The sequence below is a fragment of the Mytilus galloprovincialis genome, chromosome 14, assembly GCF_965363235.1.
Source record: "Mytilus galloprovincialis chromosome 14, xbMytGall1.hap1.1, whole genome shotgun sequence".
In the NCBI taxonomy this organism is placed as follows: Eukaryota; Metazoa; Mollusca; class Bivalvia; order Mytilida; family Mytilidae; genus Mytilus; species Mytilus galloprovincialis.
The window spans coordinates 40,282,688-40,354,776 of NC_134851.1; the positions used below are offsets into that span (position 1 = coordinate 40,282,688).

The window sequence follows — 72,089 nt, forward strand, 5'->3', positions numbered from 1 at the left end:
ATTACCCAAAATATGTAGGAATAAGGGGCCAAAAAAGGGCCAAAAAGAAGCATGTTTCCAGTTTCCAAACAATAACTTGGGTTTAAGTGTAGGGATTTCTCTGTAATTGTACTACACGGTTCTATACTACAAAGGAAAGGATTGGATAGAGTTTAAGGGTTATTGCTTAAAGGGGGTTTCAATAAATGGGGGGGATTTGTTTACAATTATTTTAAGGGATTTCCTTTTTTTAACATTTTTCAAATTCAAATTTTGAAAAGTTTAAAGAAGAAATCTTCAATAGATTTGTTTGATCTTTGACCACATTTACTTTGTAACAAAAACCTTTATTTTGTCAAATATTCATTCACAATCCAAATTCCAGCATCAAGCTTGAACATTGTGACCAAATTTAGTTTGCCCCAACTGTTCAGGGTCAAACCACTGCGGTTGTATTAGGCTGCGCCCTGCGGAGCACTTGGTTTTTACATACTTTCAATTGATGACAGTCTTTTAAAAAGCTTATATGAAACAGAGTTGTGAACATACTTGTACTTCAAAATATCTTCCTCTTTGAAACTTTTGATTGGAACGAAACAAATTATAGGCGCAATCACTCATTGAGTGTCTAAATTAGAAAGTTGTGTCTATTAGAGCGTATGTAAAAAAATGTGGCCCTTTTTTTTTATCTAAGAAAAATATTTATATCTGCATATATAATGTGCCACATAAAAGTTTTTGATTTATATCTCAGATTAAATCCAGATAAAAAAAAGACAGTTGAGGTGACCCTACTTTTTCAAAAATCGAAAGCTTTTCCAAAATTATCTTGAATGTCCCCTCTTCAACTTGTCTACGGCGAATTGTTTTAATTGTATGTTTTAGATCATTTCGGTACCAAAGCAAAAACAACTGAATGCTGATTATACACTTGAAGACAACCTTAAGAAATATGCGAGTGCTTCTGATTAAGTAAATTTGGACTCTTCAGTTACCTTATCATTAAGACAAAAGTATTTCACCGAAGTTCTGGTTCGTTAATGTCAATTGTGATAGCCCTATGTCACAGATTTCAAAATTCGCTTATTTGACTTTAAATAGCCATTTAAAAAATAATAAAGTTTAATATGAATAAGAAGCTTGGACAGATATAATTATTGATCAGTTATGACAAGATTGGTACTCATATCTAAATGATACAAAAAATATGAAAATGGAGTCATTTTTATTATAATCTACGATTTTTAGAGAGCATATATACACATTAAAAGCATATATACACATTAAAATGAAATAAAAATACTACATTACACACATATAAAACTAATTTCCAGAAAATTATCCTTTAATATTGAATTTACAACTGTCAGTTTTGACAACTAACGGACAATATGTCTTTGTTTGACAGTCGTAATTCATATGTATATCTGCGTAAATAAAGACAATCGTGGTCAATTAGATGGACATATGAGTAAAACTAGAAAAAAAATAGCACATCAACCCAAATATCTTGATGAATTCATTAATATAAAACAACAGCCCTACTTTCAGCCACAAAGCATTTACTCTGCAAAATGTCTATCTACAAAATAATTACCTCGGGGTAAATCTGGTGCAACAGTCAAAGTATTAGAAAGTGCATAAAACTAAAATTGAGAGGGCATTTAAAAGAACCACCACATAATCGTTTACCTCTTGTCCGAATCGAACAAGAGGAATTTAACTCTTTTTTTTTTATTAAGTTATTAATTATTAAGAAAACACATGTATCAATGAACAGAGACAAGATGGACGAGTAGTCAAAAATTTTTGTACTTTTACGATAAATTGTCTTAATTGCAAGGGTTGCATTCATGTTGAGTCTCTATCTTTTATATGTTAAACAGTTTTCTGAATCATGATCAAATACAACATGTTTTAAAAATTTAAGACTGAACTCAATTGTGGCCACTTTGAATTTAGATAAAAAGTGTCTAAAAAGTAGAATATTATAAAATGCTAAAATTGTGAAGAACTCATGATGTTATTACCTGATTAGTGTGCATAGTATTGTAAATAAAACAGCCAATTTTTAAGTTACTAAAGTAATTTTCTTTTGAATAAGTTTATATTTTAAACATATTGTAAAAATGCTCAGTTTAGGGGCAAAAAAGGGGTCTTACCGGGTTTACTCTTTAGTATATTTTCTAATTTAAACTAAGTTAAACTTGGTTTATTCAATTAATATAACCAGTAAACATTAGTTCAGTCATTATTTTTTTTATAGTTTGACTATCACATACTTTTGAAAAGTTTCTATTGAAACAGATGAAAAAATCAAAAATTCGACAAAATTGCCATCATGCCTATCTTTAATTATTATTTTTTCGTAAGAAGGTATCATTTGCCGAGCACCATTTTCTTGCATTTTGTAGATAAATATATAAGCTTCATGAAATATTACATTTTATTGAAAATAAAACATGATCTTACAAGATTCAACCCTTTAAAAATATACAAATTTTGCTGAATCGGCACTTTTTCAAAACCATGCCATTTCAACCTGTCAGTAGGGGTATTGAGAAATCTCACAACTTTTTGAATTATCATAGTTTCCTTTCATTTTAAGTTGTTTGTTAAGATATTTTCATCATTAAGCTGTAATTTTTCTATAAAACAATAACAATTCAGGTCAAAGCACCCTAAAATAGGTTTAAAATGGCCTTTTTCAGTAGAGAAATGGACAATTATCGAATGTTCGGCATACACAAATAATGGGTGAATATTTTTTGAAAATATTTTGCACAAATAGTTATTACAAATAAGGTATCTAAAATACAAAATATCAGTCTGCATGATTGGAATATTTTAGATTTGGACCATTTTGCATGGTTTAATCACAGACTGGCTCATAATAACTAAAGTCTGGTACCAGTATGATATCAATTCTAATCATTGTGCATATTTAATGATGAAAAATTTAAAACATTTTTTTATACAAAAAATCAGAAACCACTTCTGAATGAAGAACCCAAAACAAATATATTGTCGTAATTGATATAAATGCTGTGGATGCCTCATCGTCATTTTTTAAATACGTTGTTTTTCTGAAACATCTGAGGTCATGTTTTGGTATATATATCATAATTGAAGAGAAAGTCTTGCATGCCATTGTATAAGGTAGTTAAAATAATAAACTGACGTCATCTTTTTTATTTTTTTTCAATACAATTAAAAGAAATATTTAAAGGTCTTCCGAAGATGTACAGAACACTTACTTGACCTAGGGGAGATAACTGTTTTAAATCAACAGAACTTTATAGTCATAAACTAATAGAGAAGAGACATCAACTTCTCAATGATACTATTTAGTGTTTGTCAAACTGATATATGTCAATTTATAGTTTTCAAAGGTACCAGGATTATAATTTAATACGCTAAACGCACGTTTCGTCTTCATAAGACTCATCAATGACACTCAGATCAAAATAATTATACAAAGTTGAAGAGCACTGAGGACCTAAAATTTCAAAAAAAGTTGTGCCAAATACGGCTAAAGTAATCTATGCATTTGATAAGAAATTACCATAAAATTGATTTTCATGTCAACACCAAAATGCTGACTACTGGGCTGTTGATTCCCTCGGGGACGACACGTCCACCAGCAGTGGACCTTTATGTAAAATTGTTCCTGTAAAATGTGTGCTTTAAATTTCTTTATTTTTTTCATTATTTTTTTTCGCCAGTTCAAAGTAAATATTTTGTAAAAATTTGAACGAGTCTAATCTTTTTTCGTGAAATAGTTCGGTACACCCCTAAAACAATTTTGACTTACAAAATAAAAACTTCGCTTTCTTTGTATCGTGATGTAGTTTTTAAGCTTCGGAAACTACAATATAGAACATTTGTAGAAGTAGAAGCTCTCTGATTTAGTCAAATTAATTGTCATCAAACTGATGAAATACTTAGGTCGAGAATAGGATAAGATATTCTTCTTCTTTTGTCAGTTTTGTTTTATTTATAATACCCGATTTGAAGTACTTAAGGATGAACATCGGTAGTGAGTGTTCTGATTTTGAAGAGTAAAATATAAATTATGTATCTAGTCGTATGATTGTTTATGTATTTAAATATCTATATTTTATATGTTAGCCTTCCAACGTTTTTAGGTTTTTGATGATGATGATAAAGAAAAGTGCGTATCCCGCGCCCAGTTTATAAAGCGTTTTTTTACATTTTTAATATACCTCTCGAAATGATGGCTTAGCAACAAAAATAGTCCCAACCGCTGGAATCAATCCATCTGTGTGATTTCCAGGTTCTTCATTGTTAATCTGGCAGGTTTTATTCCCTGCTATAAAGTTAATAGACTTGCATGCTGTTATCCTTGAACATAGCTTTGCACACGGTAACCACATCGGCGTAGACGTCTCAAACATAACATGACCGCTAAATAGTTTGTCTCTTTGTATTTTTACAATTCCTGTTTCACATAAAGCCTTTGTAAAAAATAGTGCTAATAAGAATCCAATTCTTATTTTAGTTTCCATTGCTTTCAATTAAACGATGATAATTGCAATTGCAATGATAAGGAGATCAGAAGAATGTTAGTTTCAATAATGAAAATCCAAGTTGAAACATCGATGCTTATATATCAACGAAAACGAGGCTTTAGAAATTTCTAATAACTATTTCTATACGCTAGAAATTTAGACAACACTACAACAAATGCCAAAAACTCATTAAAAATATATCAAATAAACACAAAATAAATTGTGTCTATGAATTAGCAACTAAATGAAATTAATAAAAATATAAGAGCTTAAACATTGGTTTAAGAATGCAAATGTTGTTTTGGGGAAGTGTTATCTTGTAAGTATTTTTAGCTTAACAATTACTGTAAACTCAGTTATGCAATATGTGTTTTTTAATTCATAATTGGCTGCCATTGTTAAACAATGAAAATAAACTAAGAGTCAGCTTACTTGTGGTGATTTGTTTTAAGGTTACGTACAAGTACAAATACAATTTTGGTAATTTATTGGTTTTGTCGGTTTTTATTTGGAGGGGTGGGGGGTGGTGGAGGGGCGAAGCTTTTTCTGTTCTTATTTTTTTAATAAAAAATAAGCATATCGCACACTCTTCGGAATTTACCATTGTTTACATTACTAAACATTTCCAAATTGATAGTCAAAAAGAACACGTAGCTTTTCTTACAAACAAAATCACATTTGTCTGTTGCAAAGGTTATATGTGTATGACCATTTCTTTATGTAAATTCTGATACAAAGGATATTGTGTTTACCTTTGGAAAAGTCGATGACCGTAAAAATCTGCATAAAAAGTACATGAACTTTAAATGTTCTTGGTTTTATTTAGGTTTTTTTTATTACCAGTATTTCACATAAAGGCAAAAAAAAATCAAAATTAATAGTAATGCAAAGCGGTTCAGTATCATGCAAATTATATTGAGAATTTTTGTCCGCCGAATTCCCAATCGCTTATATTTCAGAAATAAGGACACGAGCCCGTCATTATTTTTGCTTTTAAAGTTCTGTTATTGATTTAATATGAACATGATCAATTTAAAACAATATTTTAAAACGCATTTTGCTATTTCAAATAGGGAAAAGAAAATTCTTAAACTCACTGAAGGTGTTTATCAAAACGAATACCTGCATCCCATTGATTATAAGGTTGACCAAAACAGCTATTTGTATATAATGCTTAGAAAAACAAATAATAGCACCACTTGCCTATTCTGTTGAACATTAATATCACAGTTTGGAGTATTTCATGTATTTTGTCTGATGCTTGGTCCGTTTCTGTGTGCGTTACATTTTAGTGTTGTGTCGTTGTTCTCCTCTTATATTTAATGCGTTTCCCTCGGTTTTAGTTTGTTACCCCGATTTTGTTTTTTGTCCATGGATTTATGAGTTTTCAACAGCGGTATAATACTGTTCCCTTTATTTATTCATCTAAATGCCTCTACCTTATCATATATCTCGAAGTTTGGAATATTGAACAACTTATTTCCATGTCTCATCCCTACCACACATTACGTAATAATTGATTCTACAATTGTAGTATAGTTTTGTTTTGTTCAAATGATGAGTTCATGTATAATAATTGAAGTAAATCAAATGCCAGGTAATACTTAAATTTACCAAAACCATTTTACGCACTCTATTTCAGACACATTGAGAATGCTTTCACACGTACGGGGATTATACTTTATTGTTCGTTTGTATTCCTATAGAGATTGTACATCCTTTTATACAACTGGAAAATATTTCCAGCTACATGTAATATAAAAAACACATTATGCATGCATACAATACTATATAAAGAATTATTAAACAATGTTTCCCCTAAGAGTTCAGCTTTTTATTAATCAGTCTGATAAATTTGCATAAATGATTCAACATACTGATGTTTTTAATTCTAGTATTCATCAAATCATTAAATTTCAATTTGTTTGGTCTATTTAGATATAATGGTTTCAAATATTTTTCTCTATCATGATTAAATTTGGAACATTTAAAAACATAGTGGAATTCATCCCCAATATCTCCTGAATTACATTGTTTACAATTCCAGAATTATCACTTTGGATTAATACATGGTCGGAAATTACCAGTAGATATCATACGTGTGTATAAATTTCTAAAAGGCAAACAAATTGTCTTGTCGGCAAGTTCTTTTGACTGAACGTTCACGTAATCCTGTACGAGTCACGTCATAATTAGACGCTCAATGTCGAACGATAAATTGTGAAACTCTTAGCTCAATTTGTCCCATTGCTCTTGACTTGGAATCATTTTTTCGAAAGGCGCAATTAAAGTCTTTGGAATGCTTTGCAAGTTTGTTGTCTTTCATGTTTTCTGCATCTGAGGCTCATATTATATGCTTTACCTTTAATTCTAATACCTTTTACAGTTTTGAAATAATCATTTACTTGTGAATGGCTTGTAACCAAACTATTTTTAATAACAATTTATCCTGTGCAGGCCTTTCAATATTATACGAGAGCTACTTTGGTTTTCGTCTCATTGCACAATTTTCAGACAGGTGTTTGATCTGGAATCTTCTTGTACTACAAAAGAGAAAATCGAAGCACAATTATCTGTTTTAAACTAGATTGACATCTTTATATACAATACTCATTAATTGTAACAAAATAATAAATAATTATTAGATGAAACATTAAAACATTTAATCATGAAATTGAACTATTGATACAAATAAAACAAAGTTCAGTATATCTTTATATATATTGCATTATTTTCAAATTCCACAGACAACATTTCAAAACATTATCATGATTATTATGACTCTATCTTAATTTAAAAACATAAACTACAGGTTTTTTGATGAACTCATAATAGATACCAGGATGAATTTTTTATTACTAAAATCGTTGAAATTAAAATTGTTGGAAATAAAAGATGTAGGATGTGCTGTTACAAAGACAAAATACTTCATTATTTTCCTGTAACAAAGAATAAAATAATAAAATATAACCACCAAATATCAGATAATGGACAAAACAGTATACCATAACATTTTCAATTCTATTAAATTCACAATTGTTAACTCAAAATAACTGGTTTTGTTTACTTACTAGATAAATTCAAATATATACTTAATCTGACAAAATACTACATAGTTTTTCTAAACTTGATAAAAAATTTCAGATTTTTATTAATATACACGTAGTGCATATAAATACATTTTCTATATGCAAAATTCAATTCATTACTTGAGGATTTTTCCAAATAACTTGCTATTTTAAGGATAAAATCACATGATACAATTTATTCAATAAAACAAGACATAGAGCATTTCTTATACATCAAATGTGTTTAATTTGTATTTCGCTTATTTAAACTGTGCAGATCTGCAAACAAATTTGTTAAAATACCAAAGATATACACATTTATAACTGATTTAAAAAACATTGCAAAAAAATGTTATCGTGTGTATAAAGGTTATGAATGAACCAATTTGATAATGATAAACTGACAAAAAGTGTTTTATAAATAGTTATTCAATAGCTTTTATTATGTACATACACACTGCTATACAAAGTGAACTATGAACTGATAAACTAATATGACCTAAAGTTTATATTGCACTTATAAAACTAGCTTTAAATTCGTAGATTAATTCATAATGCGCTGTTACATTGTGTTCTCCTAGGTTACAAGCCACATTGAAAGCTATTCGATAAGGATTGCACGATGAATATTCTACAGGAAGCCAACACATGATTATCAGCATATAAAATAAAGATATAAGAAAGCAAGCTCGTTTTATACAAAATTATGCCTTATTGATATAAATACATATGTATATACATCTTAAGTGCAACACACAAAAAACGTGATCAGTGCTCAGAACATGGTGTTATTTTATTCATTCCTTAATAACAAGGAATACAAACACACATTTTATACTCAGAACGATACGTAAAATGACTTAACGGCACAACTCATGTGACACTTGTTGAACGTTAAACTTTTCACTCGTAATAAGCATTAAATGTTTTGCTACCTGTCTTCTAAACGTTAAAATATGAGTCAGAGTAGAAAAATTCAAGACAATCAAAATTAAATCCTAAACAAAACAATTCGGCATTTAGTATCAACGACTTGTCGGAAATGTTGTTTATATAACAAAATATTTTACCTGAATTATCCGTTGTTTGTAATGTGCTATGAATATCGTCCGCTTGCGACGTCATAAATGCAATAGTTGTCGTTTCTGAGTAACAAGTATCACAACATTGTAGTGACTCATTTTCACAATCATTAGGCGCATTAGCGTACATTTCAGCACATGTCCACCCATTACTGGATATAGGTCCTTTTTCGTCACCATATAAACAGTTGACTGGTATAAATTAGCAAAATTAAATTAATACTTTGTGTATAAATATACCTTCTTAAAAAAAAGTTTGTCAATGAGTATGCTTATTATCTACATTTGTAGATGTGGTATCGATTTATATCCTTTGATGTTTCGTGTGTGTCTGTTCACTTGACGGTACCTATTATAATGCTGCAGATACGTTTTTTTATACTGATTGTGTAGGTAAGAATTTTAGCATTCATATTCATTGCCCGTTGAAGTGTTGTAGATATGTAAAAGATTCATGAATTTCGATATCTTTTATTTTGAAAAAATGTAATGTTATTTTATGTGTTTAAGCATATAATTTAGCTACGATTTATCAAACACTTACCATTGCCAGCTGGAGCATTGATATCTGGTGTACATACTCCAGACACACACCACTGCCAAAAAAACATTATTCATTAAAATCAGAACAAAGATAAAATAATGCACAGAACAAAAATGTATGCGCACCCATCATAAAATTTAAATCACGCTTTTGAAAGCAGTAAACATGCTAAAAAATGAAGACAATTAATTTGCAAAACGTACAACTAGTTATAAAATAGAGATACAAAAACAAAAGCACATTCCTGCTTTATTAATTTTTATCGAAATGAAACAGATATACGATCACATGTAAGATCTCGTCTTCCTCACAACACACAATATAAGCAGTGTATTTAATTGGTGTAAAAAGAACTGAAGAGTACTGAAATGAATGCAGGCAAATTGTTTGAACAGTATTTAGATCGACTAAATGACTGAAGAATGATTCATCATTTATTGTACAGACTATTTAGATATTGCTTGGATCAAAATGGCCGTTACATAATTAAATGTATCAATTATTGTACAGGACAGGAATTGCATCTTGTTGTCAGTACGCAATTTAATGCGACAGTTCTACGAAATGCCGTTATTTCTATAAAACAGTTACTGTTCTTTTTGAACACACATAAATCATAATTGCAGGGAGAGTGTAATTTTAAAAGGTGATTAGGCTATTTGGATTGTGAAACAAATGGCTGACCTCTTCCAAGAAAAATGTTCAATTAATCTGTCACTGTAAGTCATTTACAAAAAAAATAATCTGAAAAATATCATCATGTTCAAAGATTTATAAATGAGATACCTTGTGATTTCCACAAAGTGTGCCACTTCCTGCTATGGCTGAGCGGCAAGATGTTTCATCTTGATTAAAGCACCACAGTACACTGCATATTGATTCATAGTTACCATTGTATTGTCCCTAAAACATAACGAATTGAGCGAAGTCAAAGGGATTCACCGATAGCTGAATTTTATTACTAGTAAATGTTTGCGTTAACAAAAACTGTATTATTCAATGGCGTGAATTCATCTAGTGTGAAGCTACGCTAGATTATATTCTAGACCTTCAAATGTGTATTACTCATTAATAGTTATCCCACGATGACGCGGTGTGTCAGTGTAAGATCACCCCGATGGCCGGAGGCCAGAGGGTGATCTAACACTGACACACCAAGTCCGAGTGGGATAACTATTTTACATCCCAGCTGTTTTAGATTAGACGAAAAACCATTTACAATTCATAAAATCTAGTTTAGAACGCCACACAACCATTATGATATACTTTATACATTACTATATGATTTATACCCTTTTTGACCCCCGAACACGGTGCGTAGATACCAAACAATATCAACTCGCCCCACTGGCCAATCGGCCCAACCTATATCGCCACTTTATGAAAAAAAATCGCCCCACTCTTGTTTACCGACTCGCCCCACTTTTGAGAAAGTGTAAAAACAAATGAACAATCACTGACAACTCACTTATTAACAAAAAGGGTTTAAACCCCACTGAATAAAGGTCTGCCAACTCGCCCACTTAAAAAACATCTTGCTTCCTTTAAGTATATTAAATTACTGGTAGTTCGTAGGCATTCGTCCTGGTGTAGTGGTTGTGTCGTGGCTTGATATGCTAAAGGCCTTGAGTTCGAATCCCAGCATGAACACTGGATTTTTTCTACGTGAATTTTGATAGTTAGTCTTTTCCGTATAATTGTATATTTAATTATAAGTTTTATAGTGGATTTTACATTCCCGCCAAATTGTTACAGCACAAAGGAAAGCATGCATAACAAAGAAACTCAACCTAGGGTGATCTGGTAGGGGTGATCCGGCTCAGATCACCCCTGTTAGAACAAAGGAGCTGGGATGTAAGAATAAGGGCAAACCGTTTCATTTGTAAAAAGATTAACTAACCAATGCCTGCAGTTGTACGCATGTATGACTATCTGTTTAGCGGTTGAATAAAAGAATATCTGTCTAGGTACTTTTAAACATCTGTCATCTTATGTTTGGGATATATTGATACAAAAGTCTTTTGAAATGATATTGCGGACTATGCACTTTGTAGGTAAAAATGTGTGTTAAGATGGTTGATTGATTGTATTTTAATATTACGTCCAGTCCAGTGGAATATTTATCTTATATATTATGGATCAGTTTTTATATGAAGATGAGACATATTGTCTTCTGCATACTTATAAAATTGAGAAAGGAAATGGTGAATATGTCAAAGCGACAACCACCCGACCATAGAGCAAACAACAGCCGAAGGCAACCAATGGGTCTTCAATGTAACGAGAATTCCCGTTTAGTTTATTTAAGACGAACTATCCTTACCCTACACATGTATGAACTGGTCCCGTAAATGTGACCACACTGGGCGTCAGCGTCATAAATTTGTCCTGCTAATGATTGATTGTATGGTGCAAGAGCAGTCGGATCGAAATTGGCTCCCAATGTCTTCATACAATTATTGCCTGACCTAAATTTCAAAATATGAATATAATTGATACATCAAGTAATAGTGTGTTTAACTAGACATTTGAAATATCTATAATCTAATCATTTCATTTATGAATGTACTTTAATGTGAATCGAGCTTGTATACTACGACATATGTATATGAACAGTATTGGCGATCATAGCAAATTTAATTATTAAAGTTTCGAATTCAAGTTTTTATTTCACAAACCCTTAACCAGGTTATGTGAACAAATATAATTGAACATAAATTAACACAATATATCAATATAGGTTGACTCAATTAGCAAGTTCACATATATACATAGTAGACATTTCCATATATATGGATAATATCAAACATATAGCATGTATAGACAGAAATTGACAAAAAATTACAAAAAAATATTGTACTTCTTATATTTTCATGATTTTGATTTCGAAATGTTTCGAATTTAATAAAGTATTGAGTGTTGTTTAAAATAATCTTTGAAGAAAAACACTCAGATGCAAGACTGGCATGGATTGTAATTCAATAGTACTAATTAATTCTGGCAGAGTAATTAACGTGGTACTGTAGACCATAACCAACACCATCAGGACAAAATCTTCATGTCACACTTCCAACTGAAAATACAATCCCACCATCCCGAACCAGCTGTGCAATTCTCAGTTAATACTCACGAGTCAAGTGCATCTATCTTTAATGTGAAGTTATTTATTGAGCATGTAGAAAATTTCCATGGATTTGTTGCTTTATTGGGGTCTTGTTGGGGACTGTTTGAGTCAGAAATTATATAACCATCGGTTCCATTGCACGAGTTTTGCTCGCCATCATGTCTGGCGCTCAGACTGAAAACGTAAACAATTGTTATTACAAACATTGACTAAGGAAGTTTTTCAGTTAAAACAAAAAATACATCATCATAACCACAATTTAAAATCCTGCTGACTAAATCACGATCGCTTAAAGACTGATTGAAAAGAAATTATTGCATCCTGAAGAGAATATTGCTGATTTTTTTCTGAAATACTCTATTCTGTATTGTTTTAAAGATACTATGTAGCACTAAGAACAACTTTTGCCACAACTGATTAAAATTATAAGAATTTCAAGATTATATATATATATATACGTCACAAAACATACATCACTGTATGGTGTGCAACGCTGTGGTTAAAGGAAGATGTCTGTTGTGTTATTATTCTGCGGTTTACATGTTGGTACGTACTATTATATTATTTATGTATGCTGAGTAAACGTTTGTTTGTACTGTGTTTTTGTCACATAGTCTTGTCAATTTAGCGATTTCTTTTTAAACATTGCCATATACTCGGAAGGTTTAGCTACCAAAAAGAAAGGTTCAATCCACCATTTTTCCTTAATGCCCGGTACCAAGTCAGGAATATGGTAGTTGTTATCGGATTTAACTTCTCTCACTCGAGTTATGACTTTTGAACAAAAGTATGCTACCGTTGCCTTTATTTAAATGCTCGGGTTTGTTTTGTTTTTTTTAAACCATGAGAAATATAAAGATTGAAAGGATTTATTACCAAACAGTTTTGCAAGAAACAAAACCTAAAATAAACATTGAATTTAGGTAGATATCTCAAATTTGATCAGTTTGAAAACATCTCTTTATTTTAATCTGACATAATGATTAAAGGACATATTTGAAGATGTAAATTACCTGTGTCCCAGATGATGTGCAGCTACAGTTATGACAATGAAATCAAACCTCTCCTGTATAAGAGATTGACTATATACACCACAAATGTCACCTACGAAGGATACTCCTACAAATAGGTTTTAAATTAAGTTGCGCTATCTTACAATGATTACTACTAGATGGAAACGGCTTATAAATAAACAATCGCATATTAAAGAACAGCAGCTTGAAGATTTATCTAAATTGCCCTTATTCTGTTAATTACTTAACTTCTAATTTTTCACAATTTTATCATTGTAACCGATGCATTGGTAACATTAGAAATAAATCGTACCAAATATTACAAAACCATATTACGTCACCGTTAAAAAATGCACAATTAGCTGCCATGTATGAGTATTGCTATGTATAATCAAGATCACTGAAAGTTTCATATCAATACTTATTATTGACTTGTTCAAGAAAAACCTCGATCACGAAGTTATTTAATCATCTACAAATGTAATATGTGCAATATGTGCAATACTTAAAATTGTCACTATGTTTTCTTCTTTTATTTCGGACGATTTAAATAACGATAAACGTGAAAAGCTTACATTTAGGTTTCCCAACTTCCAAATACCTGAACTACTTGTTTCAATTGGTATGAATAACAGGAAGAATCAAAATTCGTTTTTTGTTTTTTAAAGTTCTTGCATTATATATGATGAGTTCGTATATTTTAAATGTGTAGGCATATCATGTAGACAATGCTATTAGATATGTACAAAAGGTATTTCAAAACAGATTTATATTTAATTTTAAGTGATTATGTCATGTAATGTAACTAGCTTTCTCAAGTGTATCCAGTCTGATAAGAAGTGGCATGCTTAATAAAACCAATTTAATTCGTCCGTTTCACTTCGTCAGAAAAACTTGTTTTTTCCAATCTTATGTGAAAAAAATTTTTAAACTGAAACTAAAAACACTTTCAGTCATATATATAGTAAGATGTTCATTTTTGAATAATGATAACGTTTTGTAGTACATTTTTTACTTACATGGAACAAGGTATATTTCGTTTAATTTTGTTCATTGATTTGTTTCTTCTTTATCTATTTGTGAGTTCACTGAATTATTTTGTTTGATAAATTATTCTAATTCCTTGGTTTTTTTTCATTAAAGTTTGAAGCCAATACCATGTTACCAATAATAAAATGAATATTATTTTATGGTTGTTAACTTAAATTCATATCCGCACCACACTGAATGGAATGGGATATTGATAAGTGATTAAGAAAATGCGTTGAATTTCAAGGTTCAAAACAGACATTAAATAATGAAATAATGAAATAAACTCGAAAAAAGGCTTGCTCCGTATAACATTGAAATCACTTAACTCGATTTGATATAATGCAATTTTCAATTTTCACTCGATATGAAACCTATAAAACATAAGTGTAGATCATAAAAAAAATAATTGAAATATACTCGTTACTTTACATACCCGGTTTTGAAGTTCCTTTATATTCCAAGTCATATCTGCAGAGAGAAAAAATCTTTATATATGAATCGTTTTAAAAAAGCAAAAACTGTTGCCATCTCAGTTGTTCTCCTTTAATTTACTTAAAGGGCATACTATTCAGTTCAAATATTTAAATACATTTCGATTTGTCTCAGTTTGACTTCGCGAAAATATATTTTCACGTTAGCAAACGTCATTACATTATTATAACTGTATCGTATGCCAATAACTCCATCTATATTCATATTTGTTAATATCAGTGTGTTTTACAATTAGTGTGATAGGTTTGCAAAATACCAAAACTTAATTTGCAGTACTTAAATGAAATCAACATTATAATGAATGTTTTTCGTGGAATTAGGAGTTCATGGTATCTTAGTTCATAGTAAAAGAGACGTCCGAACCTTCGACATTACCAACGCTTGTATATTGTATTGTAACTATATGATAAATTATGACCGAACATTCGACATTATCAATACGTTTAAGATGTATTGTAACTAGATGATAAATTATGATTTAAATTCGATTGTCTCTCATTAACCGGGAAGTTCTAAACTGCGATAAAATCCAAATGCTTCATCGCGCTGTACACATGCATTTTACGTAAGTCTGAAAAGTCCCGTACCTACAAGTATGTTACATGTATGCATGTATTAATGTCCGATATCCTGACGTCTCTTAACATATGTTATGTACGTTCAGTGTTCTAACTGGCTTTTTTTTTTAAAGATAACTCATACTGTTTTTTCCGAGTCTGTTAGAACTGAGTAGCAGACATTACCTTGTGAACAGCATAGACTGATCTCTTTCCGGTAATTGTGATGAATTTGCTGTAATCCAAGCATTGAATTTGGTTATGCTTTGTATTGCATCAACTACGTTTGGTGTAACAGTTGTATTTTTGATACTTTCGGTCCATGGGGCGTCATCAGGTGTCTATTGTTATCAAAATACGTGTTATTATAACTTAACCCCTCAAAGAAAGTAATTAATATTCACAGTTGTATTTAAAATACACGGTTAATATATAACACTTGACATAAATGCATAAGCACTTAGTCTATAAATTCCATGAATATGCTACTACTATTTTAAGCTAGTTCTTGTTTAATAAGGTTTCTTGATAAGACCATCCACCGTGTTATATCCTTCAAAGACCTTCAAAATATTCCCGTTATAAAGCAAGTTTATTTAGAAAAAAATCATTATGCATGAACTAAAGAGGTAGATGATTACAAAAACTCATACATCATAAACAACCAAATAACGTCTTGGCGAAAAACAATTAAAAAAACGCGACATTTAGCCGAAAAAAGTCATGTGCTTTTAAAGAATTAACAGTTGTTCTTCCTCAAGTGATCGCCGTCCAAATTGAAATTGAAATTCGTTGATAATTACATGTATTTAAGATTACATTAGAGGAAAAGAGGAAAGTACTGTAACAGATGTAAAGTTAATAAGAACATATCCGAAGAGAAGAAAGACGTCAACTTTAACTATCAGTGACATCATGATATAAAATCTGGATAAACCGGGAGATATGCTCAATTTCAACCGATTCTCACTGTCAATTGCTATATGTAATTCATGATAGAAAGCAGATGTTTCTGTATCTCTGATATTTTTTTTAATTTTAGGTCCGTGACGATATATGTGTTCAACGTAGTATTCATACCTTAATTTATTCAACCCTGATTTTATTGATTTTGTATTTACGTTGTGTCATAGATAAAGTTTATTGGTTCAGTGTATATAATTTTAACCTGTGTTAATATGTCTTTTAATTGAGTTAAGCTATTTCAATTGATATTTTATAGTGTGTCTTTATAGTTGTTATGCTACACTATTGTTTCAGAGAAGAGTGTAGGTTGGTACTAAGTCGGGAATCTGATGTTCAGTAGTTGTCGTTTGCTGATGTGGTTCATAAGTATTTCTTGTTTTTCGTTTTTTTATTAGACCGTTAGTTTTCCCGTTTTTATTGTTTTATATAAGTCATTTTTGGGGCCCTTTTTAGCTTTCTGTTTGTTGTGAGCCAAGGTTCTGTGTTGAAGACCGTATTTTGACACTAACGGTTTACTTTTGCAAATTGTGACTTAGATGTAGAGTTTTCTCATTGGAACTGACACCATATCTTTTTATATCTAAACTTGATTTTGTGATAGGACATCTTATATATTGAGGAACGTTAAAAAATCATGCTTCTTTTAATGTCGTGTCTTATATAAATAGAGAAACAAGAGAACCACAATGGTTTTACTAGGAATACCGATTGCCTGTTGAAAAACAATTCTTCAAAAGAAAATAAATATTTGAAGATTTGTTTAATAAGAGTTGATTTTCACATGGTATAATACATCTCGTCGTTTAACATGTTTAATAAAATATGTATATGCTTTGTTTTGTAAAGAAGGAAAAATTCCAAATGGATTTTTAAATTGATATACCGATTCAAACTGAGAACACCAATGCAAAAATAAAACAAAACAAAACAGACGTTAAGCAATAGTTTTCAAGACACACGATTAAACTGTAGACTAAACACACAATACCCATCACATGTTGATGTGATCTCATGTCATGCAAATGCTTCGAAAATGGTTAGCAGTACTGATCTAGATGTTACATTCGTGCATATTAAAATTGTGATTCTGTCATAAACTTGTTTAGAATTGAGTCTTGAAGTTTGTTTATTGTACCTCAGCAATTTTTTTCATATGAGACCAATCGTATCGCTTTGTTTTTAGATTATTAATTTGGAGTTCAGTTTAGTATAGTTATGAATTGTTTTTTGCCTGTGAAATGTTATACAACAAATATTTCATGTAATGTATATAACTTCAAGGGAAACATGTTGATATTAATCGGAAAAATGCGCCAAGTAATAGACTCTATGCAAAACTTGGGCATTCTTCAAAAATAAATGAAGGGGTTCTTTTAAGGCTTTTATATGTATGATGCCTAGAAGGCGGTACAGTTATCTGTAGTTGTTAGGATGTACGTCGTATGGTTTATAGTTGTCACGTTAGTATGAATACCACACATGCTTTTTATATTGGTTTAAAAAAACATTAGAACGTCTAATGCCCAAGTTCTTATAAAATGCATATACATACATTCGAGACACTTGCACATTACACCATGCATTGCATATAAGTCTCTTCAAAAAATTTTCCAGACGAAATACTTAATCAATTCGTTGTAAGGGTCTATTGATTTGAGTAAGAAACAAACAGTTAAAATATACACTATGACTATACCTGTGATATAACTATCCCAGCAAATAAGACTGATATTGTATAATCAGTTGTCTTTATATTCTTATACATAGCATCCATCTGAAATTAACATTAAGTAATTGCTAAAACAAAACATCACATTTTCAAATACCTTCAAATTTTAGGGTGGGTATTTAACTTTTCGCCACTAACTCTAATGATATCCTTAAATAGGTTTTTGGTGTGTTTTGTGTTGCTCAATCTTAAGTTTCCTGTGTTGTTAATATTTATAGGTGTTTTTCTTTTCGTCTTTTTTTTCGCCATAACTTTGCTAGTCAATTTTCGACACATAAGTTTAAATTTCCATATAGTATATTTCGACTCTCGGATTAAATGACTGGTTTTGCTTTTGTATATTGAATCATTCACAGAGACTTTTTTGTACTTCTTATACCTTCTTAAGGTAAGTAAAATACAAAACCTGTAGTGTAGTCCATAGTGAAGTAAATGTTATGTCCTTTTCAATAAATATAGGTACATCGTTTTCAAAAGCACATACTGTACATTGGCTAATCGAATAAACAATCGCTGACAATTGTATCATTCGACTTAGTAAAGATAGGATTAAAACTGAAATTTCTGTATAAAATCAATGCGACAGCAATCGAACAAATATATGACATGTCTTAATACGCAAGACAAATGAGCTTAACTGATGTACGTTCACTTACCCCATTTATAACAAAGGCATAATATTGGCGGACTGATGTTAGTGCGTTAGTTTCTTTTTCAGAAGTTGTTGACGCCTTACTTAGACGGTACCAACTGAAAGATAATTTAGAATAAACTAACTTCAAGCTCCGTCACCTTTTATTAGACAAAACCTACATGAACATTCTTGGGTATACAAAATTAAATACATATACTGTTTTGTCTGCAAAAAGTAATACTGTCATAACATCTAAAATGTTATCCAAATTTGCTCTATCAGTGCACACCTAATTAAATGGGCATTAAAAAAGTCAGAATGTGAATATATATGTTCAAACTCTTTTAAGTCATTTTTTAGAGTTACAATTTATGACTAAAATCAGCAAAGACCCATCGAAACAACATCTGATAAACAAATTTAATAATACTTTTAGATATTTGGATGATATGTTGGCTCTCAATAATGACGATTTCAGTATGTATACTACAGAAATTTATCCTGTTGAACTTACTTTAAATAAAGCTAACACTAACAATGACCACTGCCCTTTCATCGATCTTGATATCTATATCACTAACGGCTTAATACTAAAATTTATGATAAAAGAGATGATTTTTCATTTCCTATCGTTAATTATCCATTTATAGATGGTGACGTTCCCTTGTCACCATCTTACGGTGTTTATATATCTCAACTTGTACGATTCGCTCGTGTATGTAAGACTGTTTTAGATTTTAACGAGAGAAATTTATGTATTACTGAAAAATTATTACACCAGGGTTTTCGACACAAACTAGTCAAAACGTTTACTAAACATGCTAAAGTTTATCATCGGTATAAGGACATCATTCGTAAATATAGCTCAACATGCAGACTTCTTATACGTTCAGGTATTTCACAGTCAATTTTTTATGGAAATATTCTTTACAAAGCACGAAAATGTCACTATTCACCTCAGAAACTAACAAAACCTTTAAATAGACTTGTTAAGAAGGGATATAGTTACGATACTGTTGTCAGGTCATTAAAGATTGCATATTTTGGCGTTAATATTGATTTACTTATAGTGTCTTTGCATCGGAACTAAACACATTTATTCAACAACCAGTTGTAGGCATCACACGGGTTATGTTCTTCTCATATACGTTATGATGGTATGATATTAAACCCCTAACGGGAAGGATTTTGCCTGATATTCATATAATGAAATCATAATCTTTCAATCAGTTTAATTGAAGTCTGGAGCTGGCATGTCAGTTAACTGCTAGTAGTCTGTTGTTATTTATGTATTATTGTCATTTTGTTTATTTTCTGTGGTTACATCTTCTGACATCAGACTCGGACTTCTCTTTTACTGAATTTTAATGTGCGTATTGTTATGCGTTTACTTTTCTACATTGGTTAGAGGTATAGGGAGAGGGTTGAGATCTTATTAACATGTTTAACCCCGCCGCATTTTTGCGCCTGTCCCAAGTCAGGAGCCTCTGACCTTTATTAGTCTTGTATTATTTTAATTTTAGTTTCTTGTGTACAATTTAGAAATTAGTATGGCGTTCATTATCACTGAACTAGTATATATTTGTTTATGAGCCAGCTGATGGACGACTGCGGGTGCAGGAATTTCTTGCTACATTGAAGACCTGATGGTGACCTTCTGCTGTTGTTTTTTCTATGGTCGGGTTGTTTTCTCTTTGACACATTCTCCATTTCCATTCTCAATTTTTTTTTTTAAACAAGCAACACCCAATTGCAAAGTGGTGAACAAAAAAATATAATTTTATTATCCATGTCTATTTTGCATCGTGATGGCATCATTAAAGTCATATGAAACGTGTTTGAATATGTCAACGACAACGACAGTAACTCCCTGACATCACAGGTGTGTTGTTGTATAAAAAAAAAATCTTTCAATTGTACTATGCCATACTTTCGTATATTGTAGTGTAATGAAATGGCGAAGGACGTTTAACATTTGTAGCTAGTTTTTGTCATTTTTCTTGTTTTGACAATTATCAAAGTACACTATGCTAACAAAACACATAATCTATGGGGTAAAATTCTACGAAAACTACATGTTTAATGTCCTCACCTAATTAAAGTTTCTGAATTGCAATATATGTTGTTGTTTTTTAAACTCATAGTGCACGTTGATTATTACTCAATTTAATTGATACAGCCTCTTAAGGCCATCTTTAAAAATAAGTGAACCATATTAACATGATTATTCTATTGTCAGTTTACTTACTAATCATAAATAGAATAGTCACAAACAATCAAGAGTTCTATTTGGTTCGATCCTGTGGCTCTTTTCTGTCGGTGATGTGTTTTTATTGATAAATCTTTAAACAGATCATCTACAAGAACATTTAAGTACAGAAGAATTGAAACATCAGTAAAACACCTTTCACCAAATGTAAATTGGTTATAAATATAAATTTACTGTTAAAAAAACTTAAAATTTTTGAAAAACTACCGCTTTTCTATTACCTTAGCTGTATTTGGCAAAACTTTTAGGAATGTTTGGTCCTCTATGCTCTTAAACTGTGTAGTTTCTTTGAATTGAGCGTCACCTGTGAGTCTTTTAAAGACAAAACGTGCGTCTGACGCTAACACAACAAGAATGTGTCCCAGTTACACGGATGCCCCACTCGCACTATCCTTTTCTATGTTCAGTGGACCGTGCAATTGGGGTAAAAACTCTAATTTGGCATTTAAATTAGAAAGATCATATCATAGGGAACATGTGTACAAAGTTTCCAGTTAATTGGACTTCAACTTAATCAAAAACTACCTTGACCAAACACTTTAACCTGGAACCTGCACTATCATTTTCAATGTTCAGTGGACCGTGAAATTGGGGTCAAAAGTCTAATTATGTAATCTATTTAATAGTATTGGCAACGGGCGCTGTAAGAATGATTGGTCGACCTTTTATATTTACATTTGATGAATATCGAATGTTCCATGTATTTATCTTCATCATAGAAAATATGAGAAGCCAATAAGTTAATTTCCTCAAACCTTCGGTGTATTAATATCTTTAGGCATTTAGCTGTATTTCTTACAAGTGTTTACTAACCAGTTTGTAATCCATCTCCAAATTCTGTACGATTTCTTATTTCTTTAATTATTTCAAATCTGTTGCGTCCGGACTGTATTGCAGCTATTTCATCTAGACTTTTGAGGATAAAACTGTTACCACCAGAATTGAAAGTACCGAACTATAAATGAAGGTTAGAAATTATTTTGATAACAACTGCATCTTTCCATGCATCACAATTGTTCTTTAAAGTATTGCAAAACACTAAATGATATAATTACCTTCCGTGTTGTATTGTCCGCATTAAATACTGAAATCACCCCCAGTTTTTGTAGGGATTCGTGATGCCTTTATTTTTCTATATTGTGTTTTTTTCTTATCTATGTTATTTTCAGTTTATTTCGACTTGTGATTTTAAATTTGATTTTGTTATCTTTCGCCTCTCTTTTAAAGTCCAATGGGAGTGTGGAGATAAAACACAGAAAAGCAGTTTTGATAAAAATAAAAAAAAATAAAAATAAAAAACAACCTCGAAGAGTTTAAAAATCTCGTATTTTAGTTGTATAGGAGATAAACCATTGCACTTGGATCTCAAATATATATCTCCATTTTCAATAATAGTTAGACTCATAGCATCATTAGATTAACAAAACGGCTAGTCAAGAATTTCGAAATTTTTCGTCTAACTATAGGACAGAAAAATGTCCGATTCTTTTTTATTTATGATGTTAGCTGAACACTTTCTTTTTAAATGAAACTCCTCGTAAATGTCCTTGGTGTTAACCTACAACCGCATTTAAAATATCGATAACATCCAGTGTCGGATCCAAAAAGGCGTTGAGGACAGTTCCCTCGCCTTTGTTGGCATAAAATCGTCCAAGGTTTTTTTTCATACACTGCATTTTCTGTGATTTAGACTTCTTAAAAAACATCCTAGTTATGTCCTTCACATGCATTATGAGGTTACAGATTTAAAGAATGCGGAACACTAAATTGCTTAGTTATATCATGAATAGATAATAAGTATTTTAACCGTTTATGTAAATTATGTAACAAATGACTGTAATAAAATCATGAACAAAAGATATTTTAAACTTTTTATGTAAGGTATATATATGAGATATAGAAAACAATTATGATTATGCGATTAAAGTTATTTTACACGGTAACAATAGCGAAAATATAAATCAACAGATTGAAATGGTTTTCTTTTTCGTTTTGTATTGAAATGTAATGCTTCACAGAACAAAATAAAGGGATTAGTCATCATTGTATTGAACCTGAAATGTTGAAATGAATATTAGCAATTTGTTAACCAGGAAGATATTATAATTAGAACATATTCATCAATTCTCGCCCAATCGAAAATCAGGGTGTTTTTTCATAGCACATGGCTTCCCGTCACTATAAAATGCTACACATGAATTACTATTCATTGCAGATTAATTATGAAAGTGAACTATGAACAATTTCGTTTAAGAAGTGTAAAACTTCAATGTCCAAGAGCTTAAAATATTTTATGTATTCATTGAAAATAACCAAGTATTATCTAACCTATAATTAAACATGCAAATTCGTCTAGCTGACCTTTTATATTTCTTTGTGTTCAATAAGTTATATTTTTAATTTGTCTAAATGGAAATCATTTCACAATAATAGTTTTTCTATAGATACTGTATATATAAATACTTTTGTATCTTAGTTTGAAGGCAGGTCTGGTACTGTACGGACCTTGCATATAAAATTTAAAGTATTGGTATTCCGTCTTTGGGTTATACAGCCAGAAATAAAATATGGTTAAAAACTAAACGACTGCAAACAAAAACATTTTTTTTTTGCAAAGCAAATGTCGTAGTTACATAAATATTTGGTAGAACACAACAATGAAACACACATTGTACAATAACAAATGACTGTGAACACATTAACCTTGATTATATACGGAATTGACGATCAAATCACTGGACGCACAGACCAGCGAAAATTATACTAAATTATCCTATTTGGAGCATACTTCGAAAAAACAAATAAAAAAATTGACATAAGATGCTTTGATATGTACGAGGGTCTGGATGGAGATTACAGAATAGAGAAAAAAATGCCAATACTACAGAAAAATTTGCCAATAAATTAACAAAAAAAAGGCCCAACAACTCAACAGCAGAGAATAATTTGTATAAAATATGAAAGATTGAGAAAATGACAAATAAAAGACGAAAGTCTTCAAAAATGAAGGACCCTATCCAGATATGTTTTTGTTTTTAAATCACATCCTGTGCCATTTCCTTATAGCATAGGCATTACTACGAAACATCCACTAAACACATTTGACAACAATATAGTTTACCAAAGTTCAAAACTCGAAATACAAAATAAGTTAAACATTCACAAGTTTAGCTATATTATAAAAATTATATCATCGTGCCACTCTGTAAATCCAATCCCTTTCCAACTGATTTTTTTTTTTTACAGTCTTTTCGAATTCCATATGGCAACACATACAATTTAGTTACCTTCATGTTATTTACTTTTATAAATATATCTTACCATAGTTTCCGACAGTTCCTTGCTCTGTTGCACAACAAACGATGCTCCGTTTTTAATATCTTGATAAAATTCAGACATCTGTAATAATCAAATTTAGACCTGAGCGTATAACAATGATTCACACCCTTTTCTGCAAAACAGCATATCCATAAAAATATGTTTACAGCATTGGTCATAGCATGAAATAACTTTAAACAAATACCCAAACTAAACATATACATATTACAGTGCGAGACTTCATTGTTTCTCGATCTTAGTCCAGGATGATATAATCCAGTCCCTTGAAAGAACCTGCAACAAATTTAAATGTACCAGCCTTACTGAGTGATCTGTAATCTGCAACATCGATTTTGCTGGAGAATAAGAACTTTTTATTTGCATCTTGTATTCAGTACTTTTATTATTCAAATTTGCAATAACGCGCAAAATTCAGTATGGATATTTTCTCAAAAGACATGTACCTTTTCTTCTTGAAGTATTGCGTCTGTTAGTATTCCTTGTCTCAATGTCATTGTTGGAACATTCGTCCTAGTGTTATCATTCCGTACTAAATGAAAATGAATTCGTGTCCTTTCAACTTTTAGTGCAAGGTCATAAGTCTGTGGATGAAAGCTGTTGTCGGCTGATCTTCTCGTTCGCAGACCTTGTGATATTTCAACAAGAATCTCTTCTGTAAAATAAATTTTAAAAAATACATATATAAAATTAAAGAAAGGAATAATGGATGCTTAGATATATACATGAAATACGATATTTCCACTTTTTTAGTTTGAAACATATTTTGCTGAAATTTGCATAAGAATACGTACCAAATACATGTACTGCTCTATTTTTCTTTTTTAATTCTATAAATGACAGCTACTATCACGATTGTCGTACCCTCCTATTACGGTTAACAAAGACCTCAGAGCAACCCTTTATACTTATAGTTTCAGATACCTTGTCCTGTTACATTTTATAAAAGTCCCATGTTTCGATTCAAATTGTAAAGGGACTTTATACATTTGTAGTCTAGAGTATAGAATAAATCCCATGCTATTTCGCACATTTTTGGCTATGACACAATATCTTTACGGAAATCCTGCACCGGATTCGCTTACGAGTGTTTTGCAATTCATTTCATTTTAACTAACAAATTATCATGGTTTAATACACTTAATATCAGTAGGTACACATCTGAAGTATTCAATGTAAAAACGTTATAAACAGTCTGAGAAAAAAAAAACTTATTCAATGCCAGCATATAAGACCATTAGATCAACAGGAGAAGTTGCTTTTAATGGATATCATTTTTACATTCTTTGTGCCGTTTGCGAAAAGGATATGTTGACTAACTAACATATTGCAGGCCAGGTAGATTATAGCAAGTTTTAATTACCGTTTAGACTTTTTCAGTTTACATTGCACAATATTTTATAGTTAACTTTGGTGGCCTTACAGAGAAATGTTCAAGCAACAAAGTTAAACAAAATCAATGATAATGAGATTGTTGTTTTTATGCATATCACGTCGTTGATGTTTACATTTAAGATGATACTTGCGACCTATGTTTGTTGCTAGGGATAATTTTCTCTTCTCGGCAAATATAAAAAAGTAACACACACAAAAATGAAAAACAAAATACACCCAAAAGCGATATTTATTGAATATTAATAGTAATACAAATGAGAGGCCGAATTTCATTTACAGTGTCATGGAAGGTGACAGTCTTAAGATAAATATGGCCAAGGAAAAAACCTAGTTTGAAAGACAATATATTAACATTTGATCACTATTTTGTCTTTCGATGATGATTAACGTTGTTAATGTTTACACCTTATAGGGATATTTATTGAATATTAATAATAATACAAATGAGAGGCCGAATTTCATTTACAGTGTCATGGAAGGTGACAGCCTTAAGATAAATATGGACATGGGAAAAACCTAGTTTGAAAGACAATAGAAAATAATTTGATCGCTATTTTGTCTATCGATGATGGTTAACGTTGTTAAAGTTTACACTGCCGTCGATTCAAATACCGAGAGAGAAAAACCAAAATTATACCTTATATCAAATTTTTAATATGAAAGTAGGAAATTTACATTAGCTTACCTCTGTATACCACATTGTCATGGGGTGACCATCTATAAAAACATGTAACTTTCGAAATCCATAATACAACAATAACTGACAGAATATTCATTCTGGGTTGTAACTTAAGAACAATGCCAGAATCATCGGTATGAAAAACTAAAATTCTTCTAAATATCTAACAAACTGTTGCCTGTTCGGTGTCTACTTTTAAAGTATTATTCAATTGAAAGCTTTAACGTTTAAATACCTTTGATTTACTAACACGCAGTTAAATTAAATAACGTATCTTATAATCACTAAAAGGAAGTCTATTAGCATAACCTCTATGTCCGGATTTGGGTAAATAATTCAAACTTCTGTTTTGAAGAATAAACTTAGATAAACGGAAAACAGAAGGTTAACTATTTTATCCTTTCCTTATAGCCTAGGAAAAAAGTTGCTTCGTATAATGGATTTCTTTTAGACAATAGATACTTACTATATATGCATAAAGTATAAAACGATAAAGAAAAATATTTGGATGGCGTTTGAAAAACCAACTATCATCTTCACATTTTTATACCAGATATATTTAAAGAGTGATCACAAGTTCATGTTGGGAAGATAACAAATAAATGCAGTTTAACATTATATAGTTCCCTTAAATCCATAATTCTATTTTTTGTCATACGCGTTATAAAACAGCTATATAATGAGTAATAAGACCTTCTGTAATTAAATTTCTTTAAAAAAAAAAGTGGCGTAAGACACCAAAAAGACATTCAAAGTCATACATCGAAAATTGACTGACAACGGGCGCCACGAGGGAAAAAAACAAAATACAAACAACAGATGAGTACAAAACATATAAAAAAATTAAAGACCAAACAACACGAATTCTAAGAAAAACGGAGTTTATCTTACATGTGAAGTTGGTCCAATTTGGTTAATGAAATCCGGTTCCACATGTGACACACATCGGGTTGATCATGTTAGTACAGTATACATTTTATAGCTGATGCTCTTTCAGGCATAGATTACCTTAGCCGTATTTGGCACAACGTTTTGGAATTTTGGATCCTCACTGCTACCCAACTTTGTACTTGTTTGGCTTCATAAATATTTCGATTTGAGCGTCACTGATGAGTCTTATGTAGACGAAACGCGCGTTTGGCGTACTAAATTATAATCCTGGTACTTTTGATAACTAAAGGTATCGCTATTTTGTGCATTTTTCCTTTGATCTTTTTTGTGATAATTTTTGAAATAATGCTACTCGCTTGAGATGGAAAATTATCGCTAGAAACTAAGGAGCCACGTGGCGTTGCTAATGAAATTGACATGAATTCGGCAACGTCGTCAAAGGTAAAATATAGATAAACAGGTTATCATTGGTCATCTCAATTCGATTGCTTTTCTCGTTGAGATAACCAACGATAATCTATAAGTACTATAAAAAAAGAAGATGTGGTATGATTGCCAATGAGACAACTGTCCATAAGAGACCAAAATGAAACAGACATTAACAACTGTAGGTCACCATACGGCCTTCAACACACTAGTTGAGTGATAACGGACGTCATAGTAGACTCCGAAATATATAAAAGAAACTAAAATGAAAAATCATTCAAAATGAACAAAGGCTAGAGGCTCCTGACTTGGGACAGGTGAATAAATAGAATGTTCTTTGTACTTAGGATCCGTTGTTGCACGAATGCATGTATTTCAAATTGTCTGGCGTTTTTTGTTTTTTTTTTATATCACACGACCAACATAATGTCGAACAAACTTGCCAATTTTATTTTGGTTTTCTTTGTATAACAAATGCTTACAAGACATGGTTGACTGTGAAAACGGAACTAGAAACAATTTATTTTACCATATCCTTCTAGATTATCTGTGTTTGTCTAGATATATTTCTATGTATCTAATTTTAAAAAAATAGCTACCATAAGACAACTTTACAGTTGGTATCACTTCGTTTGATGTATTTGAGTTTTTGATTTTGCCATTTGATTATGGACTTTCCGTTTTGTGTTTTCCTTGGTGTCAGCTATTTTGTGAATTTATTTTTCAATACCAATATGTGTTCAATATAAAACTTATCATTCATGATAACACGAGGTCCCGCAATCAAGATATTGAACACACACAAATCCATCCATCAGTGATACAAAAAAACAATGTTTCAAGCGTATGAACCTTATTTAATAAATTTCAAAGTGCTATTGTACTTAATCATAGATATGTTTGCTGATATAGTCAAATTTACAATAGTGCTCGCTCAATCTTAAATTTCGTAATCTTAAATGGTCTTATTTAGATCTGTATATCGTTACCTAACCTATTTTGTTTAAATTATTTCACAATGCATAAGGAGAAATTGTAATGGGATATTTTTAAAGTAACGATTGACCCTCAATTGTTGTGCAAATGTTACGTCACAGACATGCATTCATATACAAACAAACAGGAACCTTATTATAAACGTGAATTAATGGAAATGTCATCTACGATATGTTTTGAATACATACTAAAACATTTACGATTCATCTTAATTGATTCTTTAGAGAGTTTCAAATTATCTGTTTTCCGACGTAGTCGGTATAGTTTCGGTTTGTGCCCTTTGAACTTAAGGACGCTTAACTATGGCAACAGAATACGCATGCTCGAAAATACTTTCTGTGATTGGACAAAATGCTGTCATGGTGGGTTATTTGGTTGTGTTTGAAAAAAACGTCTCGTTAATTATATCGTGATGGAAAGCAAGTGAAAAACTATAAATATTTGAACTAGATCTTACAAAGATTTATATTTTTATTAAAATAATTGTTTCTCCAATAGCTCTTTGCATCCGTGACAGCTGTTTATTCGGGACAATTATAAATTTTTAATGTAAACTTTGTTGTACGAACGTACATGACTTTTAGAACGCACCTATGCATTTGAGATTTCCGCGGGGTTTTGGTGAATGTAAACAGAAAGATACGAGGAACGAGAATACTGAACACAAACAGAGAAAACGTTATTTAAATGGTATCTTTGTGCTTCTGAAGGTTATCGAAATGATAGTTTTAAACATATACTCAAATTTAAATACGTCGGATATCTTTTTTACAGATAGTTCTTGTTTTGAATCTATAAGAACCAAATGACGCAAATAACATCCGTGTTTGAGCATTTAAAGAGGTAGACCTAGGTTAAGGAAGATAACTCATAAAATCATCAGTTTGTTTGTGTCAACCACTTTCATAAATCATGTAAATATATTCTAAGCTTCTAGGTAACATAGATTATTTCCACTCTGTTTCAGGTAAATGCTTAAAATACATTGATGAAACTTGACTTTTACAAACGCATTACTGATTTAATGAGTTATCTCCCTGCACCAAGGTCTACCCCCTTAACATATATTAGAAGATGTTATATGAGTATCGATAAGACAACTTTCCATCCAAGTCATAATTTGTAAAAGTAAACTATTATTGGTCAAATTACGGTCTTCAAAATGGAGCCTTGGTTCACACTGAACAGCAAACTATAAAGGGCCACAAAAATAACTAGTGTAAAACCATTCAAACGGGAAAACCAACGATCTCATCTATATAAAAACGAGAAAAGAGAAATATTTATGAACCACATCAACAAACGGCATCCACTGAACATTAGGTTCCTGACGTAAGATAGGTGCAAACAAATGCAGCAGGTACCAACCTTACAAATAAATTATAAAAATAAGGGGTGAAATAATGAACAATTTTAGAAAGTCAACCATAACCATGAACAAAGTGCTGCCATATAACGATGAAAACCTTGAACAAAATGTTGCCAAATAGAATAATATACACATGTAAAAGAAAATAAGTTTGTTCAAAAATAGAGTTTATGCATAAATATATATTTGTTGTCCATAGTAGTGAAAATGTATAGTCATACCAAAGAATTATCAAATCTGATATAAATCAAAAATAGAGAGACAAGATATAACTTTGAATCAGTAAACATTAATTGACAAAAAGCATTACAAATTGTATTTACAGGTCAAATTAACATTTAAGTTCGATTTGAGAGAACTCGTAGCTTTTGAAAGCTAGTTTAAAGCTAAAAACAATAAATGATTAAGGAAAATCATGTATCCAAAAACAGAACTCCCCAAAATATTTTCAAATCAATTCAAGAACATAGCAAGAACTATGCAAGAGACAAATAATTTTATTTAGCATAAAAGCTTTCAGTTATATTTTCTTGCTTTTTTTTCAAACAATTACAAATGTGAATACCTTCAGTCAAGCAATGCTTCTTGGTTTGTCACAATCCTAAACATGAAAACTTTAAAGGGAACTGTCTAAGAAAATTGTTAACCAGTTGGCCTTGTGTTGAACATATTCGTTTTCATATGTCAAACAATTATTTAATAACCGTCAACATTTTGTCAACCAACTCGTGATGGCTTCCGTAAACATTCAGTTTCTCCACCTGGAACTCTTAATTAAAAAGCTTTCTTTTGAACTGCACTCATCTATCGAGAAAATCATGCTAGACATTGCTAGCCCTGGAATCTAGTATCAACTATGAAGTATAAACTCAATATGCAGGCGCTGATAATATGTTGCTACTAAGCAATATAAAGTTCAGATTTAGCCAGTAGAAATCATATCTTTTGTCTAGTGTTTTGTTTCCAAGTTTTGCAGTCTGTAATGCTGTTAAAACTCTGAATGGAAGACGAAAATACAATCGCAAACACAGACTCCTCAGTTTTGTGTTTAGTGCTTATTTTATAAAGTGTTTCTTTTTACATTGCATTTTTTATATACTCGTCCATATTTGGATACAAAAATACATATTTGGGGTTTCTCTTATTCTGCGCAACACCATTTTCAGCTATAATGAAAACGAAAAAACAGTATAAGCTTCTAACGATTGATAGATCATCATGCAATACGCGGATCACAAGTGAAATACTTTATAAACATTAGTAGACGAAAATCGTTCATCTGAATTAAGTGTTTACCAATTGCTGACGTACAAGCCATGATGTATTGTTTCTAGTAGAACATAGATCATCAAGAATATGATTTACAACATCATATATATAAATTGCAAGACAGTTAGTCATGTAAATTAAATACAACTGCTGAACATTGATTCATTTATATTATTGAAATTTATTTTAAATCCAGACTTTCTTATCTTTTGAATGCAATATCAAGTTTGGTTCGTTTGGTCCTTTTACTTCTTTTTTACAACAAATACACCAAAGCAGTCAAAACAATTAAAAGTATTAAATGTGCGTAGGAACGATTTCCAAATGTACACACAGCACACACATTTAATTGAATTTCTACATCCTTTTTTTTTAAAGTTTAGAGCAATTTCAATATCAGAATATGTTTTACAAACGTAAGTGTATAATACTTTCATATCCAAAAATCTAGAATTCTATAAGTTACTGAGAGATTGAGTGCATTCTCGGGTACACAGATTATTTATTTTTTTTCTTTTTCGTATTCTTTTGCGTAAGACAAGAAAAGCGACGAAAGTTTCCAAATGATCAATCAAAATGGATAAGTCGACGCGCAGTTGACAAAACTATTGCATAAAAACGAAAAACGACGAAAGCGCCAACGACAGTCTGCATAGCACTATAAACTAAAAGTACATTACGGGTTATTTATGGATAATTGTTTTTGAATACTTAAATATTATTTCCGACTGGTACAATAAAGTACTAATTTCCTGATCATACTTAATTGATAAATGTATGTTAATAGGCTTCACATGCAAATTGTTATAAATAACACATAGAGATAAGTTTTTGAAAAAAAACGTATGTTAATCTATTAAGATAGCAGGTCTTCCATAATAACCTTTGAATATCTGTTTTCTATCATAATAAGATATCATTTTCGATAGTGCTTATAAAAGAGGGACGAAAAATACTAGAGGGACAGTCAAACTCATAGATTGAAAATAAGCTGAAAACGCCATGGCTAAAATTAAAAGACAAACAGACAGAAGGGTAAGCAGATCCTGCTCCACATGTGGCACCCGTTGTGTTGCTTATAACCTGAGCGTACCCAAATTGCACCTTAATTGGCATTTTTTTTCACCTAGTTTTTATAGTCTTGACATAAGTTTCCATTCAGTGTCTATGGTGTAGACGTATCCCTATTTACTATCAAGAAACACCAATTTAATTTGTCATCTATATTTAATCATAGAAAAATGGGTTTGAACCAACCTCTAAACGGTCCATGATTCTGTAATGAGGAGTACACAAATTGCATTCATGCCTATATACACATCCTTAAAAATGGAATTTGATTTACTTCTTCAAGTATTTACACTTTGACATTGGCCTAGGCTTGCCATTATTTTTTTCAATGAATAGCTATGTATTTCATTTGCTCATTTTTAAAAGATGACTTTTTGTGAACGTCGTATGGCGACATTTCCGTAGATTTTACTTTTCCAGTTAATGTTGCATCATTTGATACATACTATTCAAGTTTTGTGTCAATATAGATTCTACGACTGCATCGAGTGTGATGTAATATTTATCCGCTCGAGACTTTTAAATATTTAAATTTTAACTGTCGAGAGTGCGAAAATACTGTACATCACGCGATTTGGTGTTGTTTTTTTTTAAATCATTCAGGTTAAAATATTTATTCTTTTCAAATGTTCTGCAAAACGATGTGTTCTTTTTATGTTACGTCATCAGTCATGTTCTCCTTTTTCATAGCCGTCACAATAGGAAATTTAGAGGAAAGCAAAAAAAAAATCGACTTTGACCAATGCAAAAATGAGATCAAACGAACCACACGTTGATTAAATAAAAAAAAAATCATCATGTCAGGAAAAGAATAAATCGTGTAAGAAAATAATTACCTGTCTTGAAAAAGGTGGATAATGTCAAATCATAATAATACAAATTGTTTTGTCGCAAAGAAAACTTGTATGAATTACGCTTTTTTTTGTTGAATAGGTGCATTTTTGGTACTCGGTGCAATTTATTTACCGTGACGTTATATACATACTTTTCTTGACATGTGCACAATTCATTTAATATACTATGTTTTATTATTTCATTCATGGTACACAGGTTTTGTCTTGTCTTGTTTTGTTTTGTCTTGAAACACAAAATAATCATTTTCATATTTGATGGTTAAGTATACTGATTAATTAAACTAGAGGCTTTGAAGAGCATGTGTCGCTCACCTTAGTATATGTGCATATTAAGGGCATACGATACAGTTTTGATTTCGTATTTACATTTTGATAAAAAAAAAAAACAACATTTAGACTATTTTTTACCTGATTAAATCAAATATGTAATAAAAAATATACCTTCATGTGCTACTTTTTGAGTAAAATGAGGTCGAAATGCTATCTATAATAAACCTCAAGATAATAACCAAATGCTGCAAAATTTTCTTATAATTACCTATTCAGGGGCAGCAAGCCCACAACGGGTTGTCAGATTCATCTGAAAATTTCAGGGCAGATAGATCTTGATCTGATAAACAATTTTACCCATGTTATATTTGCTCTAAATGCTTTTGTTTCGGAGATATAAGCCACAAACTGCATTTTACCCTATGATATATATTTTTAGCCATGTCGGTCATCTTGATTGGCGTGTGGCGTCATCGGACACATTTTTAAACTAGATACCCTAATGATGACTGTGGACATGTTTGGTTAAATTTGTCTCAACAGTTTCAGAGGAAAAGATTTTTGTAAAAGTTTACAAAAAAAATCGAAAAATTGTAAAATATTTATTTTAATGGGCAATAACTCCTTAATGGTCAGCTTACTATTTTGGTCATGTTGACTTATTTGTAGATCTGACTTTGCTGAACATTATTGCTGTTTACAGTTTATCACTATCTATAATAATATTCAAGATAACAACCAAAACCGGCAAAATTTCCTTAAAATTACCAATTCAGGGTAGCAACAGGTTGTCCGATTCATCTACAAATTTAAGGGCAGATAGAACTTAACCTGATTAACAATTTTCCCACCTGACAGATTTGCTCTAAATGCTTTGAAGTCAGAAATATAAGCCAAAATCTACATGTTACCCCGATGTTCTACTTTAGCCGTAGTGGCCATGTTGGTTGGTTGGCCTGCTCACCGGCCACATTCTAAAAACTAAATACCTTAATGATGATTGTGGATAAGTTTGGTTCAATTTGGACCAGTAGTTTCAGAGAGAAAGATTTTTGTAAAAGTTAACGACGATGGACGACGGACTCCAAGTGATGTGAAAAGCTCATTTGACCCTTCAGGCCAGGTGAGCTAAAAAGATGAAATGAAGAATAAAGAAAGGAAGGAAGAAGTAGAATGAGAAACTCTGCCGTAATAGGGAAGGTTTTATTTGCAATGAATTGTTTTATTTTAAAAATTGTTTCCATCATTTTATAGCAATGTCATCACGACCTATATAATTTTCCCATCATATATTTCAAAACATAGTTTCCTGCTAAAATTTTCTAGAAATTAACCAATAATGTAAATTGATTTGTAAAAAAAAAATATTGGAATTTGTACCTAATTATTTGTTTCCTATTAGGTTCAATTCTGACATTATCATAGTTATTGTAAAGTTAACATTACCAAAAATCTTCATATATGGATATTATGATACTATATTAGCAACCTATGTCAAGTTTTCGTGTGAATCTTAATCTGGAATAACCAATACACTCCTAATTGTTGAGTACTTCTAGACTATATAAAAGTTTGGTATATCAACTGGAACTATAATATAAATCACATTTTTGAAGGAAGAACTAAATTCTTATTTTGTAAGTGTTTAGTAATACTTATGAAGTACTTAATTGGCTTTATTAACTTTTTTTATTCGAGCATCACTGATGAGTCTTTTGTTGACGAAACGCATGTCTGACGCAAATTCAAAATTTCAATCCTGGTATCTATGATGAGTTTATTTGTAATTTGATGGGGTTTCAAGTTTTTTCTCCATATGAGTATCAACGTTTTTTTTTTTATCATGAACTGTCGTCAGAGATTTTTTTTACAATTTGATAAATATGTGTGTGGTTTGATTCATTTATTGTCGACGAATACCCAAATAAAAAATAAATATAAGTATGATTCATTTTTGATTAACATGATTAAAGGGGTTCATACAAATTCCTAGTTAAAGCAAAATAGGACACCGTACCAAAAACATCTAAAAGGCAAAAAGTGTTTCATAGAATAACTTGAAAAAAACAAATGATTGAGTGACAACACTCCAATCTAACTCATGGGGTAAGGTCAAGAGCGTTAATGGGTGGGTAAAGGGGGTCAGCTTGAATTTTCATGTGGCATTTTTTGGTATCGTTATATCATTCATATGCTTAATTTGAAAATAAGAAAGCAATGTAATCAAAGATACAATCTATTACAAAAGGCATACATGTAAATACTTAGGAAATTTCATAATTTCATGATGTCGATGGATGTTTTCTTACTTTAAACACCGGTATACTACTGTTGACTTTATTCCTTATTTTCGTAGTATTATAATATCAGTTCTATATTCATTAATTATCTTTTTTAAGTTAAAACAAATGTAATGCTCAGTTAAAACAAATTAAAATACCAGAATTACCAGAAAAGGGATAACCATATTATCAGTTGCCCATGGTTGAGGGTATATACCATGTTACCAGAAAGGGAATAGAGAATAACTGGTAAATCATAAAGAAGAAAGATCTAACACATTTTTAAATTAAGAAAAGAAAATAATGTTTACAGAAATGAAAGACCCCCCAAACCCCCAAATCCTGACATTATTATATAATTAAGAATAGCACGCAATTCATACAAAGCAAATGTCGTTTTAGAAGAAATAAACTACTCTAACGTTTTGTTATTATAATTGTAAAAATTAAATGTAAAAACAAAAGGAAGGAAGCACATTTTTACCCAAATAAGGAAAATAATCAATATATTAATGGAATGTCAATAAAGTACGTGACAAAAGGTTTATTCCAATAAAGTCAGTCTATTTATGATAGTCCTTTCTTTTCAAATAATCTCAATTGAGGCATAAGTGGTTTGGTGGTCATACTCTAGGTATAGAAAATAAATTCTACAAAAATGTCTGTTTAGATTTGACAACACAATAAATCCCAACTATCTAATGGCAATAGTACAAGTTGGTGTATATTGACAGTTGCGTGGTTGATACTTAAAAATCCTCCTTTTATGGACGGGTCACTGGTAAACTCTACTTCCTCATTTGATCAAGGAACAATCTGAGTGAGGGCCCTCATGGGGTTTTTGATTATGTGATTACTTGGCCGTTTTTTTAATGATTATTTGATTATTAAGCCAAATATTTCATGATTATTTGATTATCTAGGACTGTATTTTTAGTTTATGATTATTTGATTACTAAAGATAAGCAAATATTTAATGATTATGTGATTATATTGGCAAAAAAATGGTGATTATGTGATTACTAGGACCCCCCATGAGGGGCCTCCTGAGTGAACGCAATGTTGCTGTGAATCTTAAAAAATAATGAAGTCAACATTTAAGATGTGTAAATGAGATATAAATGTATGCATATGCACATGCATGTATATAGTACGGTCATCACAATGTTTATGAATAAAAGGAAACATTTGTCAGGATATATAAAGCACTTTTATATATACTGTTGTGCATGTATCAGAATTTCAAGTACACTCCTTGGTCTCAATATATACATTTTACATATCGACTGGCTTTATAATAAAAAAAAGTTGTTTTCTAAATTAATGGAAAAGCTGCACTATAATTTTGTAAGTATAATTAAATAAATTTTTGTTAGCGGATCCATTATTCACAGACTTGAATCGTACGTTTGGTCATTCATATCTTATAAAAATGAGATGTGGTACGATTGCAAATGAGACAAATGTCCTCCAGAGACCAACTGACATTGAAATTAACAACTATATGTATCGAAATGACAAATATTAAACCATTGAAATAAATGTCATATACGGAGATTTTCTTTAAAAAAAATAAAAATCTTGGTATTATCCGAGGGAAGTGGTAGTCTGTGTGGGTTAACAGAATAAAAAACTGGACAAAAAATAGTCATGAAATAATGGCAAAAATTAATGGAAGAAGGAAGAATGAAAAAGTGCTAAATATAAAAACAACGGGCTATGAATACAGTATAGATAAAGACTTGATGTACGATAAAATTGAAACTGCTTAATAAATACAGGTAGCCTTTGTGAGAAATAAATAAAGATAAAAAACATACTTTATTCAAATAATTATATAATTAAATTATCGATAATGATTGCAGGTACATGTACATTTGTACAAGGATAGATAATATTTATAAAGGTTGATGTTAATAATTTATAGTGGGATTTTTTTTTCTCATTTGCTTTTTCCCCGTCAAATTAGACTGTAAAAATGGGGCCCCCTTAGTTGCTTCCCTGGGCAACTGAGGGTTGATGTAACAGGTGATTGTTAATAAAATATGTTTAATATTAAAAAAAAAATACAGTATAGATAACAGAACCGCCCCTCTAGTACTCCTTATATATGTTTTCATATAATGGCTAGTTAACACATAGGGTAAAGGTCTGAAAACACCATGCAAAAAAACAAATAAACAAACAGTGATTTATAAAATTATTTCTAAACAAGAATGTGTCCTCAGTACACGAATGCCTCACTCGCACTATCATTTTCCATGTTCAGTGGACCGTGAAATTGGGGTAAAAACTCTAATTTGGCATTAAAATTAGAAAGATCATATCATAGGGAACATATGTACTAAGTTTGAAGTCGATTGGACTTCAACTTCATCAAAAACTACCTTGACCAAAAACTTTAACCTGGAGCGGGACAGACGGACGAACGGACAGACGGACGGACGAACGGACGGACGGACGAACGGACGGACGGACGAACGGACGGACGAACGAACGCACGGACCAGAAAACATAATGCCCCTCTACTATCGTAGGTGGGGCATAAAAACCTTCAGTAATGAGTAAGATATATTGTATCCAAACCTTTTGATAACTATTCTTGTTGGGTGGATTGTGGGGGAAGCAGTTCCTTTTCATTAATAATACTGTCTTTTTACTATTAAGGAGTTTAAGGTGGATGCCTTTCTAAAATTAAGATATCAGGTTCATTGTCATATACTCTTCTGACGCACGAAATTATAGGGTGCTAGGTTTATTTAATTGCTGTTGTATAAAAAGAGAATGTGGTAGTATTGCCAATGAGAAAACTCTTCACAAGACACAGTGTGGTCATAATCTTTAATAATTATTTAAAAATTGGAATGTGAAATTCAATAATAATCCATAGTATAGTGTACAATCTTTCTATATGGAGACAAAGCATACTCTCAAACTTTGTCAGTATTTGTATCACTAATAGAAAAATATCGGATATTAAATCGAAAATGCATTGTTGAATCTGTCGAACACCCTGAGTTTATCCGCAGATGTTGGTGCTGTATTTGTGTGTTCTTTTAAGTGCAGCATGACTGTTCTTTGTCTTCTCTCCCTTTTTTTATATCTTACTAAAGCATTTTCTGTTTTCCTCGACCTCTTTAGTCTGACCAAAATATTGTTTGCATTCATCTAAGCTTGCGGCATTTAAAAGTAAAATCACCAAATAGTCGACCAGAATTAGAGTTAATGTTTCCGGATTGTGGTTCAATCATTCATAGTTTGGTTTTATTTGCAAATACATAAAAAAAATATATCAACGCATAAAGTTGTTTTTGAATCACTACGTCTCGAAATATTAGGAATATATATATCACTTTCGATATTTTTTAGTTTGAAAAATATCTAAGATGTTTATAGTTGTCCTGTTTTTCATATTTTTTTATTTTCTTATTTATTTTTTTTGGCATTGCACATGTACAAGACCATGTTAATAATTTCTGGCGCAGCCACCAATATCGAGGCTGATCTCTTACCAAAAAGAGTCCATGCGGGTTGATCATCATCTAGCGCAAACACATTGCTGGCACCAATACAACCATGCATACGTACATTTGTATTTGGATCGAATGCTAACTATTATGTAAAGCAAGCACAAAGTGCATAATTTGCTGGTGCTTGCAAGTTTAATATATTGTCTGAAATAAACTCATCATAGATATTAGGCGTAAAAGTGTTTATGTAAATGTAAGCTAGATGCATGTTTCGTCTACTTAAGTTCCAGTTACCCTCGAATTAAAAACGTTATTTATGCGATGTTGGACATAATGGCATATATTAGACTTATCCGGTCCGTCTAACACTCACCAGAAACAGCAAATATTTAACATCGAACTCCGACTTCTTTTGAACTGAATGTTACTGTGCGTATTGCTATATGTTTCTTTATTCTACTTTGTCTAGCGGTATAGGCGGAGGGTTTAGATCTCACAAAACATGTTTAGCCCCTCCGCATTTTTGCGCCTGTCCTAACATTTAATATATGTTTTGGAATTAAATATGTCGTCCATATTAACTGAACTAGTACATCAATTTATTTAGGGACCAGCTGAGGACCACCTCCGGTGAGGTATTTTTTTCTCTGAGTTGAAGACCTATTGATGGCCTTCGGTTGTTTCTGGGTTTTTTTTGGGTTTTTTTTGGTCGGTTGTTGTCTCTTTGACATATTCCGCATTTTGATTCCCAATTTCATTTAAAAAGTTTTTGATTTGACCTTTCTGTACTGACACAAAGGCGCTTGTAGTCAACTTATTAAAAACCATTAGCCTTCAAGCGCTCACAAGGGAGCACCTTTAATTTTTAAGTCCGTTTGAAATCTGTATAATCTTTAAAAAAAAATTATGAAAAATTAAAGTTATGATGTACGGTAGTTGAATTTATAATGCACATCTCTCAAATGGTAATGCAAGCTCTGACAATTTTTGTGAGAATGATTTGTTTTGTCAATAAACAGATAAGTTACTGTTATGGGTTTTTTTTTGTATCTCAGTTCCCAACCTATACACTGGGGAAAGAGACTAATTGTCCGCATTTCTATGTGCTATACCTTTTGTTATTATAGTATTTCGCTTATCAGTTAAAAACAACTTGAACATAAAGAGTTAACAAGCGAGATTTCGCTCACCGTGTTTTAGTGGTTCGGTCCTCTGCTGTTAAGTTTTGTTGTGGACAGAATTCTTTGAATTGCAAAAATTAATGTGTTTCGTATCTATTGTACATGAAGTCTTTACTAAATTTATCCACAATCATTGTATTCTTAAGCAGTTTCCCAGCTTATACGCTTCTTTTTGAAGATCATATTTATGATGAGATATAGACAGAAAAATGTTAATGTATTTCTATTCTGTTATATTTGTATTTACTCTAATATATTTCTATCTTAAATAACTGTGCAATAAGGTTTTAGAACTAGAAGTATATGATTATAAATATTTGGTTAGTACTGCACGAGCATTTCTTAGGCGGTATTACGGGTGGGGTTCTATAGTCATATATATATATATTAGTCCGATACTTGTATAGTATGAATCTAGGTGGCCACAGTAACTTCTACATGTAAGTACAACTCGTTCTGTATAGTATATGAATTGCATTATAGTATGATGATTCAGTATAGAATAGCAAGATGTATGTTTGTTGAGAGAGTTTGTAATTTTCTTATTATCTTTATTAAATGTTGTATCGCACAGAAAATAATAAGATACTGCGAGCAAACAAAGATTACATTTTGACTTGCAACTTTTTAGCCATGTAGATAGATTAGAAATGCTTTAAATCCGGACGATTTTTTGACGGAGAATCTTACTACAAAATGTTTTTTTTTTTATGTATTCCTTTAAGGAAGGAGTTTTTTTTTGTGTTTGTGTTTTTGTTTGTTTGTTTCTAGTAGTAGTATACAAAACCTTCATATTAACATAAATATTTGCACGTAGCTTTCGATTTTCTAAAAATACGGCTAATTTTCATTTTAAAATTACACTTAAACAAAAGTATTGAGACTTGAATGACTTCCTGTCGCAGGATGCTATTTCAAGTGGGGTTATCTTCCGTGTACTATCAAAAATATTATCGACGAAATTAAACTCTCTATATAAAAATAACTATCTTCTAATATGGAAACCAATACCTCCAATATAGAAATTATTAACTTTCAATATGGAAATTATTAACTTTCAATATGAAAATTATCTTTTAATATGGAAATAAATGTTTACCCGTATTCAAATCAATATCTTTGATAGCTTAGGCGATTGTTCCTCGATAATTAGTGTCGATTTATTAAATTTCATGGCTAGCTTTTGTGTCCAGTGGCAAATAGTTTAATTCTTTAATCAATTAGGACAGCAGATACCACTGTATGGTTTACGACGCCAATGCTTGTGCATTAACAGTATATGTATTTTTATTTTAAAACAGTGTATATTAGATAAATAAAAAATGTATATTATGGTATGAATCAGACTTCAGAGTAATGATAAAAAAATAGATAAAAAAGGCCGAAAAAGATAAAAGATACTAAATTGATGCTAAAATGAGTAGAATAGATAACAGTACACAAAATGTATAGAGAAAAAATTTGGCTTAAATAAATAAAGAATGCAGAAATGAAAAACTGCCCCATCATCACCACCTCAGCCCCTCAAACAACACCACGAACCTCATACATAAAAGCTAGACCCTCTTTAATGTATGATGTATTTTTTAGACTACTTTTAATATTTCAGGTGATATTTGACAAAGATCGATAGAAACAGAGCATGGAAAACTTCCCGCCTTTGACACCAATAATTGACACCCTTCGAGGATTGAAAATAAAACTACAAGAAGGTTCAGACTACATAGACGAGGTGCAAAGAAATTTTGTATGTTGACTAAAGTTTTCATAATTATATATATGCTGTGTACAAGTTGTACTTTTGTGCAAATTATAATTTGTACAGATTTTTTGTACAAGTTATCAATGTTTTATGACCTGCTGAACAAAATGGATGATGCAAGCACACAGTATTTTGCTTTGCATATTTCTCTCATATTTTCACAAATTTATGATAGTCTAATACTGAGCATTGATACAAAAACACTATAAGACCACACAAAGATTTTGTATGGATATGAATATGGTATAAGGAAAAAAATAAAATAGAATTTAAACCATTCGGGTATCCTCATTTCCAGATTGAAGACAAGAAGAATAGCACTAAATGTTAGGTTTAAGTATATTTTTTTGAGTTTAAAACATTACACTGGTACAATTTGTAAGATAAACCTGTATCACTTGTTACAAGAAGATAGGTGTCCAAAACCTTATAACTTGTACAAAAACCCTGTACAAATTATAATTTGTACAAACTTACATCTTGTACACAACATATATAGACGTCAGTGTTGGATGTGTGAATACGCCGCAATTTCTGGCAAAAAGAGCCATTCGTCTCAACTCGGCCGATTCCGTAACCTCATAGAAGGAGAGTAGCGGATTCTACCGAGGATTGCCGAATGCAAAAAGAGCATGTAATAATCTAAACGGTACCATTTTTTTTTCTGCACCAGATGCGCATTTCCACAATTGAGGCCAAAATATTTATAATTCAAAGCTTTTAAAAAGGATGAAGAGCTATAAACCAAAAACGACAAAAAAGTGTGCCAAAGCTGGGCAAGGAATCAGAGCCTTGCATGAGGGAGATACATACCTTAAATTTAAAATTTTTAAATATTTCAAAAATTTTGTTACAGCAAGTTTTAACAAATTCCGTATTGTCATGACATTGCTAGAAGCATATGCTCTGTGTAAAGTGACAGCGATAGTCTCTGCACTTATCCTTGTAAGAAATGGGAATGCGTCGAATAGAAATAGACATTATGAAAGTGCAAGTAAATTTTTTACATATATTTACATTAATTTGATTGAATTTGAAACAATCAACCACAAAAAGGATGAACCTAGTCTGTTTTAAAAGGTTCGTATATCATCTTTATTCGCAAATAGTTGAAGATTGAATAGAGATTGTTTTTACTTTTTCAACCCAAATTGAATTAGATGTATTGAGAAACATTTGCATTGGGTCAATTTCTATCCGACACAGCTCAAATGTTAGTGTCTCTAGGTTGTCTGTCTGTTAACGTAGCGTGACAACTATCTTTCTCGATCCAACATATTCTAATTTTTCAGTGGAAGTCCAAACTTCCCGTCCGTCGTCCAGGTTAACCTACCTTGCAGAATATTTACATTGAAATGATGGTCAAATTACTTTTTTCCTGAATATCTATAAAATATTTGCCACTGGACGTTCAATTATCAACAATGATATTGAAAGAATTTATAATGAGTATGAAATAATTTGTCTATCAGTTATTCATCTCGATGTCGCGGTGAGGATTTCAAAACGAAACTAAAGAATACATTTAAATGCGAATGAAATCGATCGAAATAGTTTTTTCCTATTAGGAAATATTTGTTATTATTATACTTAACGTTAAAATGCCATATTTTGATTGGCTTATACGAGAGTGTTAATTTACTCTATCACATGGCTGAGCGGGTGACATTTATTTTTAATATTACCCTTAAAATGCTAAAGTTCAAGTTCTACGTTTTGTCTCAGATTTTAGTATTTGACTGTCAAAATTGAAAAAAAAAAGCTTCTTGCTTAACTTTTATTGGTTTTTTTCTAATACCCGTATTTACGCTGTTATGTACGTGACGTCATAGAAAATTACTTTTAAAATACAATTAATATGTAAAAGACAACAATGATAGAACATTCGGTATAATAAATTAAATAACACATAGCTGAGAGTGTGATATATCAGATTGGTACTGCTCGAAAAAGCATTGTCAACCTTGGCTTCGCCGAGGTTGACAATGTTTTCTCGGGGTAACAATCTGCTCTATCACCCTCTCAGCTATGTGTTATTTATTAATGATAGAAATTTAATAATCTCCATTCAACCGATTAAATGTTTTATCTCAACATTTACATTGTAGGGGTTTTTATCTGCTGTAATATTAAGTATGAAAAATATTTTTCATTTGAAATGTTCATTATTCTATTTTTTCTGGATTTTTCTAGGGTTTACAGAAACTACAGAGTCGTAGAATGATTCATATGCTATCAGCATCTGTAAAATGCAGAGTAAAGAAACTTGATGAAAGCAGGGTACAGAAGGCACTTAAAAAGGTATCAAGTCATATTCGAAATAAACTCTTCAAAGATACCAGGATTAAACATTGTAATTGCGCCAGCCGCGCGTTTAGTCTACTAAAGACTCATCAGTGACGCTCGAAACGAAAAGTTATTACACGGCTAATTGAATAACGAAATTGAGAGCATTGCGGACCAAACATTCCTTTGTTGTATTTGCGCCAGACACGGGTTTCGACTACAAAATACTCATCAATGACGCTCGAATTAAAAAAGGTAAAACGGCAAAAAATAAAGATGTTACAGAGCAAAAAAATTCTTAAAAGTTTTGCCAGATACCGCTAGAATAATCTATTCCTGAGGTAGAAAATTCTTAGCATTGAAAAGATTTAAAAGCGTAAAAAACATAACAAATTCTAGTAAATCTAAGGAATAACAGAAGTGTACAAATGTATCTGAATAGTTGCCACCCCAAGCGATGAAAATAGATGGTTTGTTCTGACTGTCAAATCCAAATTGACCATGCCAACTCTGCATATACTGTATATTAAGCTCATTATTAGGAATATTCGTGCAAAAAATTTAAAGCAAAACTTCTTAAATCTAAATTCATAGGAAACAGAGTGATCGAAACAAATTTTAGCTCTTATTTTCAATATTATTAGAAGTTCTATTATTTATATTTTTATTCAGTATTATCATAGATGAAGGTATTTACATCTATGGTATTATTATCACAGATAATTAATTATCGTGAATGTTTGAATCTATTAATTTTTTTTTTTAATTTCTTTTCAGCTTCATGTAAGGTTTTTAAGATCCCACAAACGGTTTACCAGAACGAAACGTGTTCTGATGCATGTTTACAGAAACGAAACCGAGTTTCTAAACGTTGAAACCAGATTCAACGATCTGCTGCCAAAAGTAAATTCCATTCTACAAGACCTTGACATTGCTATCGTCCAATCAAATACGAGAAGAAAATTTATCAATGAAAACATTTCTGCTGAAACTTACACTAGTAAAATCTCCGACGAAATCGATCATGCCAGAAATAGTTTTGATGATGAAAGTGAAAGTAGCTCATCAAGTTCTGATACAGAAGATGAAAGTAAAGATGAAGTGGAGGATAAAAGAGATGATAAAATGAAATACCGTTCTAAAGATAGATATGGTCGTTGGCAAGCAGATTTTATTAAGTTGTATAAAATTAAACTTATGTTAGACAGAGAGCGATATAATTACGAGCTATTATATAATTGTCATCCAATGAACACTGCGCTGTTATAGATATGTTCGTGACACAACACTTATATATGAAACTGTATAATTATATATATTTTTTATAAAGAAATTGATATGTCAGTTAACTTAATATTCATTTGAGAAAAATAACGCATGAGGGGTGTTTTTTTGCTTACTATTTTAATTATTACTATTGCCATATTTTCCCGTTTGATTTATATAAATTTAAAATGATTTCCTATCAAAGAATTAAAGCAAGTGCCAGCTTCTTGGGTTGAAATGTATTGGTTTAAAAGTGAAATTCATGTTTTATCGAAATGTAATGTCGTCGCTCAATGTGGTGAGGCATTTATTAAAACAAGGATTTATCAGATAGGCAGAATTACAAGCAAATAAAACCTTGTTTTAATTAATGCCTGGAAAATAAGCAACACATTACCTTTCGATGAAAAATATACTTTTGAATCAATACGTTTTAACTAAGAAGCTGGTATTTGATTCAATTCTATGATAGAAATTCTTTTATTTTAATTGCCAGAGGGATATTAAATCCTACGGAAAACCGAAAAAGATTTAGTGTTTTATCCTGAAACTTCAGAATAATTCTCAAAACTAAGGAGAGGTGTTTTAGAAGACGGAGCTCTTTAAATATTTGTTTTGCTTGCTGTGAATGGATTATGGTTCGGTTCCTTCCATGCAGTACAATATTTGTTGCTAAAAATTATCAAAAAATAAATTGGAAACTGTAGTTTTATACCTTGGTCGCCTTTTCTCCTCCTCAAAACAGCCACCCCGTGTCAAACATATCATCACCCCATATGTTGCGTTTTACACGGTGACTTTTATATGAAACTGTATATGCAATTGTATTATAAAGACATTGATATGTCAATTGACTTTTTATTCAAATGAGAGGAAAAAAACCATGACGGGGCGTATTTTCCGTTTAGGGAGCAACCATTTTAACTTCAAAGGGTTTATGATTTTATTTTGAGTCGGAATATTTGTTACCCCTTAAACGCGAGCAAATTTATTTCTTAGTATTTCGACGCAAATCTCCAAAGTCGCTTAGCGAAAGAAATATAGGTCACTGATTTATGGAGCTTCTTTTTGTTTTTTAGAGGCGGCTAGGATGAAAAAAAATGTGTTCAGCATTTTCAGTTGTAATCTATGTCCTCCCTTTTAATTTTCACTCTATTCGGTCCTGCATTTTTTATTAGTTTATCATTACTTTTTTTTTTACATAAAATGTCATCTTGCATATTTTTTTACTCCAAACTCCTGTCCTGCCTTTTTCAATTTCATTATATCCCTCCCCAAAAAAAAAACAAATGAAAGCTCCCTTATTTCAAGATCATATTTGAAACAAATGGACAATTACATTCACATCTAAATGCCGATTTCTAAGCAAATTGTGATCATCGAATTATGGTTTCAAACGATGTTTTCTGATAAGTTTTCATAGGCACTTGTTTCTATCCATAGGAAGGTCGACTATCCATATACTTCTATTTATATGAATAGTCGACCTTCCTATGGATAGATACAAGTGCCTGTGTATATTTTGTTTTATTTTAAACGAACACGTCAAGAACATGACAAACAGTATGCATATGTCATGAGATAGTAATATTCTTTATAGAATTATTACACTGAATACCGGTTGTTGTGCATGGCGATTCACTTTGTTTTAAAATAGGTAACAAAGACAGGGTCACGAACGTATGTCTTCCAATAAACAGCAAGCGCCCTGTTAACATGCAGTAAAACTGAATCATTTTGCCATCATGGGTGATGTTAAGGTGAAATTCAATCCTCGTGTGGCTAAGTCGCTGCCAGAATTAGAGAAAAATTCCCCGCACAGCATTTAATCTATAATACTAAAATTACGAGGTCCAATTTGTCAGCCGTCATCGGGTAAAAACGACAAATCAAAGAATTCAAATCTATATATAACTAATATAGGACAATGGTGTAGATTAAAAATTACACCACTCCAGACCCTTTTGTTTTCCACATAATTAATATTGATAATAATTAACAAGTTCCGGGTCGAATCCGATACCGATACCAATACTATATTCACCTGTTAGCTATTACCTTATCTGTACGTTCCGCATTTGACAGGCGCACCACCAAACGGTGTATTTAGGATTTTGCTATATGCACGGGTAATAATCAAAGGGCTGACACTACTAAATTCAATCATTGTCAAATTGTTCCCTATTGTAGTTTTATTCAGCAATCAGCAAGACTTTCCAAGATAACTAATATAGAACAATGCTGTTGATTAAAAAATACCCCATTCCTGGATAGCCAAGACCTTTTGTTTTCCAAATAATTAATGTCATTAATATTACCAATAATTGATAAGTTCCAGGTCGACGGGTTCAAACAGAAAGATTTGAAAGCAGAGAAAACTTTGTATCTTATAATCGACATGACTTTATCAGATGACAAATTGAATACTAATTACTAAAATAAGGCTTAGGCATAGTTATATACTTTAATTCAGTCACGGACCCGCGATATCACGGGTGTGTACTTGTATTACTAACGAATTATAACTTAAGTAAGAGTAGTCTCCGCTGTCAAAATCTCGTCCAAATCTCGTAAACCAATTAGTAAGAGACAAATCAAGGTAACGAACAGAACTAGAGAGAATCGAATGAACTACAACAGGAGCGAGACTATGTGCGTCAACAGATTAAGCGTCTCCCGTTACATGTATGCATGCTTCACACGCAATACGAATCCATACTCATTAAAAGTGCCACAATCAATTAAATAACAGATACTGCGACTATACTGCTGTCTAAAGATATAAGACCGCGAAACCCTTTCGCTAAAGTGATTTCCGACACCGACATATTATACCGGTCAAACAACAACTACCTTTGTCATATATGAATCTGCAGAAATATGTATTTAATTCAAATTTCAGATGCTGGGTGAATTTTCAATAATATATTCATACCTCTTTTGTGTTTGAAGGCCTATAGCTACGTTGTATACCATGTATAGATAACACGTTTAAAGATTGCGTGGTTAATGGTTTTGAGATTGTATAATTCAGTTTCCATTAACAATTTCTTTCTTAAAACAAGAAAATTGCAAGAAATTAAAAATTCCATCCATTATTTTGAAAGTATTTTTTGGTGGATTTAGGCAAATCCATTTTATTCAAAACGTGTATTATATTTACGTTTTATAGATCAATTGATAAATAGGTTTAAAATTATAATTTCAAACAAACGTTACTGAATGATTAGAAAAATTAAGTTATTTAAGCTACATGTATAGAAGTTTGAAAAAAGTTCAACTTTGGTCTTTTTGACTATTGAACCGGTTGACTAATAATATATAGTTTTATAAGCGGAAGTGATTAAACAATATTTTTCCGACCGTTTTGTGAGAGATAATAAATTTCTCAATGTCAATTTCATTTCAGTGGCGGATCAAGAGGGGTGGGTAGGTCCGGGGGTTTGAACCCGATATTTTTTTTGGACGACCAATGCAGTTGACATACGGTTGGTACCATCCTCCCCCTCCCCCACCACAACCCCATCTTTTAAAAATGGCTGGATCCGTCCCTGCATTTATTGTATGTACAGCGCACAGCGCTTTTTTTCCCGCTATTTCTTTTGATTTCTAAAGGTCGGTGTGTATATAAATATATCTGCAATAACCCGGCTGGCTGTTGTACCCAAATAAAGGTTGTCGCAATCTGTCTGTGTAGGATATATAAATACGTTATCACAGCTAGTCGAAATGAAGCGTGTAGGCAGTGTGTATGTCACGCATCATGCTGAACCCATGCAAAGCCCTTTCAGGGGCTCTTAACGGAACTACCATTTGATTTTTATGGAGTGGGGGAAGGGGAGGGCTTGGATGAAATTTGAAATAAAAGGCAAGACAGAATTTTTCAGTACGATGTGTTGTGTGCTTTCAAACCTGTTTAACCCCGTTACATTCTTTGTGTGCCTCCCAGGATCTTGTAGTTAAGTTGCTTTCGTTGGTTCATGTCTGTCATATTTGTTTTTGTAAACTATTTTGTCATAGATTAAGCCGTTGGTTTTTCTCGTTTAAATACATGTAGATTCACATTTTTCATATCGGGGCCTTTTATTGGTGACTATACGTGGCATTTTTGCGCCTATTCGAAGTCAGGAGCCTCTGACCTTTCTAAGTTTTTTTAATTTTAGTTCATTTATATGTTTTGGAGTTAAGTGAGACGTAAATTACCACTGAACTATTACGCATTTTTGTTAATGGACCAGTTATAAAGCCTGACTCCGGGTGTAATGTTTTCTCGCTGAAGACACATAAGTGGTTTTGTGCTGATTTCTGCTATTTTGTCGGGTTGTAGTCTCTTTAACACATTCCCCATTTCCATTTTCTATTCTATACAGTAAATGTTTTTGCATCATTGTTGAAGGCCGTATGGTGGCCTATAATTAGTTGAAATTGTAGTATTATTATTCAACATCTTTTTTATTTTTATACTAATTAATATTGCAAAGGCACAGAGCATAACAATAGATACAACTTGGTTTTATCTTACTTTGACAGGTCTTTAAAAAAGTCGAAACCAGTAATTCGTATCATGCAAATTAAAGAGTATGCGATAGATGTACAAGACATTTATTATATATATTATAGTAGATGACCGACAAAGTCAAACATGTCATTCTGCAAAACAATACAAAACATTCAGACAAAATCCTTCGTGTTCTAAACATTGTTGCTAAAGTGAAAGTAAACTCATGTAGGCCACAATGCACTGTGGTTCGATTGGATTTGGGAAATTACTATGCTAATGTATTCTAACGTCAGAAATTAAGTGGTCAGAAATTTTGTATATCAAAACAAAACAAAATAAAGTATATATGTACGTGTAGTACCTTATAAAGTTCAATACATAAAAGGTAAATAAGAGGGTCCAGATGGGGTTTATAGTATAGAGAATAATAAGCATAAAAAATAGGCATTAAAAAGGAATAGGGAATGAGGGGTCGCTAAATATCATTGATAGAGAATGATGGTTAAACTCTATAAAGAATAGGGGGAAATGACATAAAATCTTAAGTAATACTATGTTATGGACCAACCCCCGTCAAGACCCTCAAATAAGGTGAAAGTTACATTTCCGTTATGGAAGTAATTGACGTACACAGGTGAATCAATGATTAATAATAGAAGCGGAAAACATTAAATGTCTCAAGAATATTTTGAATTTAAAAAATGAGAAAGTAATTCGTCAGTATGAAATTGTAATAAATTATTATGTACCCATTTTCTTGAGAAATTATTTCGATGACAACATCGCCATTCCCCCGGATGTGACCTACTAATCAAGACATATCACCGGGTTTCCACTTACACGAGCAACACGACGGCTGCCACTATTGAGCAGGTCTGCTTATCCTTTCGGAGCACATGATACCACTCCAAGTTTTTGGTTGGGTACGTGTTGCTCAGACTTTGGTTTACTATGTTGGTTTGTGTACTGTTCTTTGTTTTTTTTTTTTTTTTTGTTCATGTTTTTTGTTTTGGCCGTGACTTTGTCAGTTTATTTTCGACTTATTAGTTCGATTTTCCCTTTGGTGCACTTCACCTCTCTTTTCCAATAATACTCCACACGTTATTTAAGAGAAAATATTGATATACAGGCATAATCAGAGTACAAATAATTCGAAAACAACATACGTATGCAGGAATTTTACAATGGGATCGCGATTCAAAAACACACGAAGGGACAACAAACTGTCTTGTATTGTTCAAGAGTCGAATTTAGGAGGTCTGGAGCAGGCTCCATTTCTGTATCCAAATGCAAATTTAGATATTGATATAGCGTAATTTGCGTGATATAGGTATGACGAAATCGGGTATCCTTATTTTAATTAGATTGAATTTGTGGTTACTGCAGATTTTTACGTGGTCCACTCCTAACATTGCCTAGTTTGTCTCCCCATCTCCTTTTTTCTAAATCGTGCATCCGAATCTGCGTTTAAATAGGGAAATGTCGTATTACTCATGCAAAGGGAAATGAACATTCAGTGCTGTCAAAATGAAAGAAAATCGATGCTGGTCAAGTTAGATGTTGTTCATTGCACACGGAGAGGGACTTTGGTAAATTTGATTAAATAGCAATTTTGAGGTGATTACAAAAGGAAAACTACAAATCCGATCGGGCAAACATTCAAATATATTTCACTTCAATGAGAAAAAGATTTTTTAAAATGAACCCGAGTAAATAGTATTTCGGTTAGTTTATTTTTCCGGAATGAAAGTAATAATTTATAAAAAAAAAACAACATAAAATATCTACCTGTTGAAATTAATTGAAAAGAAATGTAAAGCTATCAAGGCATAGTAATAATTTTTGTAAACGAAAATTGGCAAGCGATGAATTTACTATTCACCGAAACTATTCCGATCACGTGCTCGACGAAATCGATTTATAGTCTGTCTTTATATACTAAAAAAAATGTACAAGGAAAGTGAACAAAATGCCTATTTTCTATTGAAAATGAGACAAAGGAGAAAAATGACGATGGCATAACTTTAAAAAAAAAAACACACACACAGTCAACTTACACACAGAGGGAGGGTGTTCGTGACCCCAGTTTCGCAATCTCCATGGAATTTACGCTTTAAACGCTTGGTTCATGATTTTTGGAATAAAATTATATTATTTATTAGTATTTATATACATCAAATTATTTAGATATGTATATATTTATTTTGTATTCCAATTATTCTACCCAAAATTAAGGAGGTTATGTTTTTTGTCGGAGGCGGAGAGCATTTTTCGCGCAAATCGTGAAGGTTTTTTTTATAGTTTTTTTTAGTTTTTCGAATCAATCAATAAAATTATATTTTCAAAATTTAAAACTAAAAAATAGGGAAAATCTGAATTTAGAATATTGTTTTTTCATCTGCTTGATCATTACTTTTTTTTTCATCAAATCGGTGATTAAGAATAAAAAAAAAAAACCACCTCCCCCACCTTACGTGAATTTGCATGGGCATTGCATTATCGTCCAATTTACACCTTTTATGAAGGAAATGTTTCCGGAATTGAAATGATGAATTATAACTTAATAATCAATGTATCAAATGTATACCTGTGAAATAAATTATGTTAAACTTAGAATTACAGGTAGGTGTTAATTTCAAAAACTACTAGAACACACCCGCGAAATCGCGGGCATATACAGCTTGTAGACTGTTGTGGGATGATTTTTTGTAAAAGATATTATGTATGGAGAATTTCATTAAAGGTATCAAAAGCCCTCTCCCTTTTTCCAAAGTCCGATATTTGTTTCCTTTCTGTTAAATTTAATTATTTTCGTGTGTCTGGCCTCAGACCACAATTATTCTTCTCCTTTGCTACAAATGCTTCTTTTGGTAAAAGCCAAATCAAATTAACAATTTGCACCGTTTCAAACATGAAATAAATGTAACTGCTTATACATGTATATATACCATTATTAGTCTAATAAAATATGCTTCTAGGACAATCCATCAGTGTTTTCTTTTTCTTTTGAGAGCCTTATTAACTAGGAGATGAATCGTGTATAAATGACTAAGGCTAATTTGAGGGGTGGTCGGACGGGTCCTGATCCCGAAATCCCGGGCTTAAAACCATGAAATCCCGAGATGTAGAATTTAAAGAAATGCATATCCCGAAATCCCGAAATCGAAAAATATATTCCCGGATCCCGTAAGTATCAATCCCCAAATCCCGAGCTTAAAAACACCCGATCCCGACGCCCCCGAAAAAGGTCCTGTCTACTTCTAATCTCTACCTTACTTTCATTTTTGTGGTATGACCCCTTAAATAGTAAAAATTTCAAAGAAAACAGTAGACAGAATTTCTATACTAACATACTAACATACTAACATAGAAAGTCCCTGACAGAATACAGACAGTCTCTATATAGTTAAGTAGTATAATCGTAGTTTATATGTAGATAAACGCGAAAAATAATTGTCTTCTCTAAGGAGGTATAATAGTTGTGGTTCTTGCGATCTAAACACCATGATATGAAAGGCGAAAAATAATTGTCCTCTCTAAGGAGATATAATAGTTGTGATTCTTGCGATCTAAACACATATTGAGAACGCTCTGAAGGGCTTACTTTTTCCCCATTTTTGTTATCCATCATACGATTGGTTGTACTTGTGTCAAATGTTTTACTTATTTTAATATATATACAACTGGTATGACCCCTTAAATAGTAAACATTCCAAAGAAAACAGTAGACAGAATACAGAGAGTCTCTATATATTAAAGTAGTATAATCGTAGTTTACATGTAGATAAACGCGAAAAATAATTGTCCTCTATAAGGAGGTATAAAAGAGGGACGAAAGATACCAAAGGGACAGTCAAACTCATAAATCTAAAACAAACTGACAACGCCATGGCTAAAAATGAAAAAGACAAACAGAAAAACAATAGTACACATGACACAACATAGAAAACTAAAGAATAAACAACACGAACCCCACCAAAAACTAGGGGTGATCTCAGGTGCTCCGGAAGGGTAAGCAGATCCTGCTCCACATGCGGCACCCGTCGTGTTGCTTATAATAGTTGTGGTTCTTGCGATCTAAACACCATGATATGGAGAACGATCTGATTGGCTTATTTATTTTTCATTTTTGTTTTCTATCATACGATTGGTTGTATTTGTGCATCTTTAAAACCGGAAGTCTCATCTATGACTAAAAGTCAGTCCGATGACGGAATCATATCCGGACTCCTTTTTTGTCGTTTTTCTCCCAAAATAACTCAATCTGAATAATCATAAGAATGGATGACAAATGCGACTATGCATGTTACCTATAGGACACAGAGGCATGATGATTGATTTATTGTGGAAGGAAGAGAAGCGACACCCAAAATGAGGTCTTCTCGTTTAATAGTATAGATGAAATAACACATAAATGAATTAACGGTAAACCACGACCAATCGAGCATCACTATTCAGTCACGTCTTAGTCATAACAACTGTAATGACGTGCTGGGTCAGATCCACTTTACCTGCTATCTATGATTTTGATTTACTGATAGATGGATCAACAACTTATAAATTTCGAAGACAGAATACACAGATATAGGAAGATGAGGTATGAGTGCCACTGAGACAACTCTCCATCCATGTAAGCAACAACTATAAACGTAAACCATTATACATGTAGCTCAAGATGGAGCCTTTGCTGACACCAAACAGCAAGCTATAAGTACAGTTTACATTGTTGTCTATGTAAATACAAGCGTCAGCTTACACGCCAAAACCCATTATGGATGGGGGACTGTAATGCCGACTCACGTCCGAGGGTCTGTATTCTTTGTGTTAGTTAAAAGACCGCCATTTCACTGTCTGACGACTTTGGTCCTGATAATGATTCCTGACATCGTTAAAACTATGGTTGAGACTCATCGACCGAAACTTGGTTAGCGGGCTGCACAAGTGACAAATCTGGCTCTAAAAGCACATTTGTGAAGGCAGTAAACAACGACAAAACAGCCAACATATCAAAAGATCTTACCAAAACCAAATATGCGTCCGTCCTTTCCAACTTTTCATCGTTACGCAACAAAATATGTAATCGCTCACCGAATGCATTTGGATACCGAGCCGATTGTGAGGGGCATATCAGCCAGTCAAGGGCGTTAAACACCACAAGTTACGAACGGTTGATCATCCTATAGGTGCATGTATAATTTAAAACTTTTTGGGGTAATTTTTCCAATAAGCACTGTAAAAGTAAGAATTTCTCTCGCATAGACTCAATGTAAAAAAAATGTAAAATAGAAAACATTCCCTACCTACCTACCCTATTTTTTTCAATGATGTAATAGGAAACACATATTATTTTATTTGGCCTAATGGTCCAAATTATAATATATAGACAGAACGGAGCTCCATGGACCATATTCCATTCTTTTGGTTTATGAAGGGAGGCCAAAAACTCAGTTTATTATTTTATCCGATAATTCTATAAAATATGCATCAATGGATAAATAACTCCGCCTTGTAATTTTTGGAACCGATCTGATTAAAATTTTGATCCAAATTAACTCGTGTGAATACAGAGTATAGCAAAATCATAAAACTATATTAGATAGATTAGATAGATTGGAACCAAATACTATATATAGCATGCAGTAATTAACTACACCGATTCAATATAATATATATATATATATACTAGTTTATGAGAATGAAATCATTCTTTCAAATCATTCATTCATTAATGTAAATATACTCTTATATAATATCTTTTTTCAAATTCTACAGGTAAAATAAAAGTTAAAAAATATTACTTAATCAGAAATAAACTATAATTATTAAAACAACAATTCCCCCTATGTTTACATATGCATGTAATCAAAAGTGGGCAAACCAGGATGACACCAAATAAATAGAATGGACCTAAGAACAAAAGTAGTTTATATTGCTAAAATAGCAACAAGAATATAGCCTCTAACAAACGTTTTGTGTTTGTATGAAATTTATTTATTTAATCATATTTTTTATGGTAATTAATAATGTACCTATTAGTATTACGTTATACATTTGTTTTCCGTTGAATGTTTTTGTTTTCATGAAAAATGCAACCTCCCGCAATTTATGTATATATATATTAATTACATTAAAATACATATGATTATACTTATATTTACTTAAAGCTCTGATTCTCTATAATGAAAAATTAAGATCCCAATATTCGAAAATGTTTTTTCTCAGGATCTCCTACTCACAAATATCAATTGATAAAACACTGATGGTCTCTTAAAATATTGTGTGAGTCTTCAGTTTGTCATTAAGTTGTTCAAAATTAAATTTATCGAATGATAACAGGTGTTTTAGTTTATACAATACTTAATAATTCCTTACGTTCATGCACCTACATGTACTTAAATATAAATCAATATATTTTGTTTCGTTTAAAATGCATGAATACAATTTGTGATATTATATGATACAGCCCGTAACAGAGTAGTGATCGAATTCGCGTTTCTTTACCGTCAGAATAAGTTACGTTATCGACAAACTTATTTCAGAAGTGACATAATTTAATTTTCTTCATCGACAAAATATTTCATGTCCAACGTGTAAGTTTTCATTGTTTAAGTCGAAGTTTTTTTTAACACAGTAAAACATTTTTTATAATCATAATTATGCCAGTTTATTCGCCTGATCTCAGCGCTGCAGAGCCAGTTTTCATGAAGTCGAAAATAGTTTTGAAACAAGAACGATTTCAAACTATCATTAAGGAAAATCTGAAATTTGCTGTTTCTCTAAGTTTGTGGGAAGTAACCACATCAGACACGAGAGAGTTCTTCAATGGGACAGGAATGTTCAATGTTTGATTTATTGGTAATTGTCACAGTGACTAAAAAGAAAATAAAAGTGTTCATATATTCTTTATATCGTCTATAATCTCTATACTTTCGTTTCCATGAAAAGGCAAATATAGCTTACGTTTACATACAACAAGAATGAATTGCACTGTACATGCTGTAGTTTATGCATTGTTTCTTTGAAAGTTGTTATAAAGAATTATTTACATCACTGTATCCAGGTTCATTTAATTTTAGAAATCGCCGATTATTGCCAGTGCGAATCGATTTTATGTTTACTACCACAGAAACAATGACTGCGACTCAGATAAATTCATTATGAATAGCATAAATACTCATTATCGACTCCTAGTTATCGACTCCTAGGAGTCGATATAAAGAATTGAACGATGGACAGTTAGTGCGTGAATTTTTCTTGCTACCTGATTGGACGATATTACGAGACGTGAATAATCAAAGTTTATTGATTGGTAAGGACAATCCAAACCTAGTAAATGTCCTTCAATCCCGTAGAGTATCGGATTTGTCCTCTCTATTTTAGCAATTGGATTTTGCCTGGTCATTAATCATGCATATTCATGATATTGGTACACAGGTAACTTTTATCTATAAATAGTCGAATCTTCTGGAGTTTCGTAAACAACAACGTTAAACGATATATACTACTTCATAACGTGTGACCTCACCTGTGTGGTAAAATTTGTTGATTGATGCACGTGGCTATTCTAGTAAATGAATTAATCTACAAAGCGAGAGCACTTTCCATTTTCATCAGCTAGGAGTCGACTAGCCCTTTTTGAAAGGCTAATGCTTGTTGATTGAATGACATTGATCATGACTTTATCGGGGTCGCATCCATCGTTTCTACAATAAACATGACCTCATCGATTTGGTCAATGTAGATATTATATACTGCTTGCACTGTGAATATTTATGGGATTCAACACTGTAATAGTTTTTCTTTCGTCTGATACAGAATACCCCATATCTTTTCTTTTTCATACCTATCTGTTTATTATGTCCCCGGGATTATGTCAATCATGCATTGTTGCAATACCGACATGCTTGTACTTTGTCACAGAAAAAACTGAAATAAATTTCCTTCAAATCGAAGTAAAAAATACAAATGTACCCTTTAACATGTGAAATGTTGAAGACAAAATTGCTCTATATCTTAAGTTATTGACGAATATTTGAAATTTAAACCTCTATAAGATGTGATGTACGGCATTTCATTTTATCATTGGTAATGATCCATATCTGACAGAGAAGAAATATTCATAATTCTCAGAAAGTTTTCATAAATATTGTTAGATACAAATGTACCACTAATCGTTCCAATAATCAAGACAGCAGAGACAAACAAGGAAAAAAATATGAAAATGAAAAGATATGACTTAAGTGTAAGCATGTTCAGGGAGACGGCACTCAATTTACAAAAAAATAATTGATGTTTTAAGGAACTGTAGAGGTCTCCACAGGTTTTCAGCAAGGGTAGAATTCAAAACCTTGAATATGAAAGCCTCGAAATCCATGATACTTTTTCTGTGTGGTAGTTATATCTACAAAATCCAATCATGTACACGACATATAATACATGTATATTCATACATGTATATTTATATATTGGGAATTTATTTTTGTTTCCAAACAGAATTATATGGTTATGTATAAGTGCCTCACTGCACAATTGTAAATTGTCTTCCTAAAGACCAGCAAAAATAAATGGCACAAGTTCACGTAGTCATAAAAAAAGTCGTATAATTTACGTTATCGAACAAAAAATCAGAAATACGGAAATTATAAGTGAATGGTTAGGAAATCCGTTTCCCCTACATTGTTTTAAAAGTCAAAGAAAAATGTTTTCCCTGATACAAACGTTTTAAGAACCAGCTTTGTGTAACATATAGACAAATTCGACTGGATATAAGGATGTTAATATGTTTACTCTAATTTGAAATTATCTTTTAGAACTTTTTTTTAGTAATTGAGAACCTATATTGTTTATGGGTAATAGGTGAAATGTTGCATGATCCCTCAAAATGACAGCAAGCGCAGTTTTCCGGACGATTTTCATTTGTACACTGCTAAAAACTGTCAGGTCCTGGCCATGGTATATTTTGGAGAAATTTTTTTTTTACTGATTTTTACTAAAAAACATATTCTCTGTGTGTGCCATTGCAAGAAAGAGTTTTGCTCGTTATTTTTTCATATTAAAAAAAATTTTCAACAAAATTTTCCTGTTTAAACTGTACTAGAAAAAAGTTTGGTATGTGAAACGGACGAAGACATATTCTAACAGAAGTACAAATACCAGTCCTCCCTTTTGTGTATACATATGAGAAAACATTTCAAAGTTATTGATTGAATTCAAATCCATCACACATACGGTACACAGTGACGTTACGCACGGTATTCGGTCTATGTTTCATTTGACCATTTCTTGATGAATTAAGTAGGATGAAAACAAATAAATTTTACGAATTATTAAATAGTAACTTGTCTGTATTTCTTATTTGAATCGAAATTAAATAAAACCTAATTTTAATAAATAAAATGTTATGTCTTATTTTATGATTAAGCAATAATTCCGAATTCATAGTGCCATATTTGCCGTGTAAGACGTAACAGCAAGAACCAACCATCCAAATATAAACGAAGAAATAAATACAAACTACTGAATGGATTTCGATAAAATTTGTACAGATGGGATATAATATGATCATTTTTAGGATGTGAAACGGTCACGATAAATATCAAGTTTGTTCACAATCTAGCGGCTATTTTCGAAATTCCATAGAGCTGTAAGATTTGAAAATCCAAGTACACAAAAATGAAAGCAAACACTTTGATATTATAATATTTTCACATAGATTATAGGAAAGGTTCGCCACCTCTACAAGAAAATGTGATTTTATCGAATTTTACGAATACATTTTTATTTTTAACATAGCTTCTCTCATTTTATTTTTTTCCCCAGTAATTTCCATGTCTCCCTTAAATGTTACCATAGAGCCATTGTTCAAGATTTTTCAGAAACAAGATAATTAAGGGTATTTAAAATTTGTTATAGACAAATGAACTATGAAAACAAATGTTATAACTGAAATGTGATTTTTTTCAAAATGTTACTACGTCCAAATTGAACGATTTTTGCACGGAACGTCAACGTTAGCGGCGTTATATATAAAAAAAGAATATAAATTATTTTCCATTGACTAAAAATGTATCTGATCTGCGTAATGGTATTATTTTGAGAGAAAACTTTTTAATAATTTTTTTTAAAGGGTAATAAATCAGCAATAAAAATTTTGACTTCATCAAAGTTTTGTAAACCATTTGCTGATCACAAAAGCGTCTATTTTTTTTTCGGATAAAAACAATAATATCATGCAATGGGTTAGTTATGCAAAATAATTGCGTTTTACGGCGTGTAGTATGGTTAAACAATTGCCAAGCATGATTCTCTTGTTATAATCCAGCGATTTTCATGAGTTAATTTACACGTATTTTTTTCAAATATTACCTGAAATTTTAAGATTAGTATATGTAGCACAAGCTTTAATAATACTGAAGCTTTAGTTTTTGAGGACAAGTAACATTTGTGTGTCTGCTGTTACAAATGTTTGTTTTCCTGATACACTAAAAGTCATGTCCACGCATCCGACAAACAGACGCATGTGAAAAATAGTTGTTCTATTCTAAGGTCGACTGTAGATTACTTTTTTTAAATTTTGCAAAAATTAATCTGGGAGCACAAAACAGCTTTGGTACCGTACTGGCTGTCTCCAAGCGATATAAATGCATATACCAAGGTACTTGTGATGACGGAATCATGAGCATCATAAAGCATTAAACATTTTGCAACAATTGATATGCTTGGACAGTGACAAATATTTGAAATATATACTTTCGATAAGTAAATAAAGTTTGTTTGTCAAAAATATAAAATCAGCCATGTTAACAGTCTATTATTTTTAAATAAAAAAAGTAAAACATCAAAATGACAGGTGTTTAAAAAAAAGATGCATTTGCTTTGACGTTTTGTAAAGAAGCAGGTTGAAATAATAGAAAAACGACGTCGAGTAACGTTACCATTACTAAACCGAATACCGTGCGTAACGTCATTGTAGTCCGAAAAAATATAGGACTTTATTCCTATCAAACACCTTTTTAATTGTTTACCAGTATATTTCTTTTAGTTTTGGGTAAAATTGTAAAGGAAATAATACTATCAAGACGTCCTTCCATAAATCTTTTTTTTTTTCTGTTCTGACTTTGAAGAAATGACTACTTTTCGCCCAATCGAAATGGTGCATGGACATATTTTGTTTCATATTATTAGAATTATTTTCAATATTATCGGTATTAAACTTGATTATCGACACATGAAAGTTTGTCAGCATTGTCAATCTTTTTAGCGTTAAAGTGCCAATAGTTCGGTCACTACTCAATTAAGTTTGTCGATAACGTAGCTAACTTTGACGGTAAAGAAACATCAATTCGATCGATCACTTCTCTGTTACGGGCTGTATGATACGTTGAGGATATGGTATTTTATTAGTATTCAATGCAAACAATCTGTTTGCTATAAAATCATTAACTTACAAATACAATTGAGTTTCCGAGATACAATCAAAAGGGAATCAGCACCTGCAACCAACAAATATAATAAGCTGGGTTACCGTCTCTTTAAAAGATAACGACAGATACCAAACAGACATTCAAACTCATAGATTGAAAATAAACTGACAAAGCCGTGGCAAATTATTCGTGTAATTGTATTATAGCTGGGAAAGGTGTTTTGTTTATTCAGGTATTTATTTGAAATATATGTATATATTTCTCGATCTTTTTGTTTTTAGTATTTATGTTTAGTTTTTTGTTCTCTGCAGATCCAATTTGATGGATCGATTGATCAATTTCGACCGTGTAATTTATTTCTGATGAAATAGTACGAAGTTTCTCTTCTTAGATTGCCATATTTGTGAGGATTTTTTTAAGTGTTATGGGCGTCTCCAAATTTTTCACAATTATGAATGGATTACACAATCTTAACTTACAATTGTCTTATCAACAAGTGTGAATTTTCATTTTGTGGTTAAGTTGTTCAATATTGACATTTTAAAGTGATAACAGGTGTTTAAAGTTATTTATTACTAAATATTTCCTTACGTACATGCACTTACATGTACTTAATATGATAACCAATATCTTTTTGTTTTGCAAAATTCATTAAATTCGTGATTTAGATTTACGCTTTAAACAGACGTTTGACATAATTTGTAGTTATATAAGTGCCCCTTATGACCTTCACACAGAATACAAACGCTTGACAAGTCTATTGTATTTTCTGTATCAAATATTTAAACCATACACTTAGGATTACATGTATGTCTATTTTCACAAATGATGTTACCTCATGGGAACATAACTATGTTTATGTTTATTTATTTCCTTACGTTACATCATTGTACATGTACTTAACATGAATGCATTTTGTCTTAGGTATCAAAAGGACGTTTTAAATAGTTTATAGTAATATATGTGACCCTCTTGACATACTAACTTAACAAACTCTTAAACAATATTATAAAACAGGATAATTCTGCTGTCATGTCATAAAATGTATATCCATATGTTTGTCTGTTACATAGTGTTTTTACAAATGATGCTACATTGTGCACGTGAGAACCTAACTATTTCATGTTATTTGATTGGTCAAGACATCATATTTGTTATATTCGAAACCCTCCTCTCCCTATAAACCATTTCAAAACAAGAAACACAGTATTGCAAGTGTCTATAAGTCTTGTGACCTCCTTAGTATTATGTAAAATGGATGATCTTAATAATCGTCTATTTATAAAACTTTATTTATATATATTTAAATTATAGATAGAGATAAACATGAAAAAATACCATGTGTATTTACATTTTATTCTATTTCGGTGGCCATTTGATGAATTTTGAGTCTTTCTATATTGATGTTAAGATATTGAGCAAAGTGATATCAGTGTGTTAACATTTGTTAAAATCAAAGTGGTTTGATTACGTATACTGTAAACCAACTTATTTTTGCGAATACATTATTTCGCGGTTAGCACTATGCAGCTTAATTCGTGGCAATTTTGTTTCGCAATTTTCAAAGGAGTAGGTCCGGTAAGGGCAGAATTTTGCCTCAAATTTCAGGTTCATTTAACGAAAGATTTTGCACACTTTTTAAACACTTAAGTGTCTATTTCAATTAATTCAATTAGTGTATATGAAAGATTTAAACTGATTTAGTCATTAAAAAAGCCCAGATTCAAGCTTAAATATGAAAAATCTATCAAATATGCCAAAAAACGTCACTTTATAGATGGATTTTGTCACGTGTTCATCCTCAACCTTTATATATGTTCTGTATTATCATTAAATACAACTTGCATTTCAATATTATGAATGAACACGAATGTGGCCACTTTCATTTAAGACGGAAACCGTCTAAACTTTAACTAAAATGCTAAAATTGTGAAGATTTCAGTAATTTAGCATGACTTAATGATGCTAGTACCCGATATATGTGCATTGTATTGTCAAAAACAGCCCATATTTATGTAGCAGCAGCATTCTACTTTCCAGTAAATAGCTTAAAGATTACATTTTCACAATTTTGTAAAACTGCTATATTTTGGGGACAAAAAAGGGTCTTACTGAACCTACTCCTTTAGTTGATTTTTAAAACAAGATAAGAGTAGATACCAGTTTTAATTTCCGCGACTATTTTTATTCGCGTTACTACGCGAAAGTCGAGGGAAAAAAATCACTCGCGAATTTTTGTTTTGGTTAAAGGTAGTTTGTTCTTTCCTTCCAACCATTTACCCTGGTCCCTAAAAATAAAGTTGGACTTTTTCTTTCAATTTGTATTCAAATTTAGATCGACGAATATCTCGGTACATGATTGAAGATCAAACTGTTACTTTTAATGAACCAGGGACCTGGATAAAATTTGCAAACACAACAATTTTGAAGTAATTATATATATAAAAAAAAGTTACAAATCTTATCAGATGTGATACTTAAAAAAAATCAATGAAATTAAGTTAAAATCCAGGCCCCGTATGCATTAAAACTACTTAGGTTAAGATGTGTTCGAATCGGACGGATTTATTAACTTAGTATTACGATTGGATTTCCTAATTTAAGTGGTTTGTACTTCAATGAATACATGATTTTCTATAATATTCAGTACAAAGTAGATTTACCGTTTTACAACAGTTTTCTGTTTACGTTTTAAAATTAGATTAAAAGAAAAATCGGAATTGACATCATAAACTTTATACCTGTAAATACAATTTAAAGGAAATAAAAGTTATCAAGATTTTATAAACGTACAAAGTGATACATTTACCTCAAATCACAAAATTATTCCGGTCACGTGCACGGCCGAAATAAATAATAGTAATGTCCGTTTATCTTTTTGAAATTACAGTGAAACGTAGCTAAACCAAATCCTACATAAACCGAAAACCTGTATAAAGCAAAAATGTTCTTAAGCACCGTCATATCAAATTGTATGGGTTGTGAACCTGATAAACCCGAACATCGGCCAAAACCGAACAAAATCTTAAGTCTCCAAGAGGTTCGGTTTAAACAGGTTTCACTCTATTGACTTTTATTCTTAATTGAATATGCAAAACTAAAAAATATTATTTTAAGTCGGAAATCATGAACCATATGAAAGCACTACGGTCATGATAGTGCTTTCATGTGGCTCGTGATTTCCGACTTACGAACCATGTTAAAGAACTGACAATAGTGTTTTCATATGATTCGTGACTTCTGACTTAAAATCAAATATTTTGCATTGATTGGACATATAAGAAAGTATTGTAATACATAACTGTGCTCTTCATAGGTCTTATAATAGAAATAAGAATATATTTTTAAGGGAGTTTGCTTCTCAGTTTCAAAATAATCAACTTTTCAAAACACTAGTTTAATTTGATAGGGGATTAAAAGAGAAATCAAAACAGTTACAAAAATATATTGCTCAATGTACTCGTTTTCTAGATATTAGCCAATGAAATTTTGGCGGGAAAATATTCTCTCTTGACTTTTCATAGCTTTTATCATTGTCAAGTTTAAGTTCTCGAAAACTATCAAAAAATAATTAACATTTTATAAGACTTTTACAGATGGCTTATCATTATACAGGTAAACGATTTATTACAATGTTAAAGAATTTTTTTTAAGGCATTCAAATGGATAAAACCAGAGGATTCCGAAAATCTGACATAAATCCCACAACAAGACAAGCGAACTTCCTTAAATTGATTATTTTTCCTTAAATTATCATTTCTTATTCTTGTAATTCAACAATTTCTGTATATGAACTTTACATAATTATGTCACTAGTTTTTATTAATGAAGAAATTTTAGACGGGTAAATAAATTAATTTGATTAAGTCAATTTTAAGGATCAATAAAAGTAAAAATAAAAAGATAAATAGCATAATAAATAGACCGCAAAGATGAAATGAAAGTGCAAGTGTAAGATACAAATGTACCCATGGTGGCGTTTCCTTGTACAATGTATATGTTAATTCATCAGTGATGTAATGTTTAAAGCAATTTTGAAAGGAGTTTGAACCTATTTTAACTATCATAATAAATTCTGGATATCCAATTACATTTTATGATAGAAATACTATTTTTTTTCTCCAGATTGAAATAATTATTATGTACAAAATGTATTAGACCTGTGAAATAAAATTATTTCAAATGAAATTTAACCTTAAAGTTACATATATGACTTTTGCTGTAAATTTCAAAACTGTAAATGCAAACGTAAACAATTCGGAAAACTACGAAAGGTTAACTTCTGTCAGATGTGTGTACGATACTTTTCATATAGATATTATTAACGAAGTTTTAAAAACATCAAGGGTTCCAAGGAACTTGTTCCATTCATTTGTTTTAGTTAATCAAGCGCAATCATATTGATAACTAAATGTGTAACAAGAATATAACCAAATAAAAATAGTGCGGTGATAGAAACAACTTACAACAACTCTATTGTCGTACACTAGCTAGAGACAGTTGAAGCCATAAATATCTAGAAGTCCTAATCAGTAACCGCCTTACTTGAAGTAAACACAACTCGATAATAAAGTTGGCAAATGAAAGAGAACATTAAGAATCATCAGCAAAAATTTAAAAGATTGAACAAGGCCCGCAGAAGCGGCTGCATATGTATCCATGGTAACTTAAATACCTGCAGTGGAATATGCATGCACAGTATGGGATTTGTCAAACTAAAACAGAAAATAAGGCAAAAGAACAAGTACAGAAAAGAGGAGCGCAGACGGAACACCGGACTGTGTTACACATATGGTGAAAACATTACAATGGAAAGCCTCGAAGAACAAATGATAGCAAACAGATTATACGTACATGACATTTAAGATCCAGCATGATCTAATTAACAAAGATCGTCAACACTATTTAATTCAAAATGATAACCAGAACAGATATAAAAAGAACTCGCTTCTACGAAGAAGTAACCAGTACAGTTGACTAAGGTCAATTTAACTTCCAAAGGGTCATCAGGGATGAAAATAAGCTACCAACATCAATATCATCGGACAATACATTTAAAGAATGACTCAATGCAACATTGAAGGCATGCTCAGAAATTAAATAGGAAATACCAAAAATACACAGTTTTAATTGTAAAAATAGTAGATAAGAGTAAACACATCGAAACTCAACACAAAAAAAAACAACAAAAAAAGAAGACACTATACATGTACGTGTAAGACTTTTTTCTTTGATTCAACGATTAAACTAAACTAAACTATTTTTTTATTAATCGTTATAGGGCGTATCCACATATATTTTTTTTTACCAAAATGAACGAAAGAGATACTCTTATGGTCCTATATACAAGTTAGAAATTTTATTTCGCCATTAAGATGTTGAGATTTAAGCAGGTATTTGAGTTTATATTTTACTTAACATTTCCTCATTTACTTCAAGCACATCTATGTACCCAACACTATAAGCAAATGTATTGAATTGGTCCAATAAATTAACTTTGTAACATGCAGTGTAAAGGACGTTTTAAATAATGTGTCGTTATATTTGTTGCCCCACTTGACCTATTCAACGAATTACTTTTTAAACAATAATATATATGATATATATATATATATATTTTAAGCATTATTGTGTTTTCCTGTTATACATGACCATAAAACTAGCATAATGTCTGAATTCGGAAATGGAGATGCATTGTTGTAGTGTAACTATATATTAAACGTTATGATTGGTCAAGACAACATATTTGAAGCGTTGTGGTAAAGACGTCTTTTAGGAGAAAAAGTTTCATTGCGATGAAAATCTCGAGTGGTCTTAGCTGTTTTAGTTTGTTTGTCATAAAGACGAAATTTTCGACTCTCTCTGTTGAAACCTTTCAAAAGTCATAAATACATTGGATGGACCTCATCCTTATCCCAGTGCAACAATTGTTTCCCTGAGCTTGAGAGTGGTCAAAATTGTCAAACCGTGAAGGCTCCTTTATAGCGAAACTAGAAGACAAAAATATATGTATAAAGACGGCAAAAAAACGGCACCTCAGACCTCTTAATTTTCTACACCTGTTCACAAAATATTATTCGTTTGTTTGCTCTTTTTTTATATTTGCAACCCCTGACTTTTTTCGTATATTTTTTTTTATATATTTTAGAGTAAAGTATGACGACCATATTCGTTGTACTAGTACATATTTTTGTTAAGAAGGTAGCTGAAGTCTGTGTTCGGGTGCGGGATTTTCTCACTGTGTTGAAGATCCATTGGTGGCCTTCGGTTGTTTTTCTACTCTTTTGTCGGGTGGGGTTCCATTCCCCTTTTCCATTCTCTATTATATCGATTTGTAGACACCCATACCTAATTTTAGTTATCGGAAAGCCTTCTGCATCAATTTTGGTTTTTGACACAGAAAAAGGGATGAATGTTTGTATCCCGGATCTCCTCTTAAACACGAGACTGAAACTTGATAAAGTTCACCAGAAAATCTGAAGTACTTTTAGGGTTTTCATGATAGCAAAAAAAGAGAGATCTACTTGCGAGCTTAACTGTCTTAATATATTTTCGTTTGTTACAATACAAACAGATGATACCAACAAAATTATTCTTAATAAAAGTAAAGATGACAACGTGATTTACTTATGTGTGCCAGGGAAACACAGGGCTATATAGATTGATGTTCAGCGTAAAGGTAAATACTGTATAATGCAATAAAAACGTAAATTTTTGCAGTCGTTTCATATATTTCAAAATAATATAATGCAAAGCGAAAGGATGCGAAAGTGTTGTCTAAGATCCTTTACAAACATTAAGTTTTGGGAATCAATGTTGCAAACAGGGTTTCCAAACTTCAATTTTCTAAAAGTTATCCGATATAATAAAATTTAAAATTTAAATGTCATTACAATGGCTCTACAGAAATTGTCAACGAAACTGCAACGCTGTAAATTTTAAATGTTTCACCTGTTCGTCGAATAAAATCATTCTATTAAATTGTCACTACCATAGCACGTATTTGTGTATTTCTATATCCATTCATCATCCTATAGTGTGTGTGTTGTAGGTGGTAATAGATTGTGGTTGTCAACTTATCTCGGAATCAAAATTATAATGTAGGGCAATTTCATGAATATTTATGATTATATTGTGCTGAGATATTGTGCCACACGTATTTGCATGTAGCAGGTATAATATACATGTTACGAGTGATACCATTCAAAGATATTCATGCAGTGACCCATTTAACGCAATACAAAGCATAAACTTTTCCCCAAGATATGTTGTCACTGATAGTAGCCTTATGTGACGTCATGTGGTCGGGTTGATATAGGTTGCATTGGCAGTTTATATTAGTAATATTATTACATTTTTTATATCGGCCCGGGTATCACCCCTCGATTTGTATCAGCACTTATAATGTTTTCAAGCCATTTGTTTGAATAAAAGAATCTAAATAGGACTATTTGTTTCACTCTACATTTATTTTAAAATTAACAATATTTGTTCGCAGGATAAAAGTAGCATTCACTTTAAATTTGTTAAACAGTAATTTGATTTGAATACAAAAGAAAAACGTCACAAATCAGATCGGACGTGATAATACATTTATATACTTTAAATCAATAATAGTGATCATTCATGGTCGACGCTTAACCTATATAAGTATTTTTAATAACAACCGGTGTAATATGATGCTTTTATGTTTTGTGTCTATTTTTATTTTTATTTTTAATCTTGTAATTTATCTTAATCCTATATGCATTTCGCCCTGATATAAATGTGCTTTTTGTCAATAAATAAATAAATAGAATCTATAAAAAGTCAGAACTTGTCAAGAAACTACATTAAATTTTTAAAAGCAACTCACAAAAATTGCTTTTTTCTTAGGTCATATAATATAAGGGAAATATGTCTGTGCCTCGGACAAATCGTTCTCTGTCCATATGATTTTTACAAGAAGAAATACCTCAATATTTGTTTTTAAACAAAACGCAAGCTATTTTATAAAGGAATAGATATTCATTAAGTTTTTTTTTATATTTTTTAAAAAGTAATTGTTACAAATTATGCATAATTACTAAGCACATTGTAAACTAGTATATTTGTGTAGTTTGTCTTATTTGTGTGTTCGCTGTTATATTCAAATATTCAAAATCAATGGCCTGCTGTTACAAATGTAGCTTATGAAGACAGCAATTATAGCGGACACAATAAACGAAACACACTGCACTACAGTTTCCTAACTTTGAACTTACACTAGCGAAGATGTGACATGTTGGTTAAGACATAAGTGTCAAATCACCACATAACATGGCACGGTGATGCAACAGTGAATATTACAATATACTGCAAACCAACTTATTTTCGCGGATACTTTATTTCGCGTTTTCTTTATTCTAGTCAACTTCACGGCTATTTAATTTCGCGATTTTCGAATTTACTTGATCTAGTTTGATAAAGATGGACCCAAGATTTATATATTTACGACGATTTTTTTTTTCGCGTTATTTTTCTACTCGCGAAAGTCGCGAAAATAAATCGCTCGCGAAAATAAGTTGATTTACAGAATGCTCTTCTTTGCTATGTATGAATATAAATGCTGTCTCAATTGTCTCAATTGTCTGAATGATGCATGATTAAAGCAAAATACAATGTAGGATGAAAAACCTAATGATCAGTTTAGTGGTAAATAATGAAAAATATGTGCATGCTGCATGGTTGTCAAAACTCCGATTAATGATAGAAAATATGCAAATATAAAAATCTTCAATCTAAAAATATGATATTCTAATATATCAAGTTATGAATGCTATTCTGTTCAATAAATTATTTTCGACGAAACCTCGATTGACGTGAAATCGTTTGTATATGACAATATTGATTAAGAACGGAATGTATAAATAAAGGCAACAGTGTATACCGCTATTCAAAAGTCATAGATCGATTGAGAGCAAACAGATTTCAGTTACAAACTACAACCAAGGGAAACACATCAACTTAAAGAACAAATCAACAAATCAACAAAAGAACAAAAACACTGAAGTTCAGCGAAATCAAACGATAATGCAACACACACAGAAAAAAAACTATAAAATAACTACTGCCATTTTCCCGACTTGGTACAGGACATTTTAAAAACGAAAAAGTAGGTTAAACCTGGTTTTGTGGCTAGCCAAACCGCGCGCTTTTATGGTAATGTTAAATTTACCACTAAAAGGACAACATTACAGTACAAATAAATCGAAGTACACTCAGGTCATAGAAATAAACATACTGCAAGTAATACGTATCATTTGAATAGATTGAAGTAATCAAATCGACACTAAGAACACAAAATCAAATAATAGTGAAAAAAATGAGTTTACTCGCATTCATTTAAAAATATTCCTGCTTCCACTTTCTCGATCGATCGATTTCGACAGTGTAATTTGTTTCTGATGAAATATTAAGATCAAATCGTACAAAGGTGTTTTTTCTCAGCTTCTATTCGTGTGAGGTATTATAAATCCTTATGAGGTGTATCCCAAATTTTCATCAATGTGAATGGATTAGACAATCTTAACATATGATACTCTTATCAACAAGTGTGAATTTTCATTTCGACGATAAGATGTTAAGAATTGAAGTTTGGAAGTGATAACACTTGGTTAAGTTTATATATATGTATAACTAAATATTTCCTCATTTACGTCCAAGCACGTCTATACACTTAACATAATAATCAATATAACTTCTTTGGCAATATTTATTGAATTAATTTACATTCACGTATTTGTTAAAGGACGTTTAGAATCATGCAAGAATTTTAACATGTTATTGAAAATATCAATATTTTTCAAATAGCTTGTTGTCTGAATGATGCATGATTAAAGCAAAATACAATGTAAGATGAAAAACCTAATGATCAGTTTAGTGGTAAATAATGAAAAATATGTGCATGCTGCATGGTTGTCAAAACTCCGATTAATGATAGAAAATATGCAAATATAAAAATCTTCAATCTAAAAATATGATATTCTAATATATCAAGTTATGAATGCTATTCTGTTCAATAAATTATTTTCGACGAAACCTCGATTGACGTGAAATCGTTTGTATATGACAATATTGATTAAGAACGGAATGTATAAATAAAGGCAACAGTGTATACCGCTATTCAAAAGTCATAGATCGATTGAGAGCAAACAGATTTCAGTTACAAACTACAACCAAGGGAAACACATCAACTTAAAGAACAAATCAACAAATCAACAAAAGAACAAAAACACTGAAGTTCAGCGAAATCAAACGATAATGCAACACACACAGAAAAAAAACTATAAAATAACTACTGCCATTTTCCCGACTTGGTAC

At 31.4% G+C, this 72,089-nt stretch overlaps 1 protein-coding gene and 2 long non-coding RNA genes across 4 annotated transcripts in view; 2 read left to right on the plus strand and 1 right to left on the minus strand.

The window, feature by feature from the left end:
• Nucleotides 1–7,287: 7,287 nt before the first annotated feature.
• Nucleotides 7,288–26,613, minus strand: LOC143058537 (A disintegrin and metalloproteinase with thrombospondin motifs 7-like). The gene is made up of 15 exons (XM_076232039.1): nt 26,438–26,613; nt 24,804–25,012; nt 24,343–24,420; nt 21,835–21,976; nt 21,001–21,109; nt 18,775–18,868; nt 18,086–18,163; nt 15,610–15,764; nt 14,808–14,842; nt 13,343–13,448; nt 12,336–12,503; nt 11,529–11,673; nt 9,992–10,108; nt 9,206–9,257; nt 7,288–8,853 (listed from the first exon to the last, which is right to left on the minus strand). The coding sequence occupies exons 1-15, from the start codon at nt 26,526–26,528 to the stop codon at nt 8,522–8,524; spliced, it is 1,911 nt and encodes a 636-aa protein (XP_076088154.1). The 5' UTR covers nt 26,529–26,613; the 3' UTR covers nt 7,288–8,521.
• Nucleotides 26,614–35,016: 8,403 nt separating this feature from the next.
• LOC143058209 (uncharacterized) lies at nt 35,017–46,525 on the plus strand. 2 transcript variants are annotated; one of them, XR_012972944.1, is made up of 4 exons: nt 35,017–35,214; nt 42,120–42,257; nt 44,466–44,573; nt 45,336–46,525. It is a non-coding gene; the product is annotated as an uncharacterized LOC143058209 (long non-coding RNA). The 2 variants fall into 2 exon arrangements; XR_012972945.1 differs by lacking the exon at nt 35,017–35,214 and adding an exon at nt 37,095–37,206.
• Nucleotides 46,526–61,893: 15,368 nt separating this feature from the next.
• The window catches only part of LOC143059595 (uncharacterized), a 21,198-nt gene continuing 11,002 nt past the window's right edge, over nt 61,894–72,089 (plus strand). The window contains exon 1 of the long non-coding RNA XR_012973532.1: nt 61,894–61,980. This is a non-coding gene — a long non-coding RNA (uncharacterized LOC143059595). The remainder of the gene's footprint in view (nt 61,981–72,089) is intronic.

What these genes read in the sequence shown, in the direction of transcription:
- LOC143058537 (XM_076232039.1), bottom strand. Translation starts at nt 26,528, where the DNA reads ATGAATATTCTGTCAGTTATTGTTGTATTATGGATTTCGAAAGTTACA. An exon ending in TGGAGATGGATTACAAACTG is followed by an intron (nt 21,110 to 21,834) that starts GTTAGTAAACAC and finishes ATGTTCTTGTAG; the next exon opens with ATGATCTGTTTAAAGATTTA. An exon ending in AAGATAGATGCACTTGACTC is followed by an intron (nt 11,674 to 12,335) that starts GTGAGTATTAAC and finishes TTTGAAATTTAG; the next exon opens with GTCAGGCAATAATTGTATGA.